Here is a 71,319-nt window from a genome sequence, read left to right as displayed (position 1 = left end):
AGAGAAAGCAGGCAAATGAACAGGAACAAACAACAGGCATCTTTACATGTGGAACACAGTTTCCAAGAATAAAATCAGATACACTAGATCAATGAGGACCAAACTCTGGAAAATCAGTGGAAGGACAAGGTAACACCAGAGACTCATTAAGCACAAGGAGGGCAAGTAACGAGACACAGGTATAACTCGTTGGGGCAGAGCAGGTAATCACTAAGGCGGGAATCACACTTATGCAGAAACTGTTAGACACACAAGGAAAGTAATCTAAAAATAAAACAGGAAATGAGTCCAGAAAGTGACTAAGAGGGCAGATCGTGACAGACACAACTCAAGTAGCATCAAAGAAGCTACCATAATCTGAATGAAAAATTGAAGCACCCCTTTATCACTGCAACAATTTGTGTCATCAAGCATCACATGCTTTATTTCTGCATTAGCCTAGCCAGATACTTAAATATTTTAATAAACCAGGTTTTTTGTCACTTTGCATTTAATCAGTAGCGAGAGAATATTGTGAAGTGTAATTTCATGGATTATATGAATGTTACGAGACAGGCCAGGGCTAGCTAGTTAGGGTGCTAACTTCAGGAATTAAAATTGGCCTTGCTTTCCACCACTGGAGACAAGTATTCTGTTGCACATCTCATTACATTATAAAATGCCACGCTTAAAAACCATTGGCTGCTTGTTGCATCACTCCCTCATGCTGACTCAGCGGAGCCACTAACATAATTAAGGACTCCACACATCCTGATCACCAACTGTTTGAACTGTTGCCCCCTGCAGGTGCTACAGGTCTTTCTCTGAGTCTGGAGGTGCGTGTTTTGACAGTTTCTATCCCAAGGCCATTAGCACACTAAACACAAATAAGCATTGACTACTTTACTTTTGTGCAATACTGCCACTACTGTAATAATCACCAAATGAAACTGCCATTCATGTCACACCACTATTTATTCATGTGCAATACCATATTAACTATGTTATTCATTATTGTGCAATATAATACACTCAACTGTGTCAACCTGTGTCTTGTATTTTTAGATTTTTCTTGACTCTCTTTTTTTTCTTTTTTCTTTTTGCTATGCACCAATGAGGAGCATCGCTCTTAATTTTGTTGTATGCAGAGTGTCCTATTTGGTTTCATGAATGGATAGTTAGAGAATCACAAATTGGTATGTAAACTAACAGTTGAATAATTGCTTTTCATCCCTGTCTGCCTGTTTTATTTTAAAACAGGAAATACACAGAAGACACACACGAAACACATAGGACATACAAACAGATAACACACAGGGAACACACAGAAAACAGTTGGGGGGAAGGCAGAAGGGAAAGAAAGAAAGAAAGAAAGAAGGAAAGAAAGAAAGAAAGAAAGAAAGAAAGAAAGAAAGAAAGAAAGAAAGAAAGAAAGAAAAGGGCATTGGGATCAGGCTGCATGGACATTGATTCAAACTCTTGCACTCTTATTACTAAATTTAAACTTGGTTCAATAGGCTCATGTTCTGAGAAAGAAACATAGACTCTTTCACTTCACTTATTGGTTCTGCTGAGTCAACAGGATGCTTTTTTATACCTAACCTCACTCAAACACTTAAACCAAGGGTTCAACTTTCATCATCCGACTGAAGTGAGCAACAACTACACAGGAAGTGTTTTTTTTGTGCATGACTTATCCTGTGTGAAAAGTAATGTTCTTTAAACATTTACACCCCTGACAACAAGAAGAAGTTTGCTCTCAACTGAATGAGTTAATAAGTAGAAGATGGTCCCCTTGAATAAACTCGTACACAGTGTCTTCTGTAGATCCCTTGTAACCCTTGAGAAAGGTTGTAGGTGAAGAGAAGGTTAAGTGGCGGCATGTCATGGGGTTATCGGAGAGGTGTGACAAATTAGAAGAGGATAAAAAACAAGAAGACACGAGGGTCATTTTCTTAACTAGCTCTACATCTGCTACACCTACAGACAGGCATACTGGAATATGAAATATCACTATGAAATGCTCTAAAATGACAAATTCAAACCTGATTAATTACTGTAAAATCTCTTGGAATCACAGTGTAAGGTGTTTTTTTAATATCAGAAAGTTTTAACATTAATGGCTGATTTTAATGCATAAATATTGATAATTAGTCTGGATATATATATGGTACTAACCATAGTGTAGCAACCCCAAGGTCACACAAGAACATGGAAGTTTCTTAGTTAGAATGTAATCCAGAAAAATTTATTTTTTGTGTCTTTATGCAAAAGACAAATTTTAAATCTAAAGATCCAAACATGATTTGAAACCAACCACTCTGTCAACAAAACTGCTTCTTAACCAGCTGAACTATCAGGGTTTTCCAAGATATATTAGTTCTCACACAGAAAGACATTTTGTATAGAGTTTAGATGGGAACAGGATCATAATATTAAAAAAAGGGGCCACATGCTTGTTTTCTTCTGGCCCTGTATACGCCCAGTTCGACGGCCTGAATCTGGCCCCTATACAGCATGATACGGGAGGATAACAGTCAGAATCTTTCAAAATGTGGAATTATGTGGGCCAGACTTGGGCCGAGGAGCCAGGCATATGTTGGTGCCAGCTGATCATATTTTTATGATTTATTAACTATTTTTTAAATAGTTTTTGAAATTTACCCCGAAAGGACATCTATGCCCACACACACACACACACACACACACACACACATTAGCGGGGGTTTAGTTACTATGGTAACCATCACCGACAGCCGCCCTCCCTCCCTCCATGTTCTCTCCTGTCTCCCCTCCCCCTCTGCTCGTCTCCAATCGGCAGACATGAACGAGAGTGGGTTGCACCTCCCATCATGCTTTGCAGAGGGAAACAGGAAGAAGCAAGATGCAGACAGTGAGCAGCAGAGTGGAGTATAGAGGAAAACATACTGATAGTGGGTGAGAGGCACCAGCCAGGGAGGTATGGCTGATGTTGCCCGCAGGTCACATTCAAGCTGCTCCTTCTCTATGGGTGAGTCCTGTTATTTCACTTCCATAAATCATGATGAACATGTGATGAAGCTTGTAGATGGTGGAGCAGACGTGCAGACAGATGGATGATGCTGGTGGATTTAAAGGGGCAGTGCAGTAATCCTCTCAGATGGAACTGGATGAGTGGTTTTTAGCTTTACAGGGAGGGAACAACAAAGATGACAGGCCGGGCAGAGACCCCTAATATCTTATGATTGTTTGGTTTGTGTCAGCAGGAAGTGACACTAACCTAATTGTGCACTGATATTAACCACGCACTCTCTCTCTCACACACACAGACAAAACACACATGCATTGCACTCTCTCTTTGATGCTTTGGTGGTGTGTTACAAATGTGACTCCAGTCTTAACTGTGACTTAATGAAATCAGAGGAAGATAAAGAAGTTAACTGCCACGACTTCACTCCAACACTGACAATAATGCCATTCAGTCTAGCGTATAATGCACACAAGGACACCCCCACTCACCCACTCTGTGTGACAGTCTGAGACCCACTTTGGTCTTAGATTCTGTCACACAAACCATTCCATCCTAGTTTTAGCCTATTTATCCGCCTGTCTGTCACAGCAGTTTTGCCTGAATAAAATAATTTCAGACCCTCAGTTCTTGTATGAGCCTTATTTCATATTATATATAAACAAGTGTTTTGTTTCATTCATCTCACATTCAGATTCACATTGTTTGGCTTAAGAGTACAGTAGGGGGGGGGGGGCAAAAAAATAAATAAATAAGTGAAAAAGTAAAATAACAGAAAACATAAGAGAGAACATTAGTCAAAGATATGATGAATTACGTTTTCATCTTCTAGCCCTGTGCTCTGAGACTCCGCTCTGGATATCCCTGCCTGCAAAAGAGACCTAATTTTTTATACATTTTTTCCTCTGTAAGTAAGTGTACCTGCCACTAGAGGGGGAAAATAAAAATTGCCTTTTCTGGTTTTTTCACTTAGTTTTCCTTAGCTAAGTGACACATCACTGCTCAAATGCAATTCATTATTCATAATGGTATGTGAACGCATCAGTTTAGTATAGTACTGAACAGTTCCAGGCCTTTAGAGGCACCGTTTATGGGGTTAATAAAAAGGCTGAATGACAAAAGTAGTAGTGTGTAAGGCCACTTCTTAAATGACTTAGTGTGAGAATATTGATAACTTTTAGGGTACATGGCTAACGCTTCTAATTATTAGTTTGGATTTCATTTTCTAGTATTTTAGTATTACATATTTTTACCTGTATCTTACTTACTACTGTCTTTGTCCAGGTACAAATACAAAGAACACTTACATCACGTCTGATCTGAGTGTAATTCATAAAAGACATATCGGTTGTTTCCCGCGCAGTTCACACAGATAACAGTGGCCCTTCTTTGCTTGTTGCACCTCATGTATGCCTTATCTTCTGTTTGCACTGTAATCCACTCTGTCTACAGGATGTATCTAAACAGTATGCTGACATACAAGTCTGCGCTCACTTTCACTTTGCAAACATGATCACAGGCCCCAGGCCTTCAGCAGAGATAAACATTGTGATCCAGTAAAAAATTGACTTCATTTAACCTCTCACACACACACGCACACGCACACACACACACACACACACACACACACACACACACACACACACACACACACACACACACACACACACACAAATATGCTTTCCAGAGTCCCACCCACTCCCAGTAATCAAGCCAATAGGAAACACTGAGGGTGAGCAAAGAGCTGCTCTTATCTTACTTTTTATCCAGCGGAGATCACACTCATATCTACTACTGTCTGATGGCTGAATGACATCAGAGAGAGAGAGAGAGAGAGACACAGAGAGAGAGAAAGAGAGAGACATAGACAGAATGAGAAGAGGTTAAGCCAGTCAACCGAGCTGATTATAACTCAACACATCAGAGACTTGTGGTCCTGTTTGTCCCAGTGGTGGTGACTCTGCAGGTGAGTACATTATCACACACTTTAGTGACTGGAACAGTGTGTTCTTATAATTTGGATTTATCTAAGGAAGAACCATGATGTTTTAAAATTTGGTTTCTCTGCCACCTGGAAATTTAGAAAAGCATTTAAAGAATAGTTCACTAATATTACTAGAGAGTAGACTATCTTGTTGTTATTGTTGTGTTGCTTCTCAGTTTTTTTCACAGTTGATGACAGTGATAAGCTGCAGAAAAGATGTCTACAGTACATTGTTCATGAATATGAATTAGATGCACAGTCAGTTCTTTATTAAACATGCAGTCCTATATACATATATTGTATTACTACTTTCAATATGAGTCATCTTCTGTTTACTATTATATTGAATTCAAGCACTTGAGCATGACATTCAAGTTGTACTCATTGTTTCCAGCCCTGTGTGTTACTCTTATGACTTTATTTGGCTCTTCAAATTCAGTTAAACTAATTATTTGCATGATTTACAAAACTACCTGTTCTCTAAATCAATATCAGCCGCAAAGCAAAGTAGGGGGAAGGTGAAATTACTGCTTAATGGTTACATCATGTTGTAAATTGGTGTTTTTTACAATTGGGAAAGTAGTCCTGGCTTCAGTAGTTTGCTTTTGCAGACCACAGTGTGGACAGACCTTGAAGGGGTTTAAAAAAAAAACTATACAATAAAATGTTCTGTATATCTCCACATGGCAATGAAAAACAATAATTCATTATTTTTCTCAAACTTTAACACTACAGTCAAAGACAAATTTGCCAAATTCAAGACAAAATTAAGAAACATGACTTTTAGGCTGATGCACTACTATAAATTTGAAAAGAAAAATAGTTGTTGCTGTGATATTGAAAACATTACTAGATTTAAGGTGATTATTTTGGTAGTTCACGTGGTATCTGTTTTAGAGAAAGTTATTTTTTGCCCCTTTTGACTTTTAACATGAGTGGACAGAAAAGATTTCAACTATATATTAAAGGTGGACACCAGCCTCAAAAGAAGCCTTCAGGTCATTTCTAAGAAGTGGTGGGGGGCTTTTATACCACATGATTAAAGGCGGGGAACAGATTGATTAGAAACGGGTTACAGGAACTGCTTTAATCAGTTGTTTTCAGTGTTGTTCATGGTTGACACGTAAATAAATGAAATGTTTCTCCTCCAAAAAGTTCTCAGTATGACTCCTGCCTTGTTCATCAGTTAATCAGGTGTCTGTGTTTCTCTACTTGAATGAAAACTTGTTGAGGTGGACAGCTTTAATCTGTTTTGTGGGAGTGTTCAACACAAATACAAGGTAGTTCTTGTATTCTGGCTCTCTTTTTGCAAGGCGTTCTTAGATTTTATGTGATATAGCTGAAAGCTACATAGCCTCATTTATTCGTCTCCTGTGGCTTCTATCAATGAAAAAAGTCAAATGCGTTTTTTTAAGATCCATATGAACACAGATTGGGCCCTGTTTTGGTCTATTTAAAGGGGTCATTACTATGCAAAGTGAACAATTGTTGTCCTGCAAAGTAAAAATGCCTAGAAATAGTGAGTTAGAAACAATCAACAAAGAAGAAAAAAACAGTAGAGGAATGAGGAAACTTAAATCCGTTATCAGTGCAAAACAAGTTGTTTTTCTGCAAAGCAACTGCAAATCTGATGTAAGTAAACCTAAATGATCAAAAAGTATCCCATTTATCATATCTGTGTGTGAGAGTTGTCAGGGCTCCCACAGGAAGTCTAAATCACAGCACATACCATCGTTGCTGTGATGGCAGAGACTGATAACATGTCATGCAAAGTGTTTTATGGTTTCTTTGACATGGTTATCTCAGCAGGCACACAGCTGCTCCTGAGCATAACAAGCCTTGTGAGTTGCCAGTCACAACCTTCATTTGAGTCATGAATATGTTGATCAATTGCTTTCATTCCATGATGTGTAATTTGGTGTCAGATGTGGGTTTTAAAAGCCAACTGATCATGTTCATAGCATAATCATCTGTTGCTTATATTATTTACCACTTTAAGAAACAGAACTGACATTTTACGTCAGTGAATACTGACATACACATAATACTAAGATTGGAATTTCAGTGCACACTTCAAGAGAATTTAAAACTGCCATGTAGGCCTAATATACTTGCAGTAATGTGTGACACGATAAAGAGTCCAACAGTCATCCTAGCAGCCCAGTGAGGCAGTGTTAATGTTTACATGCTGATAGCTGGTATAGCATCTTAGCATGCTAACATTCGCTAATTAGCATAAAACACAATGTACAGCTAAAGCTGATGGGAATATGGGAATATTACTGATGATGGGACAACATCACAGTTACAATTAATTTGAGGGGGACATGAACATCTGTACCAAACTTAACAGGAGTCCATACTTGAAACCGGAGAAGGTGTGGTTCCATAATAAACACAGGGCTGGATCTGTGCCTCTGTCAGCATGCAATCACTCCACGCAACCTCCCAAGCATGCAAAGGATGTGATGAAGTAGTCTGCTATTACTTTGGGGTCGTTATATGTTCTGTAGACCTCCATCCACACTACATAGAGACTTAAACCATCAATACAACCATTGATAGCAATGGCGTACAGTTTCAGTTTATCGTACAAATCCATGTGCCACAGCGTGTTGCAACCTTTGTTGCAGTAATGCCTGCGTCTCAGAAGCCGTGCCCGCCTGAGCTCCACACCTTCAGGATCAAACAACTTGATCAGTTGTGTTATTGTGTCTTGTGATACAACATATCCCCTCTGAATTGCACGCAGGTGTAACCAACAATATCCCTGGATTTGTCTATTACCTGCTATTTCAGTTTGCACAAATGCAGCCACCTCTCCCAAGCTTGTGTGGTTTTTCCAACTGAACAGACGCAGTTTTCGGCACAATCTCTTCAAAGTCCTAATGCTGACAACTACACTGTGTTTATGAGCCGAAACAGAGAGAATTTCTTTGTCGCTAAAGCCGATTCTGAAGTACAATTTCATCAGTTCATCTATACAAGGCATTTTGTAGAGGCAGTCATACGCGCTTGTTTAATGTCATCTCAAAAGGTCGACTGAAATCTTGAAATGGCAACTTTATTCTCAACATTTAGACTCTATTCTCGAAAGGCAAAATTAAAATTAAAATCTTCCTCTTCTGACCCACTTTGACTTCATTCTCTACATTTAGACTTTATTCTCGACATTTCAACTTTTTTTCTATAAAGTGCATGATTTAAAACAACTTCCTCCTCATTTTTTTCCCCTTATCCATCGCCCTAATACTCCTTCGTACCAGTCTGTTATACCCATTACGCAATTGTGTTTTAAGATTGATCACTCATTGTCTCACTTCTTGATCTAAATAAACTGCAGTGCAGCTCTCCCAGAGGAAACAAACTATAAATAGCACTGTTCCTACAAAGTAAATGTAAAAATGCCCCTCAATTCAAATAGATCAAAGCAAACATGAAAGAATAAGGTATAAATGTGGCCCTAACAGGATGATACACAATCTTATCTATTGGCTGAAGTCATCTCCACTGATATTCTGATTCCATTTTGTCTTTCCCTGTCCGTCCTGTACATCTTTTTTCCTTGATGTTCTTTTAGGAGCACAGCTGACCACTTTATCCACCTCCCCTCCCTCTTCCACTCACTGTTTTACCTCCTCTGTCTCCTGAAGACCATGGAGGAAGTCACCAACGTCACAGAAACCACACCGGCCCTGCCACCTCTCCTGGAACGGCGGGTACGCCAGCGACAGCCCACAGTTTCAGTCCTCAAATCCAAGCTGAAGCAGGGTGTGACCTGCTCTGTACCCAGAGTCCGATCCACCCTGACAGGGTTCTTCCCTGTGGTGAAGTGGCTGCCTAAATACAAGCTCAGAGAGTACGTCTGGGGAGATGTGATGTCCGGGGTGATTGTGGGTATCATCTTGGTACCACAGGCCATTGCCTACTGCCTGCTGGCAGGCGTGGAGCCCATCTATGGCTTATACACCTCATTTTATGCCAACATCATTTACTTCCTCATGGGGACTTCCAGACATGTTTCTGTTGGGATTTTCAGCCTCATGAGCCTCATGGTTGGACAGGTAAGGGATCAGAAGTGGCAATGATCGTACTTAAATATCTTAAATGAAATTATTTGTCACTGATTATTTTCTGGTTGTCTGAAGGTGGTGGATAGGGAGGTGTTCCTGGCTGGTTTTGACCTCAATGATGATTTCAAAGCATCTGCACTTCCTGATGTGTTTAATGGCTCAATAGACACTAACCTCACAGCTGGTAAACTGCACACTGTGGAGCTAATGGGCCAGCAGTGCGGGAAGGAATGTTACGCTATCAGTATCGCTGCTGCTGTTACGTTCCTGGCTGGCATCTACCAGGTAAAGGAATAGCTGTATTCTGACTTTACTGTTGCAAAGATTCTTAATCTTGTTAAACTACATTTTGGCTTTGGTCTTTCAGTTTCCATGTTTTAATTGGCTTCTCTGTCCTTCTTATGATCCTCTCACCAGGTCATGATGGCCGTGTTTCGGTTAGGCTTCGTCTCTGTATACCTTTCGGCCCCCATGCTTGACGGTTTTGCCACGGGAGCCTCTTTCACCATCCTGACCGTGCAGGCTAAATACCTGTTAGGTCTAAAGATTCCCCGTCACCAGGGATACGGCACAGTGGTTGTCACCTGGATCAACATTTTCGCTAACATTCACAAGACTAACCTGTGTGATCTCATCACCAGTGCCATCTGTATTTCCATATTAGGTAAAGAACTCTACTTTACATATTCCTCATACAGTGGGTTTTCTCTAAAATTACCAATATTTATTATAAAATTCGTGAAGTACTGGTAATTTGCAATTAAAACCTGAACTCAAATTCTTACTTTTCAGTCATTTGGAAAATAACACTGAATTTTGGATTATAGTGGCAGGGAAAGAGATCCAGGAGCGCTACAAGGATCGTTTGAAGATCCCTCTGCCGACGGAGCTGGTAGTAGTGGCAGGAGCCACACTAGCCAGCCATTTTGGGGAGCTGAACAGTCTTTATGGCTCCAGTGTTTCTGGTCACATCCCCACAGGGTTCATCCCTCCACAGGTGCCCAGGTTTGGTCTGATGTCAAGAGTGGCACTGGATGCCATTCCTCTGGCTGTCATTAGGTAATGTACAACCAATGTAACACCACGTTTGTATGCCAAATTTGTTCTTGCAGGACAACAGTTAAATATGATTCTTATTTGCTAACCAATTACAATACAGTTGAAATGATTCCTTACAGCAGGTCTAAAAGGTTCTTCTCGTGCTTTTATGAGGGCAAAGATTAACACAGCCTCAATCGGTTTCATTTTATTGCGTAGTTTTGCCTTCACTGTGTCACTGTCCGAGATGTTTGCCAAGAAAAACGGCTACACGGTTCGTCCCAACCAGGAGATGCTGGCCATCGGCTGCTGTAACATCATCCCCTCCTTCTTCCACTGTTTCACCACCAGTGCAGCTCTAGCAAAAACCATGGTGAAGGATTCAACTGGCTGCCAGACACAGGTAAATTTAAAACCCTTTGAAAATGGTGAAACCCATTTTTAATGACTTTCTTTGTTTTGGAGTTCTTTCTTGAAGCATTAATGTGATGTTTTCACCTACACTTGCAAAATTACACTATAGATCTTTGTCATTTTCAGTTTACAATAGACCTGTTATGTTTTGCGCACTGTCACGTGCTTACAAAGATCCGGAAAAAACATTCTCACTACCTTTATTTGCTCTGCAAGGATGAACCAGAGGGGGAATCAGGGGTTCTGCATGAAGCACATATTGTTTTTGCTTTTTTGTTTACGTTCTAGCTTTCCTTCATAATGAGACTGTTTCTTGGAACATCACTGAAGTCTTTCCTGAGACCTGGTGTACAGCTTCAGCATTCAGAGCAACACACTGTAAAACAAACAGTATTTTATCTTTCTTCATCCATCTCTGTCTCTCTCCATTTCTCTGCACCTCTATAAGGTATCAAGTCTGATCAGCGCCATGGTCGTCCTTCTCGTGCTCCTCTTCTTTGCACCTTTCTTCTACGCTCTCCAGAAATGTGTTCTGGCCTGTATCATCATTGTCAGCCTTCGGGGGGCATTGAGGAAGTTCAAGGATGTCCCTGCTAAGTGGCGCGCTAGCCGGAACGATGCCATTGTTTGGCTGGTCGCCATGTCGGCCACGGCTCTGATCAGTGTGGAGCTGGGCCTCCTGGTCGGAATCGTCTTTTCCATGATGTGCATCATCTATAAGACCCAGAACCCTAAAGTGAGTAAATGACTTGAGGCTTGTTTTTGATTACGGATACAAACAATATTTCCAGATCTGCAATGACTTTAGTGACTTTATTACCTTTTGATAATCTCTTCATCTCACTTAATCTGATGTCTGATGTCAGGTCTCTCTGCTGGGCCGGGCCAAAGACTCTGATCTTTACGAGGATATGGATGAGTACAAAAACCTCATGCCTCCGCCTCGGGTTCAGGTCTTCCGCTTCCAAGCTCCTCTGTACTTCGCCAACAAGGACACCTTCCTCAAATCCCTCTACAAAGCTGTTGGAGTTGAACCTTTCTTGGAGATGACTAAGAGGAGAAAGGCAGAGAAGAAGGCCAAAGAGATGTCCCTGAAGCAGGCCAAGGCAAATGGGGATAAAAACAATGGGGAGGTTGTTATTGGACTTGTCAAAAGAGAACTGGAGTTCCACACGATAGTTTTAGACTGCGCTGCCATTCCTTTCATAGACTCAACAGGCATGGCCACGCTTAAAGGGCTGGTTAAGGAATACAAAGAAATAGGGGCATGCATACTCCTCGCCAGCTGTAACACCTCCGTCATTGATACCCTGCAGAAGGGACAATTTTTTGGGAAGGATGACAAAGACATGAGCAGCCTGCTGTTTCATACAGTTCATACTGCAGTTCTTTATGCAAACAGTACATTTGCAGCATTAGAGAGGTCAGAAGACTCTGTGGTGTAGAACATCTGAAGGAAGAAGGGAATTCTTCTCTTTTCTGAGCCTAAAAGTGATTTTAGGTATTTAGGTTGCCATCTGGAACAGTACTGCATTAGGTAGCTTTGAGGTTGCCTTTTAAAGCTTTGTTCAGGAAAACATCAAATTAAGAAGAATATCCTATCAAGCTGATTTTTTAAAGCCATTAAATGCCCAGACCAAATAAACCTAATCTGTCCAACAAGCTAGATTTAAGGAGAAATTTACTGCTGGAGTCATTTCATAAAACTAGGCCATCTATGTAGTGAAAAGATGTCAATATACAACAGCCAGTATCCATTACACACTTGTCACTTTTCCATAAAATCAAGAACAAACAAGTTAGAAATGACCCGCAATTGTTCGAATGCCCCACTCGAATACGAACTCTTCACCCCACGTTCGAACGAATGTGTTTGAATTTCGAACAAAAAGTGATAGCCTTAGTGCCTTCCAAGGCCCCTCTCAGACCACCCCTGTTATGGGTACAAAATAAGTAGAGGCCTGTTTCTACTCTGTACGTTTCCTAACTCCATTGTGACACTGGTATACACTGGTATTTTAATATCAGTTTTTCTCTATCACTGATAGACTGTGTTGCTAACCTTCCTCATAGGCGGGCTATGTAAAAAGCAGAAGTACAGAATGTGGTTAAATCACCCCTCTCTCACAATCTGCAGTATGTGTCTTCCACTGGATTTTTGCAGTTTGACATCGAGCAAAATTCAATGTCTTTCATACACATGTACGCCCAACATTGAAAGATGGGAACCAGGTTGAAAATCTGTGAAGTTGGCAGTCAAGACAGAGTAAACAAACATGTTCCCTGATCAGCAAATTCTACCATGGCTGATGGATGATGAGCTATTTTGCCAAATTTATAGCCTGTATGTACCCATAAAAATAGAAGCATATTTCTTTTAAGTAATTTTTTAGGCAGTTTTTGCCTTTATTTGGATAGGGACAGGAAAGTTGGGGAGAGAGAGGGGATGACATGCAGCAAAGGGCCATGCATCGGACTTGAACGCATGGCCGCTGCGGTAAGGACTAAACCTAAGTGGTACGCACTCTACCAGTTGACCCACTGGGGCACCCTGGATGCATAGTTCTTTGTCGACTGTTACCAGATTTGTTACACCTTTGGTTGTTATGGTAATTATGTTTCAAATTTAGATACACATAAAGGCATGGTGATATGACTGTTTTAAGCTGCTTGCGTCATTTCATCTGTAATGGACTGTGCCAGTCGTGGTCACTTGTGTTGCCTTCTCCCGTTACCTTTCCTGTATTTTCCTCATTTCCTCTAAATAACTTTAAATCTGAACTAAAGTAAAAATCGGGGGGAAAAGAAACATGAAGTAGGAAAGACAAATGGAACGTATCCATGGTTTTGTACAACAGATTGTCTGTGGCTTATCTTTTAATGTAGATGTTGGGAATCACAGACACAGCCTAACCCTAACCTTGATCAGTAGCAACAGTGATATCAATAATTGAGGTGTAATAAATGTAATATAAATTTAATGTGTACGTTCTTGTTAGGTTAGTGCTTTATTTCACAGTTGCTTTGGTTGTATGTTAATGGTCACAAATTTAGCTTAGTTCTTACTCTTACTTAGTTCCTACTCAGTTGCTGATTTATATCTGGGTTTTTCAAACACTTGTGTCACTATGTCACTAAAGCTCTTTCATCATTTTATATCACTTTAGACCTTTGGCAAAGTCCATAAGAGCTCTAATCCATGAGTCCAGAGTCCAGGCTATCAGTGGTATTTCCTGAGGTGCAAACTATTACCCTGGACCTCATAATCATTTCTAAAAGGTTAGTTAAACTGTTCCCGACTTAAAGAAGCGTTTGTGTGTGGTGAAAAGAAAAGCTTTATGTGACTCACGAAGACTGCATGCTTTTCCAGCCTCGATATCACACTGAGAGAGCCTTGCCTTTATACGAGGGCTCATTACAACATACTTGTACTCTTGCCCTGTTCTCTGGTCTCCCAATGGGAACAGCTCTATGATCTGTTCTCGTAAAAATGAAGGATTTACACACACCTGAGATATCCTCTCAGATGCTGAATGAAAGCAAGCAACCATTGGTGCTTCTGAAAAGTATATTTTTGCTAACTGATGGCAGCAGGTGATGCCACATATTTGGTCGAAATGTTTCACTGCCACTGGTTTGTTAAATCAATTATTTTGTGATGTGCAAAAAGTGAGCACACATCGTCTTTTTGTTAAATCACAGTTTTTCTTACATGTTTTATGATATTAGTGAAGAGTGTGAAATCTAGATTAAAAAAATAACAGTTTAATGTAAGTACTCTAACTTGACTGGAATTACTTTAAAAAGGATGTATTTTTATTTAATGTGAACATGTTTATGTCAAAAATACAAACAGGTGAAGTGACATTGTAATAAGATGTACACTTTCTTGTTTGTAAGTTTAGAAAATAATTGTTTTGTACTTTCATACACTCATTTTGTCATCAAGAGCTGACACCTATTAATTTAACTTGAATCATGGTCGTGATACATTTAATTGTTTTAAGGGAAGTCTTTTTGACTTTCATTTTAGACATAGTGTTGACATTCAACATCCATATAAAAACACTGCCTTAATGTTCAATACTTGAAATAAAGTGATAAGTTTTTTAATGAAGCACTTGCATCTGACTTTATTTTTGCATTTTATATCAAAGGACTCTATTAATTACAAATCTTACTTATTTTGCAAAAGAAATGAATTTTAAAGCTGCAAAACTCAACATTTTTATTCTACAATGAATCAAGGGCCCCCTGAGCATGTAAGTGTCTTTCAGCACATTGTTTTGGTTTTATGACCAGCAATTTTCCTGTATTAGTTTCAAATGACATTTGCAGAACTCAGTGGCAACACTCTATGTCTTTCCAGAAATAATGTTGTTTTTTCCATTCTACAGACCTCAGGGTAAGCAGTTTTCAATGGAATTAACTGACATTAACAGCGGACAGATCCTTTAAAAAAGCTTGACAACAATAAATATGGGAGGAAATTAGAGTACTTCAGAGCTGAATGCTTCCCAAAATGATGATTCGTGTAAAGGCGACACATAACTATCCATTGGCCCATGAGGTAATACAATCATGGCTATTATTTGCTAACATAATTATACTTTCAAACACTGACTGTATGTCTTGTATGGTCAGCCATTCTCAACAACAACTGTAGCAGAGTTTTAAGTCACTCCCCTCCCAAAAACAGACAGGCACATGCTTGTAGCCTGGTCAGGTATACTTTAGGGGCCCTTCTTTCATTTATTAACTGTAAAAATGGAAAGAGTAAGCTGTTTGCTTTAACCAAGATTGTCAATGATTAGATAAGTTAACATGTATGAAGGTTTGTATGACCTGCAAGGCGGTACATGGTGTAACAAAAGCAGAGCTTCTTCTTATAAAAAATGTTCCTCTTCCTGTTATTTTGTCTATGTGGTTCTGACATGATAACTGCCCATAAACAGTGACCCTCAGTCTCAGTGATTTGCTGTATACATGTGCCCTGGTTGGAGATGCATTATTGGTTCTCTTTCCTTAAGTGCATGGCTTTAGCCAAATACAATACATTCAGCCTTTGTCACATTCAGAACTACATTGGTTTGTTTACCTCATCCAAAATGAATTTTGTTTCATTCTCTAAGAGAACATTCAAGTCAGCATCACTAAACTGGCTTTACTCAACAACTCACATATCATTGGCAAAAATAGAGAAGAGCAATGGGCCCAAGGAACATCCCTGGCGGACAGCACACTGTCCCATGTTCTATTAGACAAGTAACTCTTCATTCAGTTACAGGTCAAAGTATTAAAACCACAAGCAGAAAGTTTGATTGGGATCATCTCAATGGTCAATTGAGACCATCCTTTTCATATCACTCACCCACTGATCGGTCATCTGCATTAAAGCTGTTGTAGTGCAGTGAAATGCTGAATTGTGAGACCTGGTCAACACATTTCTTTCCATTTTCTTACATGGCACAGGTTAAAAGGGCAGTTATTAGAACCTGTAAACATGTCCTTGTTTTTGGGTACAAGAATAACTTTTTACCCTATTCACTTAAACTGGTTGAAAATCAAATGTTCAATCTCAGTTTTTCATATGATTGTCATTGATAAGATGTTTTGAAAATGATATTATATTACTTAGAGTATTAGACAATTTCTTTCTATGTTTTATTTAGTTTATCCTATTATGATAGACTTTTTCCCTTTTCCCATCGGATTTTGGCGGAGAAAACAAGGGTGATGCTACAAAAATACATCATCCTTGCAGCACTCTACACATGAGGAAAGAAGACAGGACAACATGAAGAATAATTTACACATCATATAATTTACATTTCCTAACCAGCAAGGTAGAGAATGTAACATCCACCTAGAGTACATTGTCTTACATCTTCTGCCCCTGCCCTCTAAACACGCCATGCATCTCTTTTAGTCATTATCTCACCAGGGCTCAGAGGATAATTGGCTTTTTTTCTAGGCTGCACATTTTCATTATCAGATGCTTTTCTCTTCAATTTTAACTGAGCCGGACCCTGCACAGTGGTGGTGGTGTTCGGCCGGCCTGCTCCTCCAATCAATTTCAATTTAATTTCAATTTGATTTATTTAATATACATTATCCTACGGCACTTTACAGGGTAAGGTCGAGACCTTACTTCATTATAGAGAGAAACCCAACAAAGAGCAAGCACTCGGCGACAGTGGGGAGGAAAAACTCCCTTTTAACAGGAAGAATCCTCCAACAGAACCGGGCTCAGGGTGGGCGGCCGTCTGCCTTGACTGGTTTGGGTTTGAAAGAGGGTGTGAGGGAGAACAGAGAAGGAGAGGGAGGGAGAGAGAGAGCGCTCAGTGCATCATGGGAATCCTCCAGCACTCTAGATCTATAGCAGCAAAACTAAGGATGGACTCACTTGAGCCCTAACTATAAGCCCTATCAAAGAGGACAGTTTTAAGCCTGATCTTAAATGTAGAGAGGGTGTCTGCCCTTCCAAACCCAGACTGGGAGCTGATTGGACAGGAGAGGAGCCTGACAGCTGAAGGCTCTACTTCCCATTCTAGTCTTAGAAACTCTAGGAGCCATAAGTAGACCTGCATTTTGAGAGCGGAGTGTTCTGATAATAGGGAACAAGCTCTTTAAGACACGATCCGAAGGAACATGGTTGGTGTGGTTAAAATAATGGCTGCTGCTGTAGGCGGAGCTGCCTGCATGGCATTTTCTGGCCCTTGTTCTCGTTATCTGATCTCTCATAGTGGTCAGAGTGAGATTCTTCACCATCAGACACAAATCTGGGTCCAGCTGCTGCAGCTTGAGGTGGATGGACTTGCAGAGCTTTCCCAGCACTTCTTTCTGTCTGACCTTTCACTGTGGTGAGTCTTAGATTTTTTATAGTCTGTATCTTCATCATCATACATCTTCCTCTTAATCCTTGACCTGACTGAACATTGGGGCTGGTTGCTTTCAGTGGAATGTGCATGGACGGCAGAGTGGACGGTCGTGGCTGGGTGGCTCCTCAAAGAAGTGCTGGCCTGGATGTAATTGGCACAGTCCTAGCTGCTGCTGCTGGAGTTAGTTAGAGCTGCATGTGTTCTGTAATTTGACAAATAGGAGGTTAACTGGTTGAAAAAAACCTCACAGCCTCTAAAGTCTTTAAATCTGCCCTCTTAACTGATTGATGGTGGTGAGCCTACCTTTGCTGACGGTGATCCTACAGGAATGTAGGAGCACTGCCTGGCAGATGAAACGTCACAGGCTAGGCCGAAGTCAATCACTTTGACCCAGTAGGGCTCATGTTGTTGGTTGACCAACATCACGTTTTCCAACTTGAGGTCTGCATGCATCATCCAAGCAGCCTTCAAGTAATAGAGTGCGTTGGCGAGCTGAAAAGTTATTAAAGTCATACATTTAATACTAATTTCAACAATATTCCACCAGTATCTATTTTCAAACTGTTTTATAAGATAGAGAGGAAAACAGTAGGACATACCTGCTGGACGGTATCGGTCTGATCTCCTTCAGAGGGAGAGGTCGGAAGTATCTTTCCCGCATGAAATCGTGAAGACTTTTATCCAGATGTTCAAACTCGAGGCAAATATGTCCTCTGTCGGTGAAAATCTGGTACCACTGGACAGGGTTGCATTTGTCCGCATTCAGCGATTTGTTTATTTTACAGTGCTACTGTATAACCTACAATATACTGTATACTACTGTATTAATTACAATAACATACTGTTATTTAGCTGCTGGTATTAAATATGAAAAAAGATAAATGACAACTTAACTGTACAAAAACCAGGAAATTTATTGTGCAATTTCAACAATACAGTAATAATAATACGTAAGAATATTTAAAATCTGAATCTGTTTCCCAGCACTAAACTCATCTAGTGCCATGGAATCCTAAACCATTAATGCCCAGACAGACAAACGCGTATAGTTTCTCAATATTTAATCCAACATCCTGGCTTTCATGAATTCATCTGAATTCTCTACAAGATAACTATAAAACAGAAAATGTTATAAAAGGCTCAGGCATGGGTAAAAGGTAAGTGGAAACACACAAAACAAAACAGTCTTACTGTAGGTGTTGTGGATGTTGATGGCAGCATTAGAGAGGTGAAGGAGATGGGGGTGAGGGGCTGGTGAGGAGGGTGGAGGTGGGTGATGGCATCATATGGAGCAGAGGTAATAACATTTATGATAGTCCTGCAAAAAATGAAAAATACAAATCAATCACTGAGGCACAAATTCATCTAAAATGCTGAACTCACAATAACAAAACACTATCATTTAGGCAATATGACTGAATGAATATCCGGCATACGGGCTTGTGCCTATGACCGAATCACAGCCGTGCTGATATTCCATACAACATCACGACCTTGAGTGATATTACTTTTATAGAACAGTTCTACGAGCGCCATATTAGTTAAATACACAACAACAGATTATGATTTGTTTGTTTATCATTCATTTGACTACACCAACAAAAATAGACCTAGTTCCACAACTGTACTGATGCTAAGTAACACAAAAACATTTTTGCTGACCTGCACATAGGTTGCTAGCTCGCTACTTTATCTACACGCTACCTCAGTAATGCGCTGAAGTATCCAGCCTTCTTCCCTCCATCCTCGTTTAACGACCACACATCATTTAATTCAAATGTTATTTCTGGAAAATATATTCATCTTTGCATAGTTTGTTGCAATTTAACATACAGTATATAACGACCGTTAATGTGACGCTAATTAACGGTCAATAGAACTCCAGTGAAGCGGAGTGATACATGTAGTTAAAATTCCCATTGCTGTTACACCCTATTTCAGCACTCATGGAATGCCTCTTGTCCAAGCAGTTTACTTGGTCGAAACTAACTGTGTATAATGGTATATCATTTTCTAACATAATTACCATATTTCCAAAACCAAGTAATTATAGATGGCAACACTGCCATCAGACAGTAATTAAATCACAAGATGAAGGAAAAACACCTTTCCCCCCTCATTATTTTTAATAAATCTGAAGCAACTGAGATAGGGATTTTTCACAGTAGTAAAGATGGACAGTGAGGCTTTATACTTTAATGCTTCTGTCACTAACAACATGAGCATGTGATGCTAATCTTCTGCATTCACCAAGTCACCAGGAGGTCCCTGTGTTTAACAACGGTGCAATTTACAAACTGCTATTTAAATGAATCACTTTACAGTGAACAGAAAACTCTCCACCCTTAACTTTGCAAGATGCAGCTCCACAGAACACAACCAACATTTCCATCATTTTCTTATACATTTTTTTATTTAAATTGGCAACTTTTGTATCAATGCTGCCCTCTACTGTTTAATGGTGTCAATAGCAGAAAATAGGACATGCCAAACACATGGTGCTTCCTCACCAACCAAAATGTGATTATTATAGTAAGTAGGTGACCAAGAAGTTCGACCTTATGTCTGAGCTTTAAGGAGTTATCAAAATACAAACTCAATAACATATTATTTTCCAGCATTCTTTATTCATTCAAAATGTTTAAAAATATATTTTCACAGAGGCACTGAAATAAATATTATACATCTCGAAAGTCAGTGCCATCATACAAATGATATTCAGCAAATGCACAATCACGGGATGAAACGATCATGAGGGCCATGTTCAAAAATAAAAACTCACACTAAAAAATGCAAATAAAGTCACTTCTTTTAGCACCTGTACAGTGCATTTTCCAGCTCTGCTCTCTGCAGCAGTAACTGTTCTCATCCTGAATTCATAACTTGTCTTAAAAATTAGATCGCACTATTAAAAAAACAAAACATACTGGCCTTGTGGTGTAACAGCAAAGATGATATCGGTCTAAGTTTGATCATTTTGTTCTGATTCATGTTCACCTCATGACCAAAGAACAGAGTGTAACAGTAAGTGTGTATACAGTACAAATACTCAAACATTATAAGGCAAATGAAGTACAAACACAATTGGAATTAAGTAGAAACAAACACAAACATAACCCTAATCATTAAAATATGTAACTGTCCCAAAGTGTACTGAGGAAAAATAACTATCCAAAATACCCGAGCCACCTTACACTGGTCTTATTTAAACAACAGAATCAAGTAGAGAATATATTTTCACATATCAAGCCTTTACGGTAGACTTCGTAATAACTGATAAGTGATAAGTGACAACTAATAGCCACTACAGCTGATAAGTGATAATCCCTATGACTGATATGTTAGGTGGCTGACCAATCAGTAAGAGCTTAAATGCTACTGCTCGTGGCACTGTCAGCAAAAATGTGATTTCACTGTCTTTACTGTAGAATTCAAGCTGTAAGGGGGTAATTTCACACAAATTAAAAAAAAAAAAAAAAGGTCTAGTGATACCCAATCTGTTACGCTGTTAGGCTGTTAAAGTGCCACCTTATTTGTTCCAAAGACAAAACACATTTCCATTTTATCAGTTCTGCACCTCATCAGATATTGCAGACTGTTGTTCATTGACATTTAACTATTTGTTCAAAAGCTCCAAATACTTTTGGTACTGAGACATTATTTCTCCAGAGAAAAGCAATTCAGTGTCTACATGTTGTTGGTCATGACCTTTTCTGTGCTTTCCACCTTTTATCAGGACCTTTCATGCAATCTAATCTTGAACAAACTGACACATAAACCAAAATCACAGGCAAAAAAGTAATTGTTCACAATGGGCTATTGTGTTTCCTGATGTACAAAAATCACAATCTAAACTAAGAGAGGACATGATTATCAATAAAAACATCAAAGCTCAGTTTTTTCTACAAATAAATAAAAAAAATCTTGCTTCATGCATTGATCTAATGGTTATGATGCAACATCAGGGGTTGCATGCTGTATTTTTTGTCCTGGAGGGGGGCGGGTGGGGGGTGGGGGGGCAGCTGCATCACTTTTGACATCGGTTTACAGTCCCTGAAGGGTAAACTTAGGTCTTCTGACTACTAGCCAATGGCCTGGAACTACCAAACATCACAGGCTGTGGTCTATTGCCCTTTTGTCAGGATAACTTAAGTCTTGTAGCCACTGTTTACTGATAACTACTGTTAAAGGAGACTTTAAGAAAGGTTACTGGCCTTTAACAGCTGCCCAGGCCACAAGCATATAAACAGAAACCAGCAGCTCAGTGAAAGTATTAGCTGCTCATTACTATCACACTCTCAGCTTTAGCAGCTAATAGTCAGGAGCTCCTGGTAGTTAGTGTTTGACAGACCTTTAGGTAGTAACTTCTAACCAGCAGCTGTTGTGGTTAGAGGGTTTTGAATATTAACAGTGCGTTTAACTGGTTATTAACCTACAACCGATTAGCCTTTAAACAACATTATTTGATCAGTTTCACTTAGCTCCTGCTGGTGCGGGTCGGGCAAGGCTGTGTGTGCCTGAAGTGCATGATGTGCACAGCGGTCTGGTGCCACCAGTAAAACATCACAACCACCAGTATGTGCCACAACTGGTGGCTGGCGCCCAGGTAGTTCAGCTGACCTAGGACATGAGAAATTAATAAATGCTTTAAAAACTGTATTGTTTTATGCATCACTATTGTCTTTGTTAATTCTTGTACTTTCTTCAAAATGTACAGAAACAAATCACATTTCAGGAGGAAACGACAATGAAAAGACCAGAGGGACAAATTGCGACTGTGAGTTTAGGTTCACAGTTCACTCTTTAAAACCAATATGGATGAGAAATCCTTGAAGTGCTGAAAATTTGGATATCTGCAATTTCATGACAGCTGGCTTTTTGGTGCTGATAAAGATCATGTGATATGATGAACCAAAGCTGCAGAACAGCTACTAAATGGAGCTTGTGATTAAATTGTTTTGTCAACTGTTACTAAGAAATGTTTTTTTTTTTTTATTATTGGAAACAAAAATATTTCCTAAATAAGTTATGCATCAGCAAATATACCAGTTATATCACATTTAAATTATTCAGTTTATCTTTCTTTCTCATACTATAATAATATCGTACAACATTTTTCCCTGCAATAATGACACTGTCTCTTTACATTCCTCAATAGTATCAGTAATGTGTAAAACATAAACAGTAAGCTTACATGAATTTTCATAAGAAATTGGTCTCGATTGTTTTTTCTGTGAATTGTAGCCTCAGTTAACTGAAAAGTTCATCTATCTAACCTCTCTACTTCACTGACAAACCGACTACATGTCCACTACCTGACACATTCTGGAGGTATGACTATGCATTTGTTAACACTTGTTGACACTTCAATACAACTACACAGTTCACTTGTGATAGTATGGCATTTATATGATCACACATTGTGAAAATTGTATAAACTGTAGAAATCTGCTATTATACCAATTTATCTGACCAGACAGAGACAGAGACTCACCAGGGAAATAGCGTTCAGGGATTTTGGTGACATAGAACAGGAAGGCAGATCCAGCAATAAGGTACATCACTATCACGCGAGGCAGGAACAGCTGTGCATGTAATTAAATAAACAAAAACAAACAAGATTTTCTTGACTAAATATTACATACTTAGGAGTGGAAGCATTCATGCATTTAAGGGCATTTAAGAGCAACAATAAAAATCATGACCACTTGAGTGACACCTCTTTAAAAAGCTGCAAAATAGTGAATACAGAGTTGTAAAAAAAAAAAAAAAATGTGCAAGCATACACCTCCATGCTTTAACTTTTTCTTGTTTTCTAGCGTGACTGTATTTCCCTTGCCTGCACGACATCAGACGTAAATCCACCAGTGAGCAAGACCCAGTGGCATGCAGGAATCACACTTATGCCAGCCACACAGCAGAAGATGGCCATGCGTATCCGTCGCCAGTCGTTACTGAGGTAACGAGGGTGGACCTGAGCGCAGAAGACGGCCAGGATCAGGGAGAGCACCGTCAGCAAATAGACCTGTCGCCAAAACTACAAGACAGGACAGCAACAAATCAGTAGATAAAGCAAAATCACAGCTGGAGCATCTGTTTCTCTGTTAGTATTATATCTGGAGACAAAGAAAAATAATCTAATGGAAATTCTGGATCACATTATTTTTCCAACTTCATCCAATTGCTCTACAAAAGTCAGTGTACCCTCGAACATGCTACATGCTATGACTGGGGCAGAAACTTCTATCTTGAATGTTCACACCTACAGCATTACAGTAGAACGCGTAGAAGATCCCAGGTACATAGCAGCCCAAGATGCCAACAGAGATGCCTGCGTAGTCTAATGCCAGCCAGCGACGGCACGTCTTCTCTGATCGGTGGCATGAAAACAGGTGATATCCCACTGAACACAACATGCACACCTGGGATGAAAACACACAGTATCTTTACATACTCAAAGATATTTTCAGAGTCACATTTTAGTATTCACAACATCCAACACACACAGGTGCCATTATTGGTTTCATCAAGTAACACTTTATTTTGTTTTTGCCTTTTTGATTTAAAGTTAACGAAATCCTGTTGTGACTATAACACATGAACTTACCTCAAGAAATAATGATTTGTAAAGACAATCCAGATACTCACAACATGCACTTATGTGGACAGAAAAGGGGATTTTAGGAGGAAGGTGAGAGGATAACATTTACTACACTATATACTCCTTTAGTTATTTATTGCATTAACAAATTTCCTATTCCATTATTAGCTACACAACCTACATTACAAACCATACACAGCTAACACGCAAACAATTAACACCGTCTCTACATTGAACAATTCATCAGCTGCCAGGGGGACTCTAAACTACACTACCATTCATACTTTATAATACAATACACTGCACCAAACTTGTAGAATAGCTTACACATCTGGGCAGGTCAGGGTGAACTGAGTGCACCTGTGGCAGGAAACGTAAACCTACATAAATCAGTTTGTTAATACACCGTAGCACAGGACACTGCATATACCAATATTCATATACAGATACTCAACTAATGAAGATGTTGATGATAAACTAGTACTTAGTAGTAGCAGTAGTAGTAGTTCGATAGTTAAGGAGTAAAATCCTCCACACACACACACATATAGACGGGTTCATGCACCTTCTTTTAGTGAGTATTGTCTCTGGGTGGAGTAGGGGAAGGCTATTTTATTACATCTGATGCACACTGTATAACTGTCAAAATCCCAACATGCAGTGCATCTTTTATTTAACAAAATCTTTGCATTCAGTCATGTCAAAATAACATAATAAACAAAAGGTCAGGATGAAGGGAAAGTTTAGCTATCATTTTTACAGTTTTACAGTGATGGAAAAACTTGAAGAAATGCAGTCAGTTAAAAGAATAGGCTTCCCATCACACGCTATACAGTATATACAGCCAAGTAACTTACCTGGAAGCAGAACAGTCCAATAGCATAGATGACGTAGTCCTCTCTGTTAGCTCCAGAGGCTGGCAGTACTGAGGAGAGGTCATTGACCCCCAGAGAGAAGAAGAGCAGAAAGCCAAGCAGGTGGCTCCAGATATTCACTGTCTCATTGGACAGAATAAAAATGCTGCAACGGACGAGAAGAAACAAAAATGTACATATGAGCAAAAATACAACAAGGCAAGTCTGTAAATACACACTAACAGTCACCAGCATATTGTCCACAAACCATGACAGTCATGATGATGTTTGCATGAATGTAACCTATTTTAAAAATCCTTTTTAACAACAGAACATTTCTCCAAGTTTACTCCCACCTCTTAAGGCAGAGCTTGGAGGGCAGGTGAGCCCTATAGCCGTCTGTGATGTAGGGATTTTCTTTGAGGAAGAGGGGAATTTGTTCATAGGTGTAAAGTCTTATCCTCTGGGGTATCAGTACGGGCCAGTGCTGGTAGCTGCCCAGCTCTATGTAGTGGGCAGTCTTCAGCAGCTTCTGGGGCATCTTCAGCAGCATCTTGTTCTCAGCTCCTCTGGTGCAAGGCAAGGGAAGGAGGGTAAGGCTGAGTTTGGAGAGAGGAAGAAGGAAACAACTGGTCAGTATGTGGCCCTAGCTCCATTCAGCCAATGTAAAGTATTTAACATAACATAAACTAGCTTTCCAAGTGACAATTCATGAGCAGAAAACAGATAAAGTATGACTGCCAGTGTTGGTTAAACACATTTCAAAACGTGAATTAATCTGTGTTAACATGTCACTAGCTAGAGCTGCTGCTGCTGCCTGTCCTCCATCCCAAAGTTTGAATGCCTTTGTTTAACACTCTGAAATACATCCACAGCTTTTTACCCTTGTCTCCCCGGCTTTGGGATAAAAGCTTTAAAAACTGCTAAACACACGTAATGACTTCTTTGAACTGAATGTCACACCGCTCTGTTCCTGCGAAGCCATGTCAGCAGGCTAAACTCCAGCTAGCTAACGTTACTGCTAACCTTGACAGGCATTATTTTATGTTATCCAGCCAAACTGTTTGAAAACAGCGTTACAAAGCTCACCATTAGTCGCAGTCCGACTGTCGACGTCCTTGTTCGGGTAAAGGAGCCATGTCCAGAAAGCTAGCAAGCTAACATGGCGTTGAAAAGCACAACATTTTAGTAAAAATAAAATTAGATACAACAGCCAGGTCCTGAACAACACCAGCAAACCTGTCTTCTTCTCTTTGTTGTTGTTGACTTCAATGAAACGGTACATTACTGCCACCAACTGGCAGGTATGGAGGAATGCATTATCTATAGACAATTATTTAAACTATTAAAATACCTATAAAAAAATATCCAGGACTTTGCTGCAAAAAATATCTTTTGAATCCTAATTAAATTATTTACAGGCTCGGATTTAAGTTTATTTTCTGTAAACACTACATGTTCTACAGTGTATTTTATTGTGGTGTGAGCAGTTCCCAGAAGACAACTCCACCACAAACTGAAAAGAAAATCACGCCCGTGCTTTTGATGTCAGTGTAATTGTAATGCAGATTGTTTACTGACAGTATGTGATATTTTATTTAATGGTCTGGATTTGTGGTCACAGCCTAAAAGATCAATTTGTTTTGGATTTGATGGAGGGATTGACTGTGGTCACATACTATTCAAGCTTTTCTCTCTGTTTTGTTTTTCCACTGAGGTAAAAGCAGAGCATCTCTGACATATCTGGATGACACTGCTGATCCCTTATTTCTGCCATCAGTCCCTTTAGCATGGACAAAACAGAACCAGTCCTTCTTCTGGCAACAGGTGTCTGTCCATCCACCTGCAGCACTGACAGGAAGCGTATCCCATTTTAAATTGAGGTCTCAATCTTCAGTGTCATTTACTGTCCACTTCAAGCGGCTTTGAATTTGGGGAAAGCATTTCGTTCCACATTATTTGACGGTAATTCTTTATCATCTTGTTCCTGCATTAATTGCTCTTAATATTCAACATGCTTTATGGCTTCATAACATCATCTTATACACATTTTTCTAAAGTTCAGCCTATCATATTTGACATCTTTGGACAACTCTCACTTTGGGAATTTGAAAAATGAACTTTTGTGGGTGTGAACAGTGTTTGGCTGTGCAGTTTGAGCTTGTACTGACTTTCCTATTGGCAAGACAGTGGGATTGAAAAGGTTGAACATGACAGACTAACTTTAATAGACTGCGTCTTACACACTAATTGTTTTAAGCAAGATTATTTTTGTCTTTATCCGAATAGAGAGGAAAGATAGACAGTTGGAAAGGACACAAGCATCCTTGTCTTCTAGTCCAGCTACACCCTCAAATAAAGCACTTATTACACAAATCATAACAGCCATCCATGAAATACCCAAGGGCGATCCCTGCCTAGCATAAACTGAGACAGATGAGACATGCTATTTGCTGACACAATGACTTTGGTATGTTATTATTTGAGTTGTTTGCTGTCATGACTTTAGTCTTCTTAAGAGTTGAAATTAAATTTATGAGGAAGCCACAGGCAGTGAGTGATTTGCATCCTTGCAGTGATACATACAGACTCCTGGAGTGTGTTGAGCGCCTCAGATTGATGATATTTAATTAAGAGATTAGGTTTAGCTTTGGAGGGCTTGGCCATGTTATAATGTTGGAGAAACATGCTTGCAAACAATCAAAAAATGGGTTTAATCACACTGTCAAGAGTCTGATTTGTTTATCTCTAGATACAAAGGATCAGGCTTAATATCTGCTCTTGGGAGGTCACTTTCTGGATCGGAGTCATGCAAGGGAGCAAATCTCTGACATACCAAGGGCGTTGTGTTAGCCTGTTCAATTCTTTTTTCCATCTGCAATAGATTTACAGGAACATGATACATTTGTTTGTCCTGAACAGAAAAAACGTTGCCAGGGAAACAGTGCATTGATAATTATCGGGAGAGTGGTTTGTAAGTTAGATATGCATTGTAATAAGCCTCTGCTGAATTGATCATTATCACACAAAAAATCTAGAAACATGGCACCCTAGTTTAAACAAATTGAAAAGGAAGGGAAGCAGCACACCTCACATTTATATTAACAAATGCAGGAATAGTTATTGTTCAAATATGCAGTTACATTACATGATCTGTCTCTGTATTTATGTTAAGTCAGTCAGTCACTATTTACATCCTTCTGCCAACTGCTCTAGCAACTGGATCAATTCTAATACTATGAGCAACAGAAAGATTCTTCGCCTTCAAAGTAAAAGAGCATAGCAAAGCACAATGAAGGAAAATATTTTATGAAATTAAATAAAATTTCTTAAAACTTTTTTCACACATTCTTACTTACTTTTCATAATTTTGCAACATAACATTAAATGCATTGCGTGGGATTACATTTTTCACAATAGAAATTCATGTTGTACTGATTTTCCAAATAGCCAACTGCTTAAATATTTACTTACATCTACATGTGTCTGAAAATATAGGCTGTACTGTCTCCGGTGTTAAACAAAGCTTTGAAACTATTCAAGTAATTAATTTACTTTAGTTTCATTATTTAATTTCATTAACTGTTTTAATTCATTTTTTACGGAAATACATTTTGCATTTGTAACAATGTTTATTAAAGTGCATGATCCCTGTAATACAACCCAATGGATAAATACTTTACATATAAAAAAAAGAAATAGGCTAAACATGGCGAGCTTACATAAATACAAAAAAGATGAATTGTATATCAAAGCAAATAAGAATGTCAAAACGTATTTATTCTAAACTGTATATTCAGTATTCATTAATGCTTCTTTAATTTGAAGGATCCTGAGGGATGTCCGGTCCTGTTGCTATTGCAGCTGCTTTGACATTAGTATGTGCAGCAGATGTGTGCCCTGCCCCGTTTATTCCGTTATCAGCCTGCTGCTGTCAGTGAACACACACATACCGTGCTTTCTTACACACACAGAGGTTCAACATGTGAGCTACTGATGCTGCGAAGATGAAGCACTCATAGCTGCACCGGCTGATGAGAAACGCATGGATTATGGATGGAATATGGATATGTTGCCAAATCCTACTTTTTGTTAGTGTTTTTGTAAATTCATCGCTGCATGATGGCGACGACGCTTCTTGCGATGGAGCGTTTGATGTTTATTTTGTTTTGGACAGGTGAGTTGTGCGGATACTGAATGTGTCTGTATCATAGACTGTATGTGTGGTTTGGAGGAGGAGGAATAAAGGAAGCAACGGGCACAGAGCAACATATTCATTTAATATTTGTTACCTCAGTGCAGAGGCAGTCTTTGATTCAGTCCTCTCCATGTATGGCTGTGTTTAGTTAACATGTTCCTCTGCTGCGTCTCTGCAGGTTTGACAAGTTTATTTTTAATCTTCTCTGTTCTGTCCATCAGTGGTTGGGGTGTATGCTTGGAGAAAGTTCACTAATAAAGTTGATCTCTGGTCTATTATGTTGTCGACAGACACAACAATAACAGAATATATGATGTGTGTGTTATATGTTTGTTCTGGTTCAAGGAAGCTCACAACAAGAGAATAAACTGACCAAAACCCATTCTGCCTTTATGCTGCCATTCTGGGTGTGAATTGTTTTTTCCATTCGCATCAGGCCTGCACTGGAAGTTTGGGAAATCAGATTCATTATTGAATAATCAAAACTATATTTATGTAGCTCATACAAAAAAATATAAGTTTTATACCTGTAAATGAAGGATGTTGTAATGGACATTCTCCTGTTTTTATAAACTTCTTTTATCAAATGCTTGGGGTTAAATTATATATAGGATTATCTGATTTCTCAGTCTTTGGGTGTCTGTGATCTATCACTTTTGGGCTGTCTGTTTTTGCAGGTCAGGCAGTGTGGCCAGACACTGGGATGAGATTTATGGATTTGCGGAGCAGCTCACCAACAGGTTTGTCAGGTAAGTACATTTTGTGTGCTTTCTCCTCTCATCCCCTCCTCCCCAGATTTCAGGGCTATTTACACAATAAAAACCTGACACATTAAAACCAAATGAAATGCATACAGCTGAAAGCTAATCAATAAAATAAAGAGTACTTACACAGCAAGGAGTCAGTATAGGTCTTTCAATTTCAATACAAACAGTAGTAGTGAGTAGAAAAGTAGGGCAAGTCTATTTTGGGGAGCATACCTCATACAAGGCCACCAACTGCTCCAAAGTTCCTCCGGGTAACGGTGTAGAGGGTGTGTGTGTGTGTGTGTGTGTGTGTGTGTGTGTGTGATATCTTTAGGTTTAACAGTGGGTTGCTAAATATAAGAGCAAAACATCCAGCCAGATGTTGAAGGGGATGCTGAGGGGTAGACTGATGAAGTCAAACGGCCGGGGGTCAGAAACTCAATTCCCCGTTTGTCTATTGACCAGTCCAACTGTAACAGAAAACATTTAGTAAAATGAAATACTGCTTGAGTAATTGCCACGTTCATTTCGTGGTATGCTAATTTATGTTTTGATTTAATAGTGTTATGCTGAGTCAAATCATGTCATATACAGTATTTTCCTGTGTTTTGCATTTCATTTCAATACACTTTATTACATCACGTCAGTGCCATATAATATCATGTTATGTTCTGTTACAGTGTTGTATATATGTATGTGTAATATGTCATGCAGTGTCATGTATTATTATGATGTGCTGCGCTCACATAACATGACATAACAGTGAAATACAGTGGTGCATTTAAACAGATAATGGAAACAGATGCAAAAGTGCACATAGAGCTATGTAATGATGCACTAGTACTTCTACATGCACTACCATCTTGGAACACCTTCCCAAAAAGTAATGGAATAATGTAATGTAATTTTATGTCATGTCATGTTTTGCTTCATCTCATCTTATCACTGTATTTCATGCAGTCCTATTGCTCTTGGTGTTTACACCCTCGCAGACTATTATATTTTCTGTCCGATCAAAAGCTAATCATTATGTAGTAGCACTTGGGAGAATCCTTTTTGTTGACACACAGTCCAAATCTACTAATAAATTTTGATATTGATCAGATAACATTCATAAGTTTCGTGTGTGTTTGTGTTTTTCAGTCCCAGGATGAGGGTTTCTTACATAGTCTTCTCAGCCAAAGCAGTTGTAATACTTCCACTAACTGGAGACAGGTAAAGTTCCCTCTCTTATCGTTGTTTCTCCTTCTCTGCCTGACTCCCTAATCCATCTTCATCGTCCTCCTTCTTTCTGAAAAACAACAACACAGATAACCAGCTCATACAGAAACTGGGCTCTTATCTGACTTTATTTCCACTGTGCTGTCCCTGTTTTATGATCTGGCTGCAAAGGTCCAAAATAGATGAGGGTTTGAAGAAGCTGAGCCAAATCAAACCTGCCGGTGAAACTTACATGCATGAAGGCATGAAAGCGGTAGGTACGCTCATATGAAGGCCTCATCAATTGTGATTCATTTCCAGGACACATATTACTTCGACAGATTTGCTGTTTTCAACAGAAAATTAGACTTAAAGTTTAACTTACTAAATATGCTTTGATAGAGTAGAATAGAGTTTGTTAAATCTACTCTAAAATACGTAAATAACTAAAAGACTGTTGTGGATTTTTCCCAGGTATATTGTCACATACTAGTATATTCTGTAAGCTAAATTAGTGAAGTGTTGTTTCTAATGTGTTGTTTCTAGCAGCTCCTGTGAAATCTGGCAACAGACTGTGTCTTGATCCTTTTAGAGCTACACATGTGCTCAGTATGTGTGTATCCTTGATTGTGCAGTTAAGACTGAAGAGTTTCCTCCTCTGAATATGCTCTCATCAGGTGTCGGAGCAGATGAAGGCACAAACTTCGCCATCATCTACCATCATCATCATTCTGACTGATGGCAAGCTGGAGGTCTACCCCTATGATCTAAGTGTACAAGAGGTATCTCATAGACACACACACACACACCTACAAACTAGTGAGGAAAAATAGATGGACACCATACTGGTTTCTATTAAAGTACGTAACAAAAAGGCAGATGAATGTGATTTTGAGCAGTCAACCATGAAATCGTTGTTGTTTAAGCAAACACACTGACACATTCACATACTTCTCACATCACTCTGTTGTTTTTACTAAGTTGCAACACACTAATAAAAGTTTCAAGAGTGAACATGTTGATTTTTGTATCATGTGGCATGAGGTGAAACTGCATGGAAGAAGCAAAACGGTCATCACTCTAAAACCTTATCATATCTTGTGGGAAGTTGTAGTTGTAGACTGCAGTATAAAATATACAGGAGTTGATTTACATTACATGACTTATAACAAAAGCAAAAATACTCATGGTCTGTTATTAATGACTTCTTTACTGATAACTGGGTTTACTGTTTGTCAGTAGAAGCAAAACTTCACCCACAAAGCTCTCTATGCATTATGCTTCCCAGGCTGACAAATGCAGAGGGTTTGGAGCCAGAGTGTACTGTGTCGGGGTCATGGACTTTGATCACAAACAGGTAGGAGGGCTTAATGTTTTTACTCTTCTCTCTTCACTTCGTCATGTTGGTGGTTTCTGCCAGGCAGCACTGTGAGAAAGAACACGTCTCCCTGTCACTGATACTGTTGGCTTCGGGTTTTATTTGTCTTTCTGTGTGTGTACATACGTGTCAGTGTGTGTGTGTGTGTGTGTGTGTGTGTGTGTGTGTGTGTGTGTGTGTCAGTGTGTGTTAGGTCATGGTCAGAACTTCAGTAGGCTGTTGTTGTTGAGTCAGATTTATTAACACACCTTGACCTTGTTGCTGAGTCTGTTTGAGTTCAACTGAATCCTCCTAAGGACAGAACAACAGGCAGCGGGTAGAGATTTCTAATTTATGGTTTATGCTGCATTTGGTTTATGTAAAAAACATGGAATGAGGCAGCACATTTTGAGTTCTCATATCCTTGGAGAGAGTTTGATTTCTTCCCGTGCAGGTGTCAAGTCCATGAAAGGGATTATTGTGTTAGGAATGAAAACACTGGATTGAAGGATGACACCAAATGTCGCCTCAAAGTTGTTTTTCATGCAGAATAAGAATGAACTCAAATGTCTGCTGCTGACTGTGTTGACTGGAAGGTTTAAAAAGATAAGATGATAAGAAGATAATAGAATATAAAGTAAGTAGTATTATCCCATAAAAACAAAAATGGTTAAGAACAATTGGTCTGCAGTGTTTGCTATGATATGTGATCTTTTCTATATTCAACATCAGGTCATAAATTATCCTTAATAAAATTTACAGTAAAAAGGAAAAACAGTAATGACATTTGCTGTGTAATATAATACTGCAATATTTCATTTAGAGTGGAATCCGTGGTTGCATAACCCCTGCCCTAACTCAATCCTGCATTAGTGTTGTTTGTTTTGCTGTTGCAGCAGCCTTAATCACATCATTACTCTGTAAAATAAACATTAATAAGCACAACTATATGACTTGAAAACTTCATAACTCATTACCAGAGAGTCTTAAGGAGTCGACGGGTGCAAGTGATCTTCTGCCTGGTTACTGACCGAGCCTACTCTGTGGTCTGAAGAGGAAGCAATTACCTCACTCTCAAATTAAATAATGCCAGACGAGCTTCCTGTTCTGCTATCATGAAAGCAGGAGATGAAAGCTGCAGCCAGCTGTCCAGAGCTTTCATCTTCCAGAAACAGGCTTTTCCTCCCTAATTGATGCTGAAGCACTGAACCAAAACAAGGGAGAAGAATCTTGAAATGAAGTGAATGTAAAGGCGGGTAAACTGTGGTTCTTTTTGTTTTTGACACAGCTTGCTGAAATAGCAGATGGCACAGAGCAAGTCTTCCCAGTTTTGTCCGGGTTTCATGCCCTCAAAGACATCGTCAACTCGGTGAGGTCACATATAACAACATTAATGGGCAGACAGTATGAGTGTGACATAATGCAGTGTGAATAGAGACCTCTCACTGGAGCTGCTGCATTTATCTGTATCCCCACACAGATTCTGAAGCAGTCATGCACAGATGTGTTCACAATAGAGCCGTCAAGTGTTTGTGTGAATGGTAAGTTAGTGGGGGAGAGTTTGTTGTCTCTGTAATGTTTGAATATAATAATGTAGCAAAAAAAATATGCTGTAAATTAATTATTTTGTGACATTTGTTCAAATATTAATGGTCCTTAGCACATTAGCATCATGTAAGCTTTTTGCTCAAAGCACGACAGTGTAGCACAGCTGTAGACCATTGGCTGTAATTTTCTCAATCACCATGTTTTCTGTTTAATGTTTGCTGTTGCTGTTGAATTTTAAGTGCAGTGTCATAGTCGTGTAATGTGTCTAATGTTTTCTAGAGTCTTTCAATGTGGTGCTGAGGGGCAGCGGCTTCAGCGGATCCAAGAGAGCAGACAACGTACTCTGCTTCCTTACTGTCAATCAAAACACATACAGTCAGTAATCACACTCATGACTTACACAGTTGTACATTAGGAGTCGGCTGATATACAGTTAGCTTTTGGATGCTAACGCTAAGGATGCACCTACTGCCGGGAACTGATGTTACCGGTTCACTTCATACTGACGCTAAATTGTGCCGCCACATGGTACTGCAGTGCACTTTGGGATAACATCATGTATGAAGTGAAATGTGATACACTGTGGAGATCTCTGGGCTGCAGTGGAAAGTCAGAGTCGTGACGTCCAGAGACAAACAGTGGCTGCTTTTTATTGACTTCAGCTGGAGAACAGAGGAGACATTGTGAGACTGAGCAGAGGGAGGGAGGACATGTTCACTGTCGTTAGTCTATTAAAGGATCGATGGAGGGGAGGGTGGGGGAGCTGTGTCACTTAGAGGACATGGAAGGATAACACATGACTGTATCGAGTCTTCCTTTTCCTTCATTATGCTTTTTTATTTTTATACTTTCTGCTGGAATTTTTTCCATTTTTCCTTTAGCAATCGCTCTGTTTCTTTGAATTTTCCTTCCTTGATCCTGGCTTTCATATTTAGACTATTTTTATGATGGAGAAAATTAGAAAAACTGAATATAAATTTGAATATAAATTTCTGTTAAAATAGATTCTGCAGGTAGCAACACTAACAAACAATAAAAGTTTAAAAAGTATTTATTTATTTATTTATTTACTTCATTCACACACACAGGAAATGTAACATCATGACTGCCATATCTCCTTGGTGATAAATTGTAAAATAGATCATGGGGGCGTCGAGTGCTGCAGTTGGTTGAGCAGGCGCCCCATATGTAGAGGCTAAAGTCCTCGCTGCAGTCGGCCCCGGTTCGAATCCCGCATCGGACGGCCCTTTACTGCATGTCATTCCCCCTCTCTCCGCCTCCCCATTTCCTGTCTGTCTCTACTGTGCTATCAATAAAGGCATAAAAAGCCCAAAAAATATATACTTAAAAAAAAAAAAAATAGATGATGTAACACATTTCAGGAGTCAAAACACCAAAGTGATGTGTTTTTATTTTCCATTTACTGTTGAATTGTTTGTTACTTTACATTTGTAACTGTATATTTTCAATTTTTATAGGTGGTAACGGTTCTTAGAGTTTGTGTGTCTTTCTGTTTCTTCTCAGACCAGAAGCCAACAGTAGTTAGAGATGGCTATCTGCTGTGTCCAGCTCCTGTTCTGCATGAGGTTGGACAGTAAGTCAGCACACACACACACACACACACACACACACACACACACACACACACACATAGACCTATGCACATACATAAAATGTTTGTATGCATGTGTGAAAATATAGTTAAGCTGCAAGTAAAAAAAAAAGCAGACTGAAGTTAGAAATCTGTTGTGTGTTTAACGGAGAGAGAAACAAGAACAATGTTTACAGTAAAATCTGTGAACAGCTCAAGCAGCTTAAAGTGTTGGATGAACTGAAGCCAGTCCGACCAGAATATCTCTGTGGCATTTAGAGAGCGAGCCAAAGCTGATTTAACATCACCCACTTCAAACAGCATTCTGTCTCTCTCTCTCTCTGTGTCTCTGTCACCTCTCACTTTCCATCATGTCTCACCCACTCTCTAACACTCCCTCTGTACTGAAACTCCCATGCATAGTTTGATCATATAATTTCTCAGGGACAGAGCAGAAACAATCCCAGCTGCAGTTAGAAACAAATATGATTTAACTGTAAACTTTAATGGTTAAATAGGAAATCTGGTCAAAATATGATAAGAACATGAATGGCAATGACTTCCTTTTTCAGTGAGTCACTGTTCTTGGCATTCATGATCCTTAAGGTCAGCAGGGGAGCTGACAAGGTTACTAAGACAATGAAGCACCTTAAAATGAAGCAATGGTGAACAGGTAAAAGGCAGTTGCTCCTGTTTAACTTATTTTACTGCATTAAGAGGCCAACCAATGGATGAACAATCGACAATAGGGAAAAAGAAAAAAGAAAACAAAGATAAGTGATAGTAGTTTGGCTAATTTAATAAAACTTGCAGGATGCATCTCCACTACTACATCTCTCCACTACACTGAAACCTCAGTGAACGTCACACGTAGATGTTAGGAACTCTTTCTTTTTCTGATGTTGTTTTCAGTGATTACGTTGTGATCATTCCAGATCAATTGAAGTGCTGGTTAGTATGAACAATGGACAATCTTACATCTCCACTCCCGTCACCATCTACGCCACAACATGTGTAAGTATCAATAATATAGAGCCGAAAATCTCCTCTGTTTTAGGTTAGAAGGGGATTTGTTAAGGATCGAGCATTGAATGAATCGCGTGCTGTGTGTAGCTGATTTCTGTGTTGGTTCACTGCAGTCTGATGGGACCTGGGTGCTCTGGTTGCTGTTGGCTCTGTTGCTGTCACTGGCTCTGGGTTTGCTCTGGTGGTTCTGGCCTCTTTGCTGCACTGTGGTGAGTCTATGTCTATGTGCTAGTATAACTCAAATTTAGGTCTTGTGGAAGCACGAACCATAATTCAGTGCTATTGTTGTTGTTTATGGAAGTAGCCAACAAGCTCAAGTGTTTCTTTAAGTGCTGCAGTTCGACCCAGGCTTTCCGAAGTAACGGTCCCACTTATTTCTTACAGGTGATCAGAGACCCACCCCCATCTCGCCCCCCTCCTCCTCCTCCTCCTCCTGTCATTGTGAGTAGACCAAAGACGGTTTAAAAAACACGTTTCTGTTTCTATTTTTCAGCAGTAGCATTTTGAGTCTGAAGTTTTGGCTGCATGGAGAACTGAAAAATATCTGAAGAGGATAAGACATGCTTCAGAACATGCCTTTATTTAATCATCTGTCTTTTTAACTAAACATTTTTTTCCATCAAGACTCTGAATAGAACGAGTGAAATGAGCTATTAAGACAATAATGTGGAAAAAATACTTTACTTTAGTTCTTGAATAAAACTCGTAGTAGTGGAGGTTTTATGGCACTAATGGTACTGAATCACTTTCATCCAGACGCTGCTTCATGGTGACTCATTTAAAACAGCTTGCATAGAAATAGTATTTGATTTTGTGCTAGAATTTTAACAGAATGAACTTAAAAGGTTCACAAGAGACTGAACTAATAACGTTTCATTCTTGGAGCTCACTATTAACTTATTTTAATTAACATTCATTTTGTTTAAGGAGCCGGAAGAGGATCTCTCACCCAAACATAGGTGGCCCACAGTGGACGCTTCATACTATGGAGGGAGAGGTGCTGGAGGAATCAAACGCATGGAGGTAATAATATAAACATTCATAGCTCACATTTATTGCCCCTTCTACTTTATTTTTACCAGCATTCACAAAGGCAGATTACATCATTTTAATGACTAAGACCAAGTGCAGAGGAACACACACAGTGGAGATCAAGTCTGTGTGAGTTCAGTATCTCTAACCATTTGGCCGCCATGCTGCCACTATCAGATACGTGTCATTTGCACCCATGTGCTTATTTTAGGTGCGGTGGGGGCAGAAAGGCTCCACAGAGGAGGGGTCACGGCTGGAGAAAGCCAAAAATGCAGTGGTCACTATGCCAGAGGAGGTGGAGGAGCCCATCATACCCCGACCCCCACCGAGACCTCCTCCAGTCTACAGCCCCCCCTTACAATCCAAATGGTACACTCCCATCAAGGTGAGACTCACGATTGTTCACGGTAAAGGACCTTTGCATTAGGTGATGTTTGCAGCTTTGTGAGACACTACTATCACTACTTTTCCTTTATAATGAAGAAACGTACATGTAAGTCATGTGACATGCCTGTTCTCTACCTTTCTTTATCTGAATTTTTATGTTCTGTTTTCGATTGACTCAACCTGATTTGACTTGACCTTCAGGGGCGTTTTGATGCGTTGCTGGCATTACTGAGGAGACAGTACGACAGAGTGGCAATCATGAGGCCAACACCTCAGGGCAAGGTAAGAAAAAAACAATGAAACTGTATGTCAGATGAAAGAAAACAGAGAATACTTTGAATACTTCCAGCTGGACTGTCTGCAAACACCAAACAGAGATGATATTTTTACCGATAAAGTGTCACCAGTTAATTTGGTAGAGAGAATTATAACGACCCAGTTTGTCCCTCTCTTATTATCTTCCCAACAGCTTCCTACACCAACTCAGTTGTTGTAAATAAGTCTGAATGTGAACGCTTGCACCAGACATCATCCAACACAGCTCAAACCGACCTCCACTCTTTTAGGATTGTCTTATTCTCACCATATTTACTGATCTAATGCTGATGATTTATCGTCATATTGTGTCCCTCTGTGTGAAATGATAAAAAAAAGATGAAGGAACAGAGACTGTGACTCATCTGTTCCCAGAAGGCAATGTCCTTCATTTATATGCGTTATTTATTTATTTATTCATTTTCCCCTTCTTTTTTCTCTTAATACAATGCAGCAGTTGTTGTTGGTCTATGGTGGGATTTTTCTTTTGCATGTTTATATGTGTATGTGTGTAGGTCTACATGTATACACCTGTATATATACATATGTATATCTTTTTTTTTTCTTTTCCTTCTTTCTTTCTTGGTTAGCAGTGTGTTACGGATCGTGTTTATTGAATTTAAAAATCAATTACAAAAAAAAGATGAAGAAAAGATGCATTTTGTCACTGCATTTTCAAAATAAGAAATCTCAGGCATGCGGCTAAAAAGTCAACAGGTTCCTTTATATTATATTCAAATTTACTTGATTTGTAGACTGCTGATGGTTTGCATTTATGCTAATCCAGATCAATTAGCAAATAACATGCGTCACTTCTGGTTTGATTGTATCATATTCTGCTTAAAAACTCAAAACATGCCACTGTGTAATAAATTCAATTTCTGGTTGATATTTTACTACATTTGGCAGTAAATCTTTTGTCTCTTTTGTTTTGTCTCCAGGGCCGCTGCATTAACTTCACCAGAGTTCGGAGTCACTGATGTTCAAACATGAGGATCAACACTTTTCACTTTATTCCTATTTTTTGGCCAAAGACGTGTATATTCAGAGATGAATGTAAAGATTCGGTGTGTGTTGTAAATAAATGCTTTTACTTATATTCTGCTCTTGCATTTAGGAATATTTTTACCTGCTTGTTTTTCTGTGTCATTTAAAACCAAATCACACATTGTTCAGTTATTCTGTTTATTTGAAAGAAAAAATATAATTCTCTTTACACAAAGGCCTTCAGTACAGGTACCCTGACCGGTGACACAAACGATACACAAAAAAGATAAAAAATAAAAAAAAGCATATGTGGTAAACACTTTATAAAACATATGAAACCTTTAATGAGCTTTTTTTTAAAACATAAAAATGTACTGTAGCATCACTTTCACCCATAGGCAGATTTTAAAGGACCACGTCATGCTCACACATCATCACAGACGAGATGAAGAGGAGGATGAGCTTCCCCTTTGTATTAAAGCAGCACATATACACATCAGTTTGTGCCTTATTCAGACCCAAAATACTTCTTTGTCATACATGATCTGGTGCATTAACAAAATAGCTTACAAACACAGAGCCAGCCAACCAGCAACAAGCTCATGGTGAAACTTCAGAGAAAATACATGAAGGAAAAAAAACATCTTAACCATCTGATGCAAAATACAACTTAATACTGAACAGAAAGACGCCTTAAAATAGGAGTCACCAAATCCTATAATACAATACACAAGACCCCACTGAAGTGCATTTGATTTAACTTGCATGATTAGCATGATGTTGCCGTCACTCGCACAACTTTGCATCACCAATACGCAGTCAAAGTGCACACCTCACAATATGTTTAGAACCAAATAGCATGTGATTGATGAAAATAGTGTCTGGAAATACAGTATGTGGCGGGTGCACTGACTTCCACCATATGTTTCAATTAGATGTCAGGCTTGAATTACTGTGAAACAGCCAGAAACTGGTGATGTGTGCAAAGTGGGAGTAAATGAACAAGATGTGGTGCAGGTGGCGCTGCTCAATGTGTTGGCATTAAATCAAGCACTCAACAAGACAACAAGCAGCAACAACACTCCTAGAAGCAGTTGTTAGCCCATTATTTATAATACAGATCGATGTTCCAGAGTGGATTTCTCCTCTCGCTGTAGTTGTTGACCGAGTTCAGCCAGCCACCGCCACAGACATGCAATGCTAATGCTGCAATGTAGCCAATGAGGTTCAAAAGGAAAGTCCATCGCTTCATGCCGCTGCAGTATGAGGCTGTTGTTGCCATGGTGGAGGTGCACTGAAGATATAAACATATTCCATACACCTCTGACGGCCTCTGGAGTGATCTGATATCCTTATAAGTGCCTTAGACAGAGTTGATGATGAAGAAGAAGCACAGTTGGTAATCCAAATCATTAACTGAGCTCTTCTTGGGAATCATTAGATTCAAAAATGATTCCAGGCCATGAAGACTCACAAGATGGGGTTATAATAGTAACTGGAGCAATGGGGTCCTTTGGACACTGAATTTCATCACGGACTGTTACAGTATTTGATTTATGAATCATTTATGCTCCTTATGATCTCAAAGCCCAGACAACAATCCTCCCATTATCTGTAAGAATGTGGAGCCAGCTGCATCTTGTGGATCAATGTTTGTCCAAGACCTAAAATTTGGCCATGGGAATGTAAAAAGGTGTCAATAAGATAATGTAGAGGAATCTGTAGCTTTATAAAAATCCTTGTTCTTTTACAGTCTGTAGAGCAGAGGAGGAGGAATCTTTGTCTTAGGACCGATTCTCACGATGCAGAAGGGAAGATCTGGAAAAGAGAACATAAATAGCCGGTGTTACTATACTGATGAATTTATTTCATGTTATGGTTAAGCTGGTTTGATTTTTCTGACTGCATGCGCACGTGTCTACACCCACCTGAGAGACCTACGACTGTCTTTCTCCATGTTGTTCTCTGGTCCTTCGCTCTCATATGAGGCCAGATGGAGCTCTGCAGCGATAAAGCGACACAAAGCCTCGTGAGTTTGATTGCCTTTCACTTGTGTGGTGGTTGATATATGAGGAGATACATGCAGAGAAGACTGTATACTGACCGTCTTCGCTGAAGACCGGCGTAGTGACGAGGTACTGGAGGATCCGTCGGTCTCTGTCGAACGGACAAATCACCTGACGCCAAACCAGGAACTCGCTCACTTGCTTTGCCAGCTCCCACAGTTTCTGTTGAGACACAGTGACAACAGACCTCATTAATATTGGTGCCAGTTTAACAGAAAGTACATGGTTGGCTTGTACGGAGCCACAAAAGGACTGAGAGGGGAAATGCATTACTCTTTTTATCCACAAGAGGGCGTCACCACATCTACATGTGGAAGCCTCTTCTCAGGGCCGAAACTATTACTGTGTTACAGGTTTATCATTTCTCAATGAATGTTCAAATCTTTCTGTGTCTCAATGAGTTTATAACACTGTTTTGTCTGTTGATATTTAACACAAAAATCAATTCAATCAATCACCGTGACATTTTGCAACAAATCTCTTGAATTATTGACTGACCTCGAAGTTGATGTGTCCATTGGCCAGTCTGCTGGCACAGCCTTCATTCAGGAAGTAGATGTCCTTGATGAGGAGACTGAAGAAAGGAATCACAATCTGGAGGAAAAAAAAACTGTTGTTTTACATTCACATTCTACAATTGGAACATTAGATTGTTTCTTGATAGATGACATTTTTTCTCTCTCTCACCTTCTCCTGGCTGCTGTGTGCAGTCTCAGACCGCTGGGTAGCGCCACGGAGCGCGGTACGATAGTTACTGAAGTTACTGGAGGGGTCCATCTGGTGCTGAATGAGATCACACAAAGGAGACATTGAGCAAACACAAACACACGGAGATGGACAAAGTTTGCACTCACCAACAATTGGGAAAACAACATTTTAACAGAAAACTTTGCCTAGAAAAACATCAAGTTACAACAGAAAATCTTGACACCACTGGTACACAATACATGTACCAGTGCGTCATTGATGCATGCAGGTTTTCTCACCTCCAGGATCTCAAATTTGTCAGTGTTGACTTTACTCCAGGTTTTCTTCAGTCTGGCAACAGGACTCATGTTCATCCCAGCTGAGAGACAGACACGGTGTGAGTATAGAAAATATTTAAATAGACAAACCTATTAAAAACTGAGCAGGCTGGTCTGCTTCAAGCCTTCAGTAACTTCCTTAGAACTGATTTGCCAAAAACTCCAGCTGGCACTGTATTTGCTGATTTGATTACTGGCTATTCAACAAAGAAATGAAGGGAACCACAATTTAACTATAGTGTCACTTACTTCAACAACAAGCTGTGAAAAATTGGTTTGTGAATTTAATACTAAGCTCCATGTCATGCTGCAGGATTTTTAATTTTTTGACTTTTTTTAATGAGTGCTGACACGACTCTAAACACTGTGGTGATTCTGAACTGCATTTCCCAAAAAATCGCCTGTCATTCAAACAGTGTGGAGGTGGAGCTATGTTGTCTGCTTTTGATTATCTGTTTTTTTTTCTGTGTTTTCTGTGTTTACTCACTGATGATGGCCATGAGGGAGTTGAAGTTGCCAATGTTGAAACACTCCTGTGCCACATCGATGAAGAACTCAATGATCCGTGCTCTGTGTTTCTTCTTCACTGGCTGTAATAAGAGGACAGGAAGTGAATGGAAGCTGTCATGTGAGATGCTGCACAGGCAGGTTTCAGCTTCAATTCAGATTCAAATACAGGTCTTTGAGACACACTGAGCATACAAGTAGATATTAGAGACATTGTTTGCGCTGTAAGAGGATTTTAAGATACGTGGCCAACATGGACTTCTGCATATGAACAACATGACCTCTGCTGTGTGTTTCTGAACTGTTCCTTTAAGTACAACGTACCATACAGATCTCAGTGGCCACCAGGTAACTCAGTCTGTTGAACCAGTTGACATAGGCCTCCAAGTTACTGGTTTTACGTTTCCGGAAGAAACCCTAAGAAACAAAAGGAGACGACATGATCAAAACACATGTAGGTCCACATACATTTTTAAAAAAATATATTTATAGGGGCAAAAGCCTCAGTTTTAGCTCGAGAACTGTGCACCTGTTGGACATAGGAGCATGAAGTGAACCATCTACAAAAAAAAAAAATACAATATTGTGGGATTATGGGTAGACAGAGACCGCTGGAATGCCAAGATTTGATTCTAACTCTGACTCTAACTAGCTTTTTCTGGATCTTTCAACAACATCTCATGGCCTTCCTGAGCAGATGGAGTTTATTCAAACAAATACTGTGCTAACACCAGCCACTGAGGAAGACCATTAGATGTGGATGAAAGCTACAAAAATGCTAGTACATGAACCTTTAATTAATTTTTTTGGCATATTCAGCGGTTTGTAATTTTCATAATTTCTTTAACAGCTTTCTGGAACAAAACCAAACAAAATAAATTCTGATTAGCTCTATAAATATCTGCAACAAATTATGTTATAAAAGAAATACGAGTTAACACCCTGCTGCTATTCTGTGATTTCCTTTGCAAATAGATCTTGACAGCTCTCACACCCACACAACCTCTGGACATGCACATTGGAGTCTGTGACGAGCCTGTTGTTATTTCCACCTCATTTACATGGGCTTTTGGGCCTTCTGGATTTCAGTGAGACGCTCCGTGGTGATGAACCTGTTTGCCAGAGGCGCTTTTATATAAATAAACATTATAAAAGCTCTGTATAAATAAACTTGACTTGGCCGTGATGATGTAATCCCGGAGATTCATGGCTCTATTAAATGCTTACACAACACCAGCAGCCCACTCCACTCCAAACTTCCCCTTTACACTTCAGGACCCCTTATGCTGACTCAGCCGCTCTTTTATACAAAGTGGGTCTTATATAACTGGTGCAGCACCGGTGAGAGCCGAGATGCAACTGCGGCCACAAACAGCGGCTGAAAGCTTATTCTCAGCAGCGCTGATTGAAAACGACCCTTGAGCTGACTCACTGGACCACTTAGGAGGGAGAGGTGCCCCTCAGATACACTTAGACGTACGTAGAATGGCCCTTTCATACTGTGTTTCATGCATTTTCAAAAGCTACATTAAAGAAAAATGCTGCACAAATTCACATATTATCTGCCAGAAGGATCTTTCATGTGGTTTCTAAAGCAATTTAACTTGTGAAGTGAAGCAGACCACAAATTACACAAAGCAGACCCGAAATGAAGACGCTTCATCAAAATAATAAAGAATGACTTAAAAATAGCTACAGTCTGTATCGTTCCTTTGCTGCAGATAATTGTAAACAGGTCATGTTGCTTTATCCTTCTTTACACATAAAAACGATATGATGCAAGCTGTGGCGGTTAGATCTATCTGTCTGCTTATTTTGACTGGAATTAGATTATTTAATTTGGATGATTTGGTGAAATCACCCATTTACTGACACAGTACAAAGACAGCTTTAATCATTTAGAAAAGCTTTTAATCACCAACATAAAACTATAGATGGAAAAAGCAAACAAACAAATGAGAGATAACTCGAATCCAAGCTCAGGTTTCTGGGAGAAAAATCGTGATTATGTTCAATGTGAAATTGCTTCACGGGGGTTGTGATTGGGATTGTGCAAAACAGAAATATTGTGAGCTGCGGTGTCCAAGAACAAGCTGAGAGAGCTAATACATGCATTCAGACTCAATTGTACCTTATGGTTCTCCAGAGGATCCTTCATGGCGAATGTCTGGATGAACTCCTCAGGACCGATAAAACTCAGTCTGTCCTGAAGGCAGAGAACAGGCACAGAAAACAATCAGAGAAATAATAACGGTAATATATAAGACAAAGAGGAGGACAAAGAAGACAAAGGAGGATGGCGATCAAGAAAAAAGGGAGACTAAAAGGAATTTATCCTTATTTATGTATAATATAACAATGTTAACAAACTTTCTATATGCACACGACTGCTGCAAAGCAGAAACACAAAGTGATTTATGGAGAAAACAATAAAACTAAAAAAAACAAAACTTTAATATCACAAAAAACAAACTGTTTAACTTAGCTGTTTAACATGTATATGAAAATAAATCTTTATATTAAGGCTGTAAAAAGGTGTTTTTTAATGTTGTCTGTAAACCACACAAACAATAAAGTTAGCTCAGTAAAAAAAAAAAGCCTAAGTACCAACCACAAGTAAAGACTTATAAAACCCTTACAACATTTTTAATCACAGACGCAGCTACAGAAATGTCACACGATAAATGATCATACATGTGAACCATGGCTTCAATAAACACCAGGTTCTTACCAGTTCAATGTGTGTGAGCTGCTGAGCGAGTACAAAGGGGTCGTCGCACACACTCAGTACGTCACTTCTCTGACCCGAAGCCTGTTTGCTTTTCAGCGAAGCGGGCCGCTCCGCCGCCACGGCGTTGAGCGCAGCCACGGCCTCCTCGTACTGGCCGAGGGCCGACAGGCGTTTGATCAGCCGCTGGGTCATCTGCTGCATGGCTCGCCAAGAGTACTGGAAGGACCACACAAACACAACAACACGAATCATGAGATATGATGCTCAAGAGGAGGAAATTAAAACTTTTACTTGACGAAGACCAGAGGAGTCACAAATGTAAACACATTCAGATTTCCTGATTCCTTCGTTAACCAACGGAAACTAGAGACTCGTGCACAGATTTGTTAAGACCAAAAGACTAAAGGTCTTCAGTCATGCTAGCAGCGCTGTGAGGCTGCATTTAGACAGTGATACTTTGAGCTAAATGCTTCATGTCTGCGTGCTAACATGCTCATAAAAACAATGTTGACATTCTGGTGTTCAGCAGGTATAATGTTACCCATATTCACCATCTTAGTTTAGCATGTTAGCATGCTAAGTTTTACAGCTGAGGCTGATGGGAGTGTCATCACGTTTGCAGGTGTTTGGTCATAAAATTTTACCAATATGATGTTGCTAGATGAAAAGTCAGGATCGGCTATCGGATAAGTTACTTTAATCGGCAAAGTTAATTATTAGGGGGGACATGAGTGTGTATACCAAATCTTAAGGTACTCCATCCAATAAATGTTGAAATGATTCAGTTTGGGCCAAAGTGGTGGACCAACCAACACTGACATCCACAGAGCCACACTGCTAGCATGACTAAAAATGGGAAATGGGATTGTTGCAGTGTTGCACGAATAGCCAGTCGCGTTATAAATATAATGTGGCACTGGTGGAACAAAGCTCAACCAGTTCTGGCTGAAATAAAAAATACATATTATGTATGGGGAGCCTTAAGTCAGCATAGGATGTGAGGGTGCAGATTTGGGCTAAGAATCAGCTCTGCTTAGCCTGGTGTACTGTCACCACCTTTAATCAGCGCAAGAGCAGAGTGCATAGGTCAAAAGAAGTTAAAGACGCTTACTGTTCTACACATTAGCTTATGTTTTCTACACGCCTTTGTTTATTTGAACTGTTTTAAAATGTAAACACAGCAGATACTGCATTACACCTACCTCATCACCTCGGGCCACGTGGTGTGTCATGTCCTTGAGGCATCGCATCATCCTCTCATCCCTGAAGTCGTACGGAAACGTCTCTGTCCATTCGGTCAGCAGCTGCACCAGCTTAGGCGCCACCTCACGGAAACGGATCTAAAAAAAACATCACATGGCATGTTAAGTGTCACTGTGTGAGGTACACATTAAATGGTTTAATTTAATGGTTAATTTATGAGTATACTCTGTCCTCGGACAAAATCGAAACCTCTGGACCTAATCATTGCTGTCTGTCTTTTTGAGAAAAAATACAGCTGTTGTTTGTTCATTTGTTTACTGTATTGTTCCCATTAAACGTGTTCCTTTCACTTTTATTTCCCCTGTGTCAGTTTCAGTCCCGTCACTCTCTCCAGAATTTCTTTGCTTATGAAGTAGTCGATAAGTATTTACTACAAGAAAGAATTACAGAGGTGTGTGTGTGTGTGTGTGTGTGTGTGTGTGTGTGTGTGTGTGTGTGTGTTTCAGTGGGAGAAAGAATGTGACAGTGTTACAGTGGGTGTTAGTTTGTGTGGGAGAGACTGGGAAATAATTATAACTGCGTGTGTGAGTAATCCTCCCACCTTATCCAGCAGGGCGTCTCCTGACCGCTGCTGCTCCACACACAGGTGACAAACCCTCGTCATGAGTTCGTATGGGTGGAGGAAGAGGCGTGAACTCAGCAGGAAGGTGAACACATATGACCTCTGATGGCGAGGAGACAAAACAGCTCTCAGAAAAACAACAAGGACAACAAAGGTTGACATGGACAAGACTGAACGAGTCCATTTAAAACCACTGGAAAAGGTCATGTACTTACTAAAGCATGAAGAGAGTACTTGTACTTACATCAGGGTAATAGTCCACTGTGGGAACCAGGTGCTGGATCAAAGCCTCAAGAGATGCTGAAACCAAACTGTTGTCATGGTAACACATTTCCCCATAGCTAGCTGTGATGCCATGTCCATAAAGTCGAGCTTTCGCTGCAGCAGTGTTGTTGCGACAGGAGTGCTCGCTGCCGCTGCTGCTGGTGGTGGTGGTGGCGGTGGAGGTGGAGGTGGAGGTGGTGTGGCGGTACGCACGACCTGGACAGGAAGTGCTGTGCTGTCGAGGGCTGCAGGGCTGCGGTGAGTACGGGTTTTCCGAAACCACGCAGCTGCCAGTATAATGATGCTCCTTCGCCGTTACAGAGGAGACAGAGGAGCTGCGGTAGGAACTGTGAGGCTGTGGTATGTCGTAGGGGTTTTCTGCGACAGAGTAGGCACCGTTGTAGACGTTTTCCTTCGCAGGTTTTGGGGCGGTGCCGCTGCGATAAGGGCTGTGAGGCTGAGGATGGTTGTTGTTGTTGCTGTATGGAGCGCAAGAGCCGAACTTTCCGGCATACGGAGTAGTGGGAGGCATGATGACCTGCAGAGAAGACACGAGGAGGGCGAGGTTAGAAGTGGGCAGTATGGCTAAAATCACAGCATGTGTAGTTTTATACCACGATAGTGATATACTGTATATCGCTATCATGGTATAAATATCAGTTAACTGAGAAAACATCCAGACAAGAATGTCTGTTTATGGCTAATTCAGCAAATTAAATACCTGACATGTCAATGTTCTTCATTACATTGATGCACAAGTCATATAAAAACAAAACAATGCCATGCAACGGTAATGCCGACTGATTTGCAACATTGCCTTTAATGACTTAATGCAGTTGTTCCCAACTTTGTAGACTAGTGTGCTCAATTCTCAAGAAGAAGAAGAAGAAGTAGAAAAAGAAGGGATAATAACAGATAGATATCATCAGATGACTCCCAAACGAGGTGCGACTGTAGTTTATATTCCTTTTTGATAAATCACTTAATTTTGTTCATACTGTGATTAATTAATCAATTAATCATTTCTCAAAAGAAAATAATAAAAAATGCCTTCAACAATTTCCCAGAACCCGTGCTGACATCTTTTTTGTGCATTCAACAATCCAAGATCCAAATAATAATAAATGATTGTGTTGATTCATGTTTTGTTGATCAGATGACCCTGTATTTCACTAACAGCTCGAGCAGCCGCTTTAATCATGATACCACAAAAGTGGAAAAAGTACAACAGTTAGCATGGTTTATGCTTAGAAGTGATACTTCCTGTCTATATTAGGTATTCAAACTTCAGTATTCACTGTGGATTCACTATCTGTTGGTCAACATTAGAAGTCACTCTTCTCTACTTAATCTGCTGTGAGTAAAAAAATCATGACTAGAGATATCTCCTGTTACTTGTGTTATATGCTGTTTTACAACAGCGTGACTGTTGTAACCCCCCTCCCTCTATCTCCATCGCCCAAACCAGAGACTTAGACGTGTCTGTGAAAGTAATTACACTTAATCACATAATTTTACCCCTCCTCTGTTTACTGTTTTGGCTTTGAACTGTTGAAAGATACACCTCATGAAATTCACTTTCTCTAAAAAGTTGTTGGTTACAGTTTTTACAATTAGGTTTTTTTTTCCACCGTCTCCTGCTTTATTGCATCTTTTGTCACATTCTTGAAGCTAGCTTGTTGGAAACAGTGCTGCATGAGGGGGGGAAGAAAAAACAGGCCGACAGATGGATGATCTCAAGGCGGCAATGAATTTTTGTCTTAATGGTTCAGATAATTGGATCTGAGGTTGGTAAGCTGATCCCAGATCACCACCAAGGCGTGCTTTAACTCTGGAGCCATCTTTATCCTGCTACTGTTGTCTGTCTAGGAACCACATGCCAGCGTAAATCTAGCCGCATACTCACACACGCACACACACACACACATACTCACACACATACCCCACACAGAGACGTATACACATGCACGTACACTGTGCCAGAAAACAAAACCCTGCAGGAATCCTGCAGACTTTTGTTTGTCCATCACAGCGCCGACAGAGGAGTGTCTGCCTGAGCCAACATCTTACATACACACACACACACACACACACCCACTCTTGTCCACCATGGCGCCTAGCCCCATGCCGGTATAATCCAAACACACACACATGTCACACGTAAACAAATGATAGTTTGAGCACCACACACACACACACACACACACATACATACAGTATTGTATACCACAGTGCCTGGCGTGATGCCAGTGTAAGCCAGTCCAGTGCCAGCCCGTCTTCTGAACTCTGTGATCTCAGCCTGCTGTTCTTCTTCTAACTTGGTTAAAAGATTACAGTGGCTTTACCTTCCTAGAGTTACTATACGATCTGTAATCTGGAAAAGCGAAGCTCTGGTGTTCAAGCTGGGATAAGTATTTACTGAGAAATATTTACTCTAGTGTGGAAGCCTTTTTTCTTTATCCGAGCTTCTGTTTGCATTGAAAGGTGACCTTATACAAGAGGAAAACACGTCTAGAAATCTAAAACCAGTCTTGGTTTTTCCAGACTGACTTCCTGAAAAGAGTTGACCCTTTGGATAGTTGTGGCTTCCAAGCTGCAGCACTGAAATTTTACTCTTTCTAAATCATAGGTTGGACTCTCTGTGGACGGCTTAATAACTACGTTGGGGGCATAATTTCATATTGACAGCATTGTTTTCATTCTCTTGTTTGTAAACTTTGAAAACTGCAGACTTATGAAGAGGTTTGATGTGATGGTAAAAATACAGGAAAAAGGCAAAAATGTACAGTTTTGTCAGAACAATGTACCAACAAAACCACAAGGATGAAGTTTCATGCGTGCAGGGATTTCTCTTGTATTGAAACATTGCACACTTTCATGGCACATTTTCCCTTTAACCGGCGTAATCTTTGTAATGTGACAACACAGACAATATCTCCTGTTCTGACAAATGGCACAGATTGCAGTGTGTCTAAAGTGACATAATCCGGTTTATCAAAAGGTTAAAACTAATTGAACTTTTGATGGAGCTGCAGGCAAATATCGTGGGATTGAAGTCGTACTGTATATGAATGCCGCCTTTGTCTGATTTTTTAGTGTCCGATGAAGATTTGAATGCTTTTTTAGAAGCTTCATTTTTTAAATGTGACAAGAATAAATTAATTGGGGGCAGTGGTGGCGTTCATCCATTTGTTTTGCAGCTGGACTACTTTCCCTCTTGGATCCCTGCAGGTTTGCAGAAGCACAAATGGCAAAACTAACTTCATTCCAGTTGGTTCCAGAGCTGGGAACAGCCTAAATCTTTTCAACCTTAAGCAGACAATTTTTTTTTCTAAATCACATAATGTGGTTTTTAAAGGTACACCAAGCTATTCTGAGGCCAGTTATAACAGGAGGGGGAGAGCGAGGGGGAGGTCTTCAACAATAGAGGTATTATCTATCCTGTCATGGCATTAACAACCACACAAAGACCCCCAGGAAGAGATCAGAGCAGATCACAGCAGATCAGACACACACAGCAGCTTTCACACACTCTGTTCTCCACTGTCAGGCCGTATGACGCCCTGCCTCTGCATGAACCACGGCTGGGATCATTTTCACAACAGACAAACCAGTAAAGCCGACTTTCTCATTCTCCTGTAAGGTGTGAACCCTTATATTACCTCGACAGACACCATGCACTGTGAGGTCATGCGTCACAAATCTGCCCTTTTATTTAGAAGTGCAATGAACACACAGGAATCCTTCTCGTGACACTGATAAAGGAGCATATCGAAACTCACATATTGACATAAGCAGATTTTACTGCAGTTGGCTCAAAGACAGCAGCCAGCTCTAATTTAGTACAACACAGACTTTAGGGCATCACATATGTACATATACATATACAGATATGTGATGGTGTGCAGTGCGCAGCTAACTTAGTCATTCTAAATTGTCCTTAAAAGTTAAAAAAAATTAAAAGCCAGTTGACCCCAGCAAGCATCTACACACTTGCTGACCTAATAATAGTAAGTGCTGAAACCCCCTGATGGTTAACTACAACAGCAGTTGAAAGGAACAAGAGAAGATTTGTTTGCAAAATACTCCTGTTTTTTGTGACGTCTAATCAAATTTGTGAACTTTAAGCATGGCCAGGGGCTAGGACATAATTCAGTGTTATTCTCCTTAAACGGTCATGTTGCTGCAAATTTAGTAGTAGCAAAGTAGCTGTAAAGCACTATGAAGTTGTTTGACTAATTTCTCACGATTTGGGATCCTCTGTCAGTAGTGCCTACTTTATTTCAACACAGAGGACAATTAAGGATGCCACGCCCCTTGAAATGTACTAACTCGTGTAAAGTTCAGCAAGTCGGTGAACACAATGTGGACACATGGGCGTGAGGGAAAAGTTGCCTGGCTGAACGAACAGCCTGCACCTGATAACATGACCGGTAAAACAATTTCAGAATAGTAAAAGGCCAATGTAATGCAGCACTATCTCTGTACCTTTGACACTAATAAGCTATAGCAGCGTGCTAATCTGAGGGAAACCCTTCACAGTCAGCCTTATTACTGACAAAATATGAGGTTAAAGTCCATGCTGTGCTCATATCACTTACTTGTGGTTTTGTCAAAGCTGCAAACTAAACAGTTTTACATGTACAGACATTAACCCTTTAAACAGCACTGCCACACAGCTTGCTTATTTTTATCATCCTGGCTGGTCTGTGATGGAAACTAACATTTTTGAGTTCAGTTTCCTCTGGAGGGAGGGCTCACTCACTGCTGTTTAAAACAAATTCACTCTCAAATGCTGATTTGTTACTTCCTGCAGGATGAGAGGTGACTATACTTAACTTCAGAATACCAGATGCAAAAGAAAATGAATCCCAGTTACCGGTGTTGGGACAGTCTGCTCTTAATTTTGTGATAAAATACCTCAAAAGTGCTAAAAAGCAAAAAGCTTTTTATCAGACAGAATTAATTGTCGTTCTGTTTTGGTAACTTTCAATTTGTTGGAGTTTGGTTGAATTCCACCACATTATCTTTCACCTGGCACCACCCTGCAGTCATTCCTCTGTTGAAATAACAATCGGCAGTGATGCATTTAATGCAACACATTCTTGAGAGTGGTTTTATTATTGCAGAAATGGTCAGGTTTTCATAAGGGACGGTACAAAAATTATTGTGCTGGGGGAGAGAGGCTGAATCTTATATTGAATTTTTAGAAAGTAAAGGTTCATTTTCACCAAATACATCTTTATTACCTGTGGTGCACAGAAACCTTTTTGATGGAGCTTTTTGATTTTTATATCCAAAAAAATCTCCCATGGGAAAGGCTAAACTAACAAAATACAAATCCATGATGAGGAAAAGTCAAAAGCTCTTCCTGCTCTTCTAAAAATATATCACACTGCCCTCCCCTCAGCAAAAAGTAATAGTGCATAACCCTCTCCCTTTTCTGATCCCTCCTCTACCCTAATAATTTTTGTACAGTCCCTTAATGTGACAGAATTTGACCCAAATGTCTTAAAATGGTCTATGCAAGAAAAGCCCTTAATACAGCACGTTTGTCTGCCAAGTCAAGGACATGAGAAGGATCTATAAGATTACAGAGGTCAAGATCAAGACCCCAAGTGTTGGTATGCAGCGAGGTTTAACCCAGGTTGTTTATATGTTTTTCTTTTCTTTTTCTTTGGTCTTTTTAAATGAGTGTAGTGTAATTACTTTTTTAATTTTAGAATGGGTATCAGGCTTATTCTTACATTTAAGTTTTGGGGTCTCCCACAAGCAGAAATAAGCAAACAAATCAGACTTCAATTGTCTCACTGAACGGACTAGTCTTCCTTTGTTGGGTTCATACTAGAAACAAATATATGGATAAACTGCTGAAAATAAATGAGCATGAGTCCAGATGTTATTTTGTTCTACTTGGCTGTCCAAGCATGCAAATCTGTTTCCACCATGTTACACCCATAATCCATGCTGTTTTGAGGCTGTGTGTTTACTGTCCTTTGCTTACAAACTGCATCACAGTTTTCGTCCTCTTGGTATCATGACCACCAGACTTCAAGCGTCATCATTAATTGACCAAATGGCCCAAATGAAAGTAAGAGGAAACATCACAGAGCTCAAACAAAGTGCTCCACTCGTGCTCAGGGAAGCGTACGGGTCAGATTAGGCCTGCAGCCGCTGTCAAAACACCAGACACTGGGACCCGCTGACCAGCGTAAAAACCTGCACCTGCATCTAAATCTGATAAACAGGCAAACAGAGCCGGATGCAGACTGACACCACAGTCAGATTGACTGCAGAGATTATGTGGAACACAATTCACCCACTGCTGGACCTGTTTTCTCCGCACACAGACACACACACACACACACACACACACAAACAAGGATGCATTTCCTTGTGCAGAGGCTTGAGACAAACAGGGTTATAAGTGCATAGAGGCACACAAGCACACACACATACACACACCTGTCCCCTGTATGATCTGGTAGGCTAGTACAGTATTAACCTAGAGTCAGAAAGGATAAAGAGACATTATCTCCCCTGCTGCTATAAACCTAAGCTTGTGTAAAGGGTTTTATTGCTGTCACACACATTTTTTTAATTTTTTTTTTTTTATGTCTATAAAGCTACGGATCTCATAAACCTCTGCCTCACAGCACAACAGAAACATTTCATATTAAGATTAAAGGTGGAATAAGTAGCTTTAACAACCGGATTTGACTGCTTTTAGACAAAATGTTGCTTGTGCCTCTCAGACTGAATTTGTGTTAATTATTAAATTGGTTTAACCATTTAATTTGACTTTAATTTAAGCAGCCTCTCTAGTGGAGCAAATTGAGGCATTCATTTCAGCAGTTTAAGGGACTGTTGGTCTATTTTAAAAGGTGTTTGGACAGACAAAGAGATGATTCAAGCTCTTTAAAGTCTGTTTGGGCAGAAGTACACACACTTTCTGTCATGCATTTTTCTTTCCTGTACAGACACACACGCACGTACACACAATCTGTTATACTCTCTCTCTCTCTCTCTCTCTCTCTCTCACTCACACACACACACACACGCGCCATGCCTGGTCTACATTATGGGCTTCTAACTGAGTCATAACACAGTAAAAGTAAAAGCTGACTGTGAAAACGCCATGCTGTGCAACCACAGTACCATCACAGGTGCTGGTGAGTAATTGTTTGTTTGTGCCTGACAGCCAGCCTAATTATAACTCACGAGGATGGTAAACAATAACAACAACAAATATTGCTATGAGGAAGATAAAACACTTTCTGAAAGATAATTCTTGCATTGGTTTGTCAAATATCACAGAGACTGAACAGAGGCTCTTGAGTTGTAAAGTGAATTACTATGACCCTATTAAACATCACGAGTTACATAACAGATTTCAACCCATTAAAAAAATAGTTTTTGACCATGACCAAACTTAATTTGACCAAGAATTAAGTTTATATTTTCTATGTATGACTACATCATCTACAACATGAATAGCTTACCTCTTATTTGATGCAGCTCAGTGTCCGAATTCAATCTTTCACTGACAGAAACAGTTGAAAAGAGAAAAAAAAACAAGGCTATCCAAACTATTTGTAATTTCCGCTGTTTGAATCTGTTCCCACGACAGGATAAAGATGCACGGTGTGTAACACACCGATAAGTCGTTCAGCAGTGAGTCCGTGCAGTGCTCAGCTCCATTGTGTTTGTCGCCCGTCCTGATATTTGAGTCAATTTGAACCAGCAGCGCTGTAATGAGCCACAAAGCGAGGCGTATTCAAATGACTTCCATAGAGCCGGGAAAATCCACCAATCGCTGCACGGGGGCGGGAGCCTCAAGGGATACTTCGGGCCAATAACAGGGGAGGAGTCGCAAAATCGAAATCACCGGTGACTCTGATTGGCTGGCTCGCCGTCCGTCGAGTTCTTTCTTTTCAACCGCAGCCAGAAGCAGCGAATGTTTTTGTTGGAGAGCCGAGATGTGGAAGGTGTAAGGTTTCCTCCCGGAATGTGATTGTGTGTGTGCCTTCAAGTAGTTCCCAGTCACTTAAAAATCAAGAGTCTGTAAAAGTATAAGCTTCTAAGCTGTTGCAATGAATGACTATAAAGTGTTTTATGCTGTAAATAAATTAGAATTGCTGATGGAATTCAAGATATCCATTGCAATACACAGATTAACTCTCCATCTGAGGAAGAATTTAGCTTCTTATAGCTATTAGCTGCTCTATAGTTAGAATGGTTGTGACCTAAAGAGTGATGAAAATAGTGCTGAAGCATAACATAGCAGTATTTAGCATTGTTACTCACTGCATTTCAGTTTTTTTATTCTACCTGCCATTAATTTCAACACTACGGAAACCAGAATGAATGGCACCTTGAAATTTGTTCTGACGTAGGTAATTCTTGAACATTTGTTGGCTTAAAGCTGCATTCATTCATTCATTCATTTAGTTATTTGTTCTCTTGGGGCAGTGGTACAAACTGACAACACATCTGACATGAGATAAATTTTATGGCGGATAAGATGTTCGGAAAAAAGTGTCAAGCAGACAGAGAGACAAATTTACATTTAGTTCAAATCATATTTCTGTTCACCTTACAGATCACAATATTTCTTTTTCAGTTCATTTGGTTTCCACCAATTCCTTCAGAAAAATATGTAACGTCTTTCTTTTTCTTATCCTTATTCTTCTGAGCTCTTTTACTGAAAACACCTGAGTGTGTTGCCATAAAAGCACAGGTTGGGGGCCGGAAAATCAAAACAGTGCGCTGAAAGTCAATAAAAGGCTTCATATAGAGCTTATGATTGTTAGTATATCATATATTTACTGGTGCTGCTACAATCTTTTATCACATTTGGGTTTTTGCTGTGGGGTAAAGAAGCTGGGGTTAATTGGTTATTGTTGGTGTGTTCATGATCTGGTGGTAAGCTCCAACATCAAAGATTTCAGTTAGTTCAGGCAAATACACCTGGTCGTAGCAGTTAATGCAAAAACTAGACCTGAAACTGTACCTGACTTTGAGTAAATCTATAAACACAGATTCTCAGTGGTAGTGTGTACACTATTACAGAGCAGGCGGGAAAGGCAAAGTAGTTATTTGCAGGTATTCTTCTTTATTTACTGGAACTTAATTGCATGTTGTTGCACTAACCTTTTTTTCAGGGATTAGTCTTGATGACAATGATTTTGTTGATATCTAACAGGGTTTTGAAAGGATTTCACAGGTCCACAAGGTTTTTTAATAAACAGTTATTCAATCCATAACACAAAGTTATCCTTAAATTGAGGTGAAACTATGAAAATTATCAAAATTAGGTTTTCTAGTGACAATAGGAACAGGTCTCCTGTTCTACTTATATGAAGTCTGTTGGTCCAGTCTTTTTTTTAGGCGCTGGCAGGGTTAAAACAGACTCACTATAGACCAAAATTCTTTTTTCTACCTTGTCAAAGAGTAAAAACACACCTTCTCCTTTCTAAATCTCCTTTTCTAAATGTTTAGAGTATACTCTAAATATATATACTATGCTCACTCCAACAGTCTAATTTCTCCTGAAATATGGTAATTAAAGTAAGGTGGGTGCACACCATACCCACCCCCTCAACTACCACTGCACCGCTGCCATCCACCTCAGCTCAGTCCAGTCCTTTTTATTGCGTAAACATCAAATTACATAAACACAGCCTTAGATTTACAGTACAGCCAGGCCCTGAGGTTGTGGGCGGCGTTCATTTTTTGATCACTGACGCCTCTTACATTCTGACACATCACCGTTTAGGCGAGAATAGCTGATCTCTGAATCTTTCAGGCTGCAGGGTTTTCTCATTTCAATAACCCAACTCCTACACCAGGCACCCAAGCGCACAGTTTCCGGCTGCGATCAGCTGTGTGTGGATCACCAATGCACTGAAACAAAAGTACGCCATGCATACACACACACACATATACACACACACACGCCTATGCCTCTTCTTCCGGTGGCACTTGACCGTGGTAACGTTCAGTTAGGGCTCTCATGGGATTTTCGATTGGCTGCTTGACACCCACAGCTGCCAGAGTGCATCTGTGGACGACTTCCTGTCAGAGTGGCATATGAAATCAAAGATATCCATTTTTAATAAGATTAACCTCCACTGGTGGCCAGCATACAGTAACCATCACTCCCACTATGACCCAAAATATTTATTTCACGGATGTCATACATTTACTTTTATTTTCACGTTATGGTCAAGAAGAATAAATAAAGAGTTTTTGTTTCCTGAAACACATCATACATAAACCTTTAAGTTCCTCTTCAGACATATTTTAAACTATATAAAAGTACTCTGCTATGATTAATATGTCGTTTAACATGGTTTTCCCACATAAAAAGTGAAAAAATTGGAAAACTGCGGCTGGAAGCACATCACTTACACTTACTTCCTCATTGCGAAATCTGGATTTGGCCTCGTGGCCCTGCCTACTACCGCTACTTGTGCTAGGTTGACAGGCGAAAGAGTAGAGCGTATCAATATGGTTAGCGGAAGTAACATTGGAGAGAAATTGGCAACTAGACGATATATAATAATTGTAAGTGTAGTTAATTGTTTATGTTGTTTGTTAGCGTGTAACTGGCAGTGGCTAACAAAGTGTTATTGGCTGTGCCAATGCAAACTCTTGCTCTCTGTACTGGCTAGGTTTCGGTGACCAATGAAAGTGCGTATCAAGATAGTTGGCAGAGGAAATATCAGAGAGGCTCCGCTACATGAGCAGTCTGTTGTGCACCAAAATCAGCAACTAGCGGACATATTAGAACGGTAAGTGTAGTTAGCATCTTTTATTTGTTTATGTTGTTTGTTAGCTCGCAACTGGCAGTGGCGGACACAGTGATAATGATTGTGCTAATGCAATGCAAGGTTTCGGGTTTATTTTGCCCACCCTCCATCCCAGGTTGAAGGGATTGGTTTCTTGGATATATGACGTATGAATCGCTGGCTGTCCGAATCGGTTTTTTGAAACTGTCATTGGTTCACTGCAATTCCAAGGTAGAAATGAACAGTCATGGTGACGGCTTATTTTGCTCATGATATGCCTTGTACTAAAATACATCATATGGACATGTTAAGAAGGATTAAAACTTGATTTTCATTTATCGTTGTGAGTGACAGCAATTTTTCTCAGGTTTATAAAGGTTCCCTAACACTCTTATGTCTTTTAGTATGCCTTTAATTGCTTAATTGTCTTACAACAGGAGGGAATGTAACAATGAAGAAACAGGATGGGAACATCCTGCAGGATTCAAACTTACAAACTGGTTAAATGAAAGGTGGTTTAATACTTAGTGAAGAGAAGAATAACTAATCTGTGTCCCTGTGTAAATGGATAGAACTGATGTGCCGGCATTTAACAGAAAGGTCACTGTGTCTAAGTTGTTCTGTATCTGTGGTAAATACATCAGAGAAACACTCATCTTCTTGCCTACACATCTCACTCATATAGAGACAGAACGGATGTTCCTCATTTTCATATTATTTACGAAAACTACTCATGCAATGATGCTGAAAGTATACTCAGGAGGAACAGTGAAAGTAGGAGTGAAATGAATGAAATGAGAGAAAGTTGACCTTGATTCTTAGTCATCATCCCAACATGTTCTGACAAGAAAAGGTTACTTGGTGAATTCTGATGCAGCGCATCTGTAAATTCACTTTAAATTATTTATTTATTTTTATTTTATCAGGTGGCCTGCACTTCATATACAGGTTGAAGTGGGTGATTTTTCTAGGGCATGGATGTTAAAGTAAACATTATTTATATGTCAAGTATGATCTGACTCTAAATTCAGATAGTAGTAAATTCAGCCTGACACTCAACAGTCATCACGGGAGCATTGAGCAATGAAAGATTAAAAGCATATCTCAAAAAGGATGTAGACAACGGCAGGAACATTTTTGAAATAAGGCAGTCAGTGTATGTTTAACTAATATCAACTGTAATATGTATATTGCCTTGACTTCGTGGATAAAAAGCACCATGTGTAATTGTGATGAGTTACCAGTTCATTAGCTACACCTGTGCTATCCAATCCGCAATACACCTGCATAACTTTATCATGGTTATATATCAAAGTGGCTATAAACACGATGACTACTTGTTTATGAAAGGGATCAACTAATGGTGATGAACCCACAGCATTTTCACCCAACTCATTGTTGTTTTGGTTTGCGGGGCCTAACTTTACCGCTTATATTGACTCTCACCGCTCTCATAGCACCAGGTATTTGTTAAGTTTGTCATATAAACTTAGAAGGTGATGATATGTTGGTGGTGTGTTTATAGCTTGTTTCTTTGCCACCTAGTTGACACAAAAATTCACTTACTGCAGGTTCAAAGTTTTTTTTGTTTTAGGCAATTAGTGATTAGTGGTGAATGCTGTTTCTAATACTTTGTCCATGTTTGTCCCATGTATTTAAACAAGCAATCCAGTAGAGTTTGTCTGTGAGAAAAATCAAAGGGATCTTCTTGGAACCCCGGTGGCACAATATAATCCTGCTTATTTCCAACTCTACAGTCAATACTAAAACTGTCACAAAGCGAGTCCTTGTACCTATTTTTACCATGAGGACATCGCTTAAGATTGAACCAAAAAGTTCAGAAGCTTCTGACTGGCAGTATGTTTTGGATTTCAGGGAAATGATGACACGGACAAAACAAATGATGTCAGCCACCACCACCACCACCAGTGGCAGCAGCAGCATGTGTGCTGCACTTAGTGTGGGTGGGATTACACAGTGACAGCTGGGTGTGATCATTACATTTCGGGTAAGAAGGGGGAGAGCCCGAGAATCGGGGGAGGGGAGGAGATGGGGTATAATGGGTTGGGGCAGAGGGGTGGGAGGCTTTTATTGGGACATTCTTCTCTCTGAGGAATGCATGTGCCCGTATGTCGTAAACATGTCAAATTTAAGAATATGGCAAAGAGAGAAATAATCTAGCTCCAAAATAGCAAATCCCAACATGCATTATCTTCCCTTTTCTATTCATGTGTACATGCTTGGAAGACCTGAAGTGAGAGACAAGCATGCAGCCAGGGCAGGCTGAGAGGAGTAGTTGATATGTCGAATATATGAATAGGGGGGATGAGGGGAGAAAACAGATGGATTAGGGGGAAAAGAAGACGGGTGACTCACGGGGCTTCCAGTAAAAGGTCTGACTCAGCTACTGGAAGCCCCCTGACCCTGTCTGGAGACAATATGTGGCCAATAATCTGTGCTTTTCACTGTGCTGGAGAAAAGAGACCCCAAAGGTCATAAAATGTGGAAAAAAAGACTGCAGCAAGGGAATATGTAAGCAACAGCTGTTACTGTTTGAATGATGCAGAGTAAATGCGTCCTTTTTTGTGTGTGTGTCTAGGTTTGGGTATTTGTCACCAGAGCCTCAGACCCGTTTTAAAAACATGATGCATTATTTCCCAGCAGGAGCCAACAGGGTGCCTCAGATTTGTTTTTTAGACACTTTGGTTCTTCAGAAACACAGTGCATGAGTCACATGCATGTGGCCCCTTTATCATCACCCTATAGAAACACATGCACACTAAACCCCCCACCCACTCATCTGCTCATTGTTTCACTCACACTCTTTCCTATAAGTGATCCATCTTACTTCTAAACCTTATGACCTGTAAATTGTGTTCCTATAGCGATGCTTAGATGGGAGAAAGGCGACCATTTTCGCCCACGGCAACAGAAGCCATGTAATGACAGGAACTGCCCATCAGAGGCTGCATAATGAGTCACGCTTGCAGACAGCTGATCTGTGGATGAATGCCAAATTTCACAGCATGTAACATGTTCCTTTTTTTGCTGTTTAATCTTTGTTTTGGCTTTTATCTGATGAAACAAAAGGGAAGCTGCAGGTGTTTGATTACGTAAATGGTGACTAAGGTTTGAACAGTCGTCAGTCGTCGTGTGTGTGTGTGCTTTCTCCTGCTGTAAACAACAGATATGAACATGTGAGGAGACATCAAACCAAGAGAGACAAACTGTTGCCGATCACATATAAACAAATGTCGCCTTGTACCGATATACCTTTGCGTTTTGGTGTTTTCTGTACTCGGTGTGGATAATGTTCTCGCTCCTGTCACCTGGTTATATAAATCACACTAAAAGATGAAACAAGTGGAACTCAAGCAATCGCACCCTCAGTGAGAATCAGCTTTGAAAGTGACTCAAGTTGCTTGAACTTAAAAATAACTGTTGAGCAACGCTGCAAGTTTGAGGGAAAATTTGGATTAGCCTGCTCTCTGAGTGAAGCCAAAAAGACACCCACTCCTCCTCATCCTCTTCTTCCTCGTCTTCCTCCAGGCTTGAGCCTCCGACACTTGGTGTGGGACTCCTGTGGTGGTGGTTGCTGGTGATGGATGATAGTCGGACAGAGGGCCTGTTTCCTGGATGTGCCCTTAACTTCCATGTCACGCATACAGATATCCTCTGAGGATGGGAGGTACACACACACACACACACACACATACATGACCCACTTTCACACGCACACGCACACACACACCCCTTACATCCTCTTTGGATAGACAGACCTTACATTCCTTACATTGACGTACGTCTGCTATACATTATTTTATGAATATCGAGGGACGAATGTCAATTAATTTGAACTTATTTTTCCTTTTTTTTCGCTGTTAGAGATGTTTCAAGTGGCTGACACTTAATGTGCATACATTTAAGGCATTTGAAGTCATATTACAGTGAGCACATAAAATATGATCAGTACCTGTAAAAAGACATAAAGCACCTAGTCCTCCTCAGGCTAAACGTTCTGCCAACAACTACAAACTGACTTCCAACAAATCAATGAAAAACATGTGAATCACTGCACAGAGAATAAAAAAAAGACTTAACCTCAGTTATACTACAGTGTACTGAGGGCCAACATAAGCAATATGCTCTTAGAGTGTGTTTTGCCGCTCCAGAAGTGAGACAACTGATGTAACTTATTATGTGTTTATTATGTATTCCTCATCTGTAAGGGAAATATGGAACACAGTACAAAGTTTCATGTCATATTAGTTATAATAGTCATAGTCATATTAGTATTAGTTTTCTTCTCATTCTTTGCTTTTCTTACACAATCTTGTGTGGTTGAAATTTCTACAAGAACTTCTGTAGAATTTCAATGACTGAGAATTATAGATTTGTTTTTAAAGATACTCATATCCCTGGATAGGACTGAAGGCAGGTCATATCGGCCTGTATCCTTTTTAAACATAGATTATAGATCATATGAATCAATATTAGCTAAGAGATTGGAAATAATAATTCCAGATCTGACTGACACGGATCAAACAAACAAACAAACAAGCAGTTAAACTCAGGACAATGTGACGTCATTGACCATAATAAACGTAACATGGAATCTGTATTTTGGTCTTGATGCAGGGAAGGCTTTTGAGTCTGTGCAATGTAAACATCTATATTTACATATACTTCAGCACTTTGGCTTCAATAACCAAGTAGTTGAATGTGTGAAATGCTTATATCGCTCCCCTACAGTCAGAATTAGAATAAATGGGAATTTATCCAAAACAGTATTTCTTGAAAAGGCTTGTAGACAAGAACGAGGGGTTTGATCAGAGATGCAGAATATAAGTTTTGTTTTGTATGCAGACGACATTCTTGTGACCCTTACTAATCCCAGTACAAGTTCACCTACATCATTATCCCTGCTCAAATAATGTGGTTCTTACTCTAGCAACAAATTAAATTTAAAACCTGTTTACTTTTATCTATGAACCACAAGAAAACATTTAGAGAATATGTACATGTAAAAGGAAAGGTAAATTAGAGCAAACTTAAATAGATGGTCGTTGTTGCCAATGAATATGTATAATGGAATAGATGCCATAATATAATGCCCAGATCGCTTTTTCTTTTTCAACAATTGTCTGTTGAAGTAAGCAATTAAATAAATGGAAAAGAATAATGTCAACATTTATTTGGGAAAAGCAAAAAGGTGGAATGGCTTCACCTTGCTTAAAAGAATGTTATAGAGCAGCAGTAATATTAACAGATAGTATGCTAAATCAAAGTGAGAGGAAGAAGCTAACATAAAGCTAACAGAAGATGATTGGTCAAACATACAGTGTGCAGAACACATTACAACGCCTCAGGTGTGTGGAGGGAACGTGGTCAGTTTTGGAGAATGTGTGATAATATGTTTGCTTATCATTTTTAAGTTGTAAAATTTCTTCTTACTGGTTAGTTGTGGTAAGAGATATAAGGTCAATAACCAGCCCAGAGACTGATTTTGATTTTAGAGTTATTTATTTGGGAAAGGTGCCAGGAAATGGCTGCACAAAGAGTTGCTAACAATCCCTGAATGGAGAGAAATAATTCAGGAAATTTTTGTTATGGAAGGATTTAATTTCTCTCTGAGGCATCTCACTAAAAACTGAGAAAAACATTGTGTATTTTATCTGAATCTGAAGTTATTTCATCGCTACATATTATTTGGTTTGAAGAACTTTGTTTTATTTCTCTCTGTGGTGGAGCCGGCAGAATGGACTTTTGATTATAACTGAGAGGAAGATCCTACTTTTCTCAAAAGTATTTTATCTTTGCATGAGTCAGAGTCATGGAGCATCAGGTCCACTATGATTTTAAAGAACAATCATGACTTTGATACTGCACTTTAAACTGATTTCTTTTCCTGTCTTAAACATGATGTGAAGCATTTTACTTTACATACAATGACCCTGTCTGTTGTCCTTTCATCAGTTTCTTCTGTTTTTGTTGGATTAATCATAATCAAGTTTAAAGAAAAAAAAAGAAAAAAAGACATATATATATATATATATATCCATACATGTGGCCTTATTGTGCATTTGGAATGTAAAGGTCTGACTCTGGTTTACAACCAGTTCATATCTCACTCTCTCGCATCTCTCTCTCTCTCCTGGCCTCTCTTGGTCTCAATTATCCCTCCTCTCATGACTCTATTTACTGTCTAATTAAAGCTGACGACCCATGGAAGGTAAATATTTAAAAGGAGTCAGTGAAACACATATTCATGTTTTTAAAGACACAGCGTAGGCACCCTTGCTTTTCTTCCAGTGCTATATCTGTATGAAGCGCCCACTCTGCTGCCTCCAAATCCTCCCAATAAAGCGTTAAACCTGATAGAGGTCTGAGGTGGGATGTGAGCTGCCCACGCTCTTACTAAAAACAAAAGTAAAGATACATCTGGGAGCGAGCACAGTCTGAGAGTGTTTTGATTTACTTCTGTAATTTCACTGTAGCTCCGGTGGTTTTACTGTAAACCACTCCTACACTGTCTGCAGATGTGGCACTGACTTTAGTGGGAGGGAATGTATGTGTACCGTGTGTGTGTGTGTGTGTGTGTGTGTGTGTGTGTGGGCGCTCCTAGGATTCTTTCTGAGGAATGGACGTCACTCTTGACAATATTTGATCAATGACTCCTTTTTATGAGACAATTTAAAATGCAGCAACAGTTGTTCTTCTTCACAATGACTGAATCCTGCTCTCATTAGTGGTGTAAACATCCAGCAGACTCCTTATAATGACGGAACAATCCTGCTGGCTGAGAGAAAACCCAGAGTGCAAGAAGGTGTAATCAGCGGTGGTTGATGTATGAACGTTAAAGCTGCTATAATCCATATTTCTGTGTCTATGTAGTATGTGAAAGGTGTTGCCAACGGTGACAAAGCCCACACATAATTTTCACTCAGCTCTGTGGGGAGCTTTGCAGACTTTGGTTAATGTTTTAGGCACCTGCAGCTGAAAATGTCAACTCCTCTGTACAATTTTAAAAGGCCATTTGTAAACAAGTTCTACAATACACAGGGTCCATCTGTAAAGTTGTTGTTGCCGTGCCAACCAAAGTCCAGTGACTAATGGAATAATACTGGATTGCTGTACCATGGTCATGGAAGATATAATTGACTTGTTTAGTGTTGATAATAACTGTTGGCTCATTTATGGTCAACATTATAATCACTGCTCTGAATTAGTTCTCACGATGTCATAAAATATAGTGCAATAAAATAGGGGGATTTTACCTCTGACTCTGAACTGTTTGTCTTGATTGTTGTGTTATTTTTCGATAACTTTGTGGATTATGTCTGGACCTGGCCATTAATTTGTGGTGAAAATAAAGACAATTTTCCACAGTAAAGTTAAAGTAAAGTAATTTCCTATAAAAAATTTCCCATAAAACATGAAAGTTGAAACAGTAGGATCTGTTGCACTTCATACAAAACCTTGTCCAATCATTGCAGTAAACTTTTACTACATCTGCTACTTTGACCCAGAATCCTTAGATTCTAACAATGAGTCGAGCAGCTGCTCACATTCCTTTCATTCTTCTACATAATAAGGTGGATATAACATCTATATTCATCCCGCTGACCATATGTAAACAGTCAACACAAGACAAGAGAAACCCAAAGGAATCTGAAGGCATCCTGGACTTTCTATTCATACTGTCAAGAATCAGTGAAAAACAAACTTGTTTTCACCCAGGAGGTGTATTGTTTCTGCACGTGTTGTTGTGCAGCTGATGAATTCAGCTCCCAGTCAAGTGCTGTGCAGCTGAAAGTGTTTATGTTGGCCTTTAGGTGCAGGTGCACAATCAAACCCCAGGGAAGGAAATGGAGGGGAGGGGTTTGAATGCGACACAAACAGGAAATAAGCTTTGTGTTCCCTCCTGCTAAGTGCTGTACATGGAGCTTTTATTCCAAACTTTGCCCTTGTGCAAGCTATTTTGCAGACTTATCTAACACAATAAGCTTTGCCAGGAGCTTACATAACAGGCGCTGTTGAAAGATATTAGCCAACTAAATTCTTCTCTACTATTTTTTAAATCTCTCATTGATCATATTTTTATCTTCAGCCAGACTTTTATGGGACTGAATCCAGTTCAGAAGTTAATGGGAGGTCTGGGCAAAATACGACTGTTACTTCAGGAAATGACTGTCAAATTGAAAAAAAGTGATGGCAAAACAAGCCCCTTTTTAACATGTTCTCATTTGTTTTTGGTCAAATGTGGGACAAGTGTCCTCCTTGGCCACGGTTGCTTTTTGACCAGACAAATCTGTCTAATGTTCTGAGTGAGAAAAATCTAAGTAATTTGATCCCAAAACAAGCAAATACTCAGCCTGAAGCAATAAAACTGGTAGCCCCACATTGCCAACAATAGAACTAAATTCCAAACAATGTAAACTACTAAACAATGTTGAATAAAATAGCCAATATATAATAAAATAAAGGAATAAAGGAGTGACAGAGTCCTCTGGAAAACCTTTCCAGTAAAGAGCAAAAAGTTATAACAAAGCTCAGAGCTACAAAGCTGCAAAAACTAGTTACTTCTTAGTTCAAAACTTCCATCTAAAAAGGACCAAAATATGCAAAAAAAGAAGAAAAAAATAGCCTCTTTGTTACTTTGCCTGGCTCAAACTTACTCTGAAGAAAAACATAACAATCACCGCCAAAACATAATTTGTAGTTTAACATTTTACTGATGATAGAAGTTGTTCTAAAATGTTTAAAACAAAATGTTCCATCCTTCAAACCTCTAAGTTTATACTGTACATTAAGTACTTGGCCAGACTGCCACAGTTTGTAGGTCTTTATGTTCTAGGAGCAGGGTGTGTGAGGGTCAGAGGGATGTCCTATGGTGTGGGAACAGGTCCTTGCCCTGTACAGGAAAGACATTAGGAACAACAAAAGTGTTGGGGGAGAGGGAGACAGACCATGGGAGGTGTGTGTGTGTGTGTGTGTGTGTGTGTGTGTGTGTGTGTGTGGGTGGGGGNGTTTGTAGGTCTTTATGTTCTAGGAGCAGGGTGTGTGAGGGTCAGAGGGATGTCCTATGGTGTGGGAACAGGTCCTTGCCCTGTACAGGAAAGACATTAGGAACAACAAAAGTGTTGGGGGAGAGGGAGACAGACCATGGGAGGTGTGTGTGTGTGTGTGTGTGTGTGTGTGTGTGTGTGTGGGGTGGGGTGGGGGGGGGGGGGGGGGGGGGGGGGGGGTCAGGGAAAGAAGGAAACGAAAGGATAACACCCTCGACTTTTCATTCCCACAACAAAACCCCCTCCCTCCTCTAACCCCACCAACCCACCCAGCCCCCACCACCACGCTGCCAAACAAGTGCGAAGTGTCCCTCCTCAACAATAACTGCACTGCAGCATGACACAACAACAAATAGTGCGTCACTAACGAGTCACGGCAAACATTCCTGCGTGTCTGCGTTGTTTGCATGTTGTCCATTTATTCCCGCCACTTCGTCCAGGACTTGAAATGTGTTTTGCAACAGACAGATTGTTATGGGAGGGGTCCTCTGTGTGTCCAGCTCTAGTTTTTTTCTCCAAACAGTTCAGACAGTTTGCAGACTGACTCAGGCACAATTGTGTTTGTTGTGATCCAGCTATTATAGAATCCCTTGAAATTGTTTTTGCCTCAGTCTGACCTGGAAAATGTTGCTTTGCAGAGGATTTGTGTGATCCTCTGCAGTAACTGATACTACCAGCATTCTGTGGCACATTGTGGGTTAAGCAATAGTGCAGTTTGACTGAAACAAAATGTTTTAGAAGTGGTTGTTTTATAATAGCCACATATCATCTAGTGTCTGGTGGAAACATTGCAGCTCTGAAATGTCAAGTTTTCAGGAAGTGAAACGAAAAAAAAAAAAATCTGCCTTAATTCCAGCCAGACCGCCAGGCGTTCCTGAGTTTATTCAACTTGATTTGAAAGTGTTTCATAAGACTAAAGATGGCCTCAGTTCTTAGATGAGTGTGCAATCCTTCAGTTGGATTAAATGATTTTCACATGAATACCAGGACAATGGAACACGAGGTTTTCATATAACAACAGCGATTTGTGACCTGAATCTGGGCCACAAACAGCTCCTCTATAAACACCAGCGCCAAAAGGGAGGGAAGAGTTTGTTTTTAGAGTGAAGTGCCACTCCAGCTCCTCTCATGGGAGTGATTCATTCCTGTCGCAAGAGAGAGAGAGAGGGAGAGAGACAGAGACAACAGGGAACGAGACAGAGAGAGGGAGAGAGAGAGCAGGGAAACATAGTAATACCTGAAAATGTTGTAGTTTCCATAAGGTGCTGGTACTGCTAACACTACTACTACTGAGTGCACATACCTGTATTTGCTTAATTACGTGTTGTTTTGCAAAGTCCTTTTAACAAATCCCAAAATGACACATGTCTATGTATGTGACAAAGCTCTCTAGCAGCCAAAATAATTATGATGGGAACAAAGGAGGAAATCAGGTGACATTACTGTAGAGCAACAAAGCCCACACACAGAGGAGGTTGAGATGGGTGGATGGGTCAACAAAAGGTTTGTTTTTAACGTTGGAGATTGAACCAACAGTGAACCATGGTTCCTCTTTAACTGTGACTGTGGATGTTCTGTAACCTCACTGAAGTATTTTTTGTTTCGTAATAATGACAATAAAGGTCCCCAACTATCAACAAAGCAGTTATTTTAACCCTAACCATGATGTTTCTCTAACCTGACCAAGGTAATTATTTTAACCATGATCTTCCTTTGAACCTCGTTCCTAAACCAGCTCACCAAATTGTGTAAATGTAGCCTTGTCACATGTTAAACATATTTATTTTTCAACAGAGCTTTATAATGGTTTTGGATGGCTCGGACAAATAATGTCGTGTCGACGGAGGCCTCAGATGAGAAAGCGCCTCTACGGTATGTGTTGTTCTAGAGGGCGTGGACTAACAACCTGTATTGTTGTTTAATTTGACGGACAATGGAATTGAGATTGGGAATGGACAATTGGAAATGAGAGCTCTGTGCATGACAATGAAGAGAAATTCATTCTGAAATATGAGTAGTTGAATCAGGGCCGCAAACAATTCTGCTGTCATTGAGACAACAGGGAGATATTCTTGATATTGACACTCAATTAAATGACTCCCTGGAAGATAAAAGAGTGGATAGAATGGCAGAGCCCACAATTCAACAGTCTGTAGTTTTATGTATCTTTGAGACGATTTTGGCTAATATCGGTCACTTTTGTGTGATTGAGTCCCAGTAGCTCTCACCAATTCCCCCATATTAAAGTGTAGGCAGCCGTAGCCACTCGGTGCCAAATGCACACTGCCCAGTGGGAATAGACTAAGTCAATGAGTGGCTTAAGAAAGAACCAAAGCAAAAACAGCAGGCCACCAGTATTTGGTTAACCAAACCAGAGCTGAATTCTATCTTTGGAGACTCTCTACCTCCTTCTGGGTACCAATTGCAAAGTACGGGTAACAATTAGCTTCTATGTTACAAACAAGTGAAAATGCTCAAGTTGTGTTTTTGTTCCATAATCCCTTTGCAATGGGAGAAAAAGTCTTCACACAATTCTTGTATGTATTAAGACAAGCTTGTCTCACAAATTTCTGATTGAACAAGGTGTAATGCTTTAACAGGCCATTGGCTTCTTCAGAAACCCTAATCACATCACAGTTAGAGAAGCAGCAACTTTCAATTTACTGTGGAAGAGATGTAGTGAGAGGGAGGAAAATTCACACGGTAATTTAACGTGGAGCATCGGCATGTTTTGTGGGAATAAGTTCATATAGTGAATGATTTTTGTGTTAAAGCAAAATTCAATCATAAGCCCCCAAAGTTAGACAGTTTGGGAGACAACAATAGCTGATTTATATCCCACTCACTTAATGACCAGGTTGCAGTTTGACCTTGTGACCCTAGTTTTTGTCCATGACTCTCAATTGCTGCCTCTTAATTAGTTCAACTTTACAATTGGCTCTTTCATATTTCGCTCAGGCCCTGCCTGTCTTCCCAGGCTCACAGTTATTATTTTTAAGAAGACAAGACAGCATGGAGTCGTTGTCCTAGTTGTACTAGTTGCAGGGGAGGAAGGAATCTCTGAAATCCAGGTTTAAAAGCTGTGGGGGTGTAGTTTGTCTTGATATATATTCATCTATGCATCTCGATATGTTATAGTTATAAAATTGCATTAAAAATAATATATCAGCATATTGACAGATCTATTATACCTGTTGATTCCATTTAGCATTTCCATTTGTCAACAATCTGGTGTATTTGAATTACTTCATTACTAATTAATCACCTATTAATCAAGTTAATTTTTCTATATTTCATCTTTGCATATTTGCTATTAACTATGGTGATACATTGGGTATAAAGAGTCAAATAGTGATAAAATATAGTCATTGCTTTGTCATTAAATGTTTAATTTAGTGTCGTTTTAACCAATATTACTGCATCCCAAGGGAATCTGCACTCTGTTTGTTTGCCAAGAACCCACAGTGTTTTAAATTCTGTTTCATAAGGTTTATTATTTTGATCATGTTTTTAGCACCGTGCTGTCTTTGTTAGCGTTTGTTCTTCCAGGAATCATAAAAGGTTTAACCCTCCTACAAAAATAGCTTTTGGCAAGTGAATCGTACATTGGGAAATTGTATCACCATAGATAATCCAGTTAGACGCTGAATGGGAAAGATCACAGGGAAGCTTCATAGAAAGAGACCAGATATTAGCTTTGGGTGCAGCACATGATATTTAACGTATTTCCTGTTTTTAAACTCACAAACAACTCTTGTCTCTTTTTCAGCCCCACTGGCAAGAACACAAGGCTAAAAAGATTGAAATATTTGGATACTAACC

At 39.7% G+C, this 71,319-nt stretch overlaps 4 protein-coding genes across 7 annotated transcripts; 2 read left to right on the top strand and 2 right to left on the bottom strand.

Moving 5' to 3' along the window:
* Positions 1-2,932: 2,932 nt before the first annotated feature.
* On the top strand, positions 2,933-14,612 carry LOC111237466 (sulfate anion transporter 1-like). Of its 3 annotated transcripts, none has more exons than XM_022766574.1 (8): positions 2,933-2,989; positions 8,624-9,034; positions 9,119-9,328; positions 9,461-9,707; positions 9,871-10,102; positions 10,301-10,484; positions 10,944-11,231; positions 11,362-14,612. In XM_022766574.1, the coding sequence occupies exons 1-8, from the start codon at positions 2,948-2,950 to the stop codon at positions 11,938-11,940; spliced, it is 2,193 nt and encodes a 730-aa protein (XP_022622295.1). In that variant the 5' UTR covers positions 2,933-2,947; the 3' UTR covers positions 11,941-14,612. The 3 variants fall into 3 exon arrangements, with proteins under 3 accessions (XP_022622295.1, XP_022622298.1, XP_022622296.1); XM_022766577.1 differs by lacking the exon at positions 2,933-2,989 and adding an exon at positions 4,752-4,952; XM_022766575.1 differs by lacking the exon at positions 2,933-2,989 and adding an exon at positions 4,752-4,952 and having other exon boundaries at positions 8,551-9,034.
* A 6,774-nt stretch (positions 14,613-21,386) lies between these two features.
* Positions 21,387-26,064, bottom strand: LOC111237475 (progestin and adipoQ receptor family member 3-like). 2 transcript variants are annotated; one of them, XM_022766589.1, is made up of 7 exons: positions 25,921-26,064; positions 25,188-25,430; positions 24,835-24,997; positions 23,643-23,798; positions 23,216-23,413; positions 22,871-22,961; positions 21,387-21,996 (listed from the first exon to the last, which is right to left on the bottom strand). In XM_022766589.1, the coding sequence occupies exons 2-7, from the start codon at positions 25,382-25,384 to the stop codon at positions 21,854-21,856; spliced, it is 948 nt and encodes a 315-aa protein (XP_022622310.1). In that variant the 5' UTR covers positions 25,385-25,430; positions 25,921-26,064; the 3' UTR covers positions 21,387-21,853. The 2 variants fall into 2 exon arrangements, with proteins under 2 accessions (XP_022622310.1, XP_022622311.1); XM_022766590.1 differs by lacking the exon at positions 23,643-23,798.
* A 2,680-nt stretch (positions 26,065-28,744) lies between these two features.
* Positions 28,745-39,324, top strand: LOC111237470 (anthrax toxin receptor 2-like). Its single transcript, XM_022766581.1, has 17 exons — positions 28,745-29,008; positions 29,707-29,778; positions 30,919-30,990; positions 31,168-31,249; positions 31,653-31,757; positions 32,264-32,332; positions 33,621-33,701; positions 33,813-33,873; positions 34,160-34,255; positions 35,405-35,474; positions 36,407-36,485; positions 36,611-36,706; positions 36,882-36,938; positions 37,425-37,520; positions 37,741-37,914; positions 38,118-38,198; positions 39,173-39,324. The coding sequence occupies exons 1-17, from the start codon at positions 28,866-28,868 to the stop codon at positions 39,209-39,211; spliced, it is 1,473 nt and encodes a 490-aa protein (XP_022622302.1). The 5' UTR covers positions 28,745-28,865; the 3' UTR covers positions 39,212-39,324.
* Positions 39,325-39,526: 202 nt separating this feature from the next.
* LOC111237469 (ras-GEF domain-containing family member 1B-B-like) lies at positions 39,527-55,371 on the bottom strand. The gene is made up of 14 exons (XM_022766580.1): positions 55,139-55,371; positions 47,617-48,174; positions 47,352-47,474; positions 46,750-46,887; positions 45,548-45,763; positions 44,948-45,022; positions 43,141-43,233; positions 42,797-42,899; positions 42,271-42,350; positions 41,972-42,067; positions 41,783-41,878; positions 41,323-41,446; positions 41,147-41,219; positions 39,527-41,036 (listed from the first exon to the last, which is right to left on the bottom strand). Exons 2-14 carry the CDS (start codon positions 48,166-48,168, stop codon positions 41,003-41,005), a joined length of 1,803 nt encoding a protein of 600 aa, XP_022622301.1. The 5' UTR covers positions 48,169-48,174; positions 55,139-55,371; the 3' UTR covers positions 39,527-41,002.
* Between the last annotated feature and the right edge of the window lie 15,948 nt (positions 55,372-71,319).

The sequence above is a fragment of the Seriola dumerili genome, unplaced genomic scaffold, assembly GCF_002260705.1.
Source record: "Seriola dumerili isolate Sdu_G_001 unplaced genomic scaffold, Sdu_1.0 BDQW01000874.1, whole genome shotgun sequence".
Classification (NCBI taxonomy): Eukaryota; Metazoa; Chordata; class Actinopteri; order Carangiformes; family Carangidae; genus Seriola; species Seriola dumerili.
This window is presented reverse-complemented; position numbering and strand designations above follow the sequence as displayed.

What these genes read in the sequence shown, in the direction of transcription:
- LOC111237466 (XM_022766574.1), top strand. Translation starts at nt 2,948, where the DNA reads ATGTTGCCCGCAGGTCACATTCAAGCTGCTCCTTCTCTATGG. An exon ending in TCCTGGCTGGCATCTACCAG is followed by an intron (nt 9,329 to 9,460) that starts GTAAAGGAATAG and finishes TCCTCTCACCAG; the next exon opens with GTCATGATGGCCGTGTTTCG. An exon ending in CATCTGTATTTCCATATTAG is followed by an intron (nt 9,708 to 9,870) that starts GTAAAGAACTCT and finishes TTTGGATTATAG; the next exon opens with TGGCAGGGAAAGAGATCCAG.
- LOC111237475 (XM_022766589.1), bottom strand. Translation starts at nt 25,384, where the DNA reads ATGCTGCTGAAGATGCCCCAGAAGCTGCTGAAGACTGCCCACTACATA. An exon ending in TTGGACTGTTCTGCTTCCAG is followed by an intron (nt 23,799 to 24,834) that starts GTAAGTTACTTG and finishes TTTTCATCCCAG; the next exon opens with GTGTGCATGTTGTGTTCAGT. An exon ending in CCCTGAACGCTATTTCCCTG is followed by an intron (nt 21,997 to 22,870) that starts GTGAGTCTCTGT and finishes CTCATGTCCTAG; the next exon opens with GTCAGCTGAACTACCTGGGC.
- LOC111237470 (XM_022766581.1), top strand. Translation starts at nt 28,866, where the DNA reads ATGAGAAACGCATGGATTATGGATGGAATATGGATATGTTGCCAAATC. An exon ending in AATGGTACACTCCCATCAAG is followed by an intron (nt 37,915 to 38,117) that starts GTGAGACTCACG and finishes CTTGACCTTCAG; the next exon opens with GGGCGTTTTGATGCGTTGCT. An exon ending in GGCCAACACCTCAGGGCAAG is followed by an intron (nt 38,199 to 39,172) that starts GTAAGAAAAAAA and finishes TTTTGTCTCCAG; the next exon opens with GGCCGCTGCATTAACTTCAC.
- LOC111237469 (XM_022766580.1), bottom strand. Translation starts at nt 48,168, where the DNA reads ATGCCTCCCACTACTCCGTATGCCGGAAAGTTCGGCTCTTGCGCTCCA. An exon ending in ATGGACACATCAACTTCGAG is followed by an intron (nt 41,447 to 41,782) that starts GTCAGTCAATAA and finishes GTGTCTCAACAG; the next exon opens with AAACTGTGGGAGCTGGCAAA. An exon ending in GCCGGTCTTCAGCGAAGACG is followed by an intron (nt 41,220 to 41,322) that starts GTCAGTATACAG and finishes TTATCGCTGCAG; the next exon opens with AGCTCCATCTGGCCTCATAT.